Raw genomic sequence first — 71,708 nt, 5'->3', positions numbered from 1 at the left:
AACCATGCCTGGGAACTGGTGGTGATCGGGTGACCAGCGGGTGACGGGGTCGGTGACGCCGCCACGCCATTGGAGGATGAAAGCGAAGGAAGCGAGGGTGAGGGGGAGAACGGTGAGGAGCAGAAGGAGCCGCGAAGAAGAAGAAGAAGAAGAAATGGGTCTGTGTGAATGTGAAGTGTAACCCGCCATGAGAAGAAGCTAAGGTGGGTTTGGGTGCATCTAACTTAGAGAATGAGAATGTGAGATTGTGAATGTTGTTGTTGTTGTTTGTTTATATATATTATTATTCGGTTAATGTTATGATGTGGGTCTTTGGGTCTTTCGTGTTGTTGAGGGAAGGTGTTTAATGAAAGAGAGAGAATGAGGACTCGGAAAGAAACACTGAAAACAAGTTGAGAATTTTAGAGAATAGAGAGAAGAGAACTGAAAGAAGCCGTTTTTTCGTTGAGATTTCAGTTCATAGATTTATAGTGTGAGTATTTTTTCAATTTTGAAAAATAATTAATATTTCTGAGGAAGAAGTAATCGCAAGCTGGAATAGCTCAGTTGGTTAGAGCGTGTGGCTGTTAACCACAAGGTCGGAGGTTCAACCCCTCCTTCTAGCGTTTTTTTTCTTCAATGTTTATTATTATTATTATTATTATTTAAATTTTGTTTTCAGACCTAAGCTTTTAATGGTATTATTCACTTTTGTTCTACATGGTTGGCTTAGAAGGGATTGAAGTAATTGTCATTAACTTTGCTCCTTTTTAAGTTTGAGATTTGTTTTGAAGATGTATAGATCTCAAATTACAAGTCTGCTCTGACCTATATTTAAAAAATAAAAGCCTTGTCCCTTGGCTTAGGCCTGTTAGCCTATTAAACATTCAACAATTAAAAGAATAACTAAAATAATATTATTTTATTATTTAAAATTAATAAAATAATAATTTTATTTAAAATAAATAATATGATATAAGTCGGCCTGTAGACTTATAGGCCCGACATGTATAAAAAAATCTTGACATGTTTTCTAAATAGGTTTTTTAAAAGCCTAGCCCTTCTATTTTACTATTTGTAATAGGTAAAGTCTGACTTAATATAAGCTAGTTCATAGGCCTCTGTAAGCCAACTTAGCCCATTTACACGTATTATAGCATCAAATGCGGTTGGTGTGCTGAAATTTTGAAAATGGCATATTTTCTAATTTTGTTTTTGGATATTATACACTCGCTGTACTGTTTGGATCTTTATTAAAAATTAAAGGAAAGACATTAAAATGGGAGATTGCCTTCTGTGATTTCAAGACATTAAAAGACAAAAATTGTCACTAAATCATGTATTTCTTCACATAGACCAGTTGGTGGGTAAGTTGTTCCAAAAGAAGAGTTTTGTTGTCATTATAATTCTATGCATTTCGAATTCATATTAGTCACCATGTAAAGAACAAATTCAACCCAAAAGCTTAAGCTGTTGGGTGAGGCTATATTAATGATTTTATATATCTCAACACGCCCCCTCACACGAAAGCCCATTGAACTTGAAGGGTGGACAATGCACAGGCCCACTTACCTGTGCGAAGAAATAAATTTCACGGTGAGGATCAAACCCGGGACACGAGGCTCTGATACCATGTAAAGAATTTTGGGATACACCACCCCAAAAGCTAGCTCAAAGGGTGGGAGTGCCCAAGACCTTATAAACTCCACATTAGTTGCACATACAACCAATGTGAGACTATATATCTCAACATCGTGTGAGGGAGCATGTTGAGATATATAGTCTCACATTGATTGTATGAGCAACTAATGTGAAGTTTATAAGGCTTTGGACACTCTCACCCTTTGAGCTAGCTTTTGAAGTGATGTATTTCAAGATTCTTTACACACCGTCTTTGACAATCAGATACTGGATAATTTATATATAAAATAAAGTTGCCCCGTGAATCATATAGGATGAATCGTTAATCTAAACTTTAGGTTGCAAGAATCCCCCATTTACTCAAGATAGCGAATTACCTATAACTAGGTACGACAACTACCATATACAATTGGCTTTGAATAAATAATTGAAGATGTCCTATCAAAAAAGGCACTTATAAAATTTGACAACAAAACTTAAACTGTGTCTTCAGAGGAATTAAAAGATAAAAAGCACGTCCCTCTTTGTGAGGCCAAATTTTCCGTCTCTAGCACAAGGTACATCCCACATGGGTGGATTTTCTAGGAGATTCGAAGAGAGATAAAATGAATGCATCAAACTTTGTTGAAAGATTTATAAGCAAATCTTTTTATCCACCTTTTTAAGATGCTTTTGTAGCAAAAAAAAAAATTTTAATTCAACCTTTCCCTTACCACTTCTAATAAAGTAACAATTTAATTTGTTATCAAAAAAAAAAAAAAAAAAAAAAAAGTAACAATTTAATTACAACAATTACGATTTCGAAGAATTTTAATTTGCAATAATTTTCTAAGATTTTTTTCGTCTTATTTCGATTGGTTATATCTGTGGGTAAGATGCTGCCGGCTACATGGCAACGCTATGTGCTGAAGATGGTGATAAATTCAAAGATGAGATTGGGTGTATTTTTTCTTCTTTTTTTAATAACTATGTTGATGAAAAATATAAAACTTTCCTATGCTGAGTCATTGATTCAGTCAGAGAGTCATTAGTTCAATTGATTTAAATTAAAAATAAATAAATAAATAAATAAATAAATAAATATTTTATCATAAAAATATATTAAAGCTTAAATAAATATATACATTTGTAACTACCAACACAATTTAATAAGTTCAAAATATTGTTTACCAAAAAACAAAAGTTCAAAATATTAATAAACAACCCTAAATTCCAAATCACGAGTTTAAAACACTATTTAATAATCAAGTTCCACAACAAAAAGCTCCCAAATCACAACAAATAATAATAATAATAATAATACAATTGAATTTGATAAAATAAAGTTGTGTCAAATGTAGGTCTTCTCTTTTTTGTAAAACTTAACGATGAAATGATGTCATTTTATATTTAAAAAAAAAATGTGCATGACGTGGTGTTTAATCACCCGGTCAAGATGTTGATTTTAACAAGATGAAAGATCAGTTGAGTCAAAGTAAATTGCGTAAGTTTACGTGCATTTCTTTTTTTATATAAGAAAAATATAATATGATTACGTGAAAAGATTATAATTATTAAAAAAAATTACGTGGATAACCAATTTGAATAACTCTTCAAAATTAAAACTGCTTACTTTGCCAATCGGAAATAACACTGTTTGTAGGTACTTGGTTTTTTTTTTTTAAGAAAAATTTCAAGTCGGTTAGGATTGGAAGGATGATAAAATTTTGTTTACCAAATTTTTAATATAGTTGCAACTCAAAATTCGAGATAATTAATTAAACTGAAATGATCACTTAATAGAAATCAAATTGACAACGTTATAATAAGATATCACTATAATCATAATTATTAAAATCGGACCGGCCGGGTCGATCCGAGAATCGATAAATTGGTATGATTCAAGCAACGGATCGGTTATGCATCAGAACCGGTGCGACCCGACCGATTTTCATGAAAATCGGTAACCCGGTCGGTTAACCGGTGACCGGCCTGGTCCTAAAAAAAAATTCAATTCTTTTTCAAAAAAAAAATCATAATAGATATATTTGAATAATTTTTTGCATATTGACTTACATAAGTTATGTACATACAAAACTGATATTATCTCAATTATGCATTATGCATAGAATTTTGATTTGATTTATAGTTAGAGATGTCATTTTCTGAATTTAAAGCCTCGTATCACGATCATTATATTTTTATTTGATCCTTTATGGGATAATAGTATGTGATTTATTATTTTTTATATTAAAATATTTGAATTTTTTATTATTTTTTAGATATTTAAGTATGTTTATAATTTTTTAATATAAATTATAAAATTACATATAATTACCTGGTCATGCGGTTGAATCAGTGACTCACTGGTTGAATCAGTGATCCACTGACCCAATACATTGACCTGGTCAATGACCTAGCCGATTTTAATAACGTTGAGTATAATCACTATTTCGAAAATACTTATAAACATAAAGATTAATTAAAAATATAAAACTTTTATAAAATAAATAAAATACTAATATAAACTAAAATTTTAATGACAAGAGGAGGCAACCAACGGAAAGTAAGAATTTTCTCTTGGCATTCGTGTCAACATGGGCTATGGTTGGAGTTCAATTCCAATGAGAGGTGTACTACAAAATTCTTGAAAAGGTAATTTAAATTGAAGAAGACTTGTGGTTGTTCACACAATATCATAATTATTCGATTAGTTCAATCTAATTGATAAGAATATAAATAAGGTAAAAAACAATAATTTTTCAACACAATTATATATCAAAATTTGAATTCAAAATCACTAATTAAACTGAGATAATTTCTTACCAATTGATTAATATGTTTGATGATACAATAATTTATTTAACGCATTAATGTATGCAGTACCTTTCTGGTAAAGCAGGATGAGAAAAGAGATCAAAAGAGAATGGAAGATAAGATGAAAAAAAGGTTAAATCATTCTTCATTTTCAAAAGGAAGTTATGGGTACTAATAGTCATTAACCAAATTAATGCAGCCACCGGGGGTTTAATGACTTTTTTCTTCAACCCTTTTTAACCAAAGCTAGATAGACGTTTAAAAAGTCATACATAATTAATGGGGAAATGGAGAAAGCAAGGATAATTATAGAACCACTAATCCAACTCATCCAAAGACTTTTCTTTTTCTGGAATAAGATGGTATAGATTAAGAGATGATGTGTTGGAGATCTACATATGCTAAAGCACACACTGAGACACATAGCAAAAGAGAAAACAGAGATAAAGTTAAAAGCAACATTTGTTGTTACTTACCTAACCCAGATGGGAGTGTTTGAATTAATTCATGGGAAATAATTGTCTCATTTTACGTGAGATAACTATCTCATGTTTCTCTCGCATAAAAAGTTATGACATCATTTTTATTTTATTTTTAATGGATGGTGGGCTCCACCATATTATGTATCTATAGTAGGAGATACTTATCTCCTACAACATGAGAAAAATAGAACCATTAATTTATTTTAGACAAAAAAATTATTATTTTTGTAACTTTAAAAGTAAAATAAATAATTACTTCTCCTAATTTAAACCTTTTCCAATTATGCGTGGGTACTGTTGTTGTATGAATCCTGCGAGTGGGTAATCCTTTACACAGCCCCACTCACTTTTTTGAAGCATAATCTAATTTAATATATTGGTTTAATGTTTCTAAAGTGGATGTAGATAAGTTATTTATATTCATTCTCAAAACGACGTCGTTTTAGGTCAAAAAATTAAAAAATTATAATAAAAAAACTATTATAATCCTGAAATAAATTATAATTACAAAAACCTTGGTTTCCGCCTCAAAATAACGTCATTTTGGGTACAATGTAGATAAGTTATCTACATTAACTGTAGAAAAAGTGAACCCTTAATATATATATATATATATATATATATATATATATAGAGAGAGAGAGATTTATTATTCTTATGTTACATAAGAAAAAATCTATCTCCTACACACACAAATTCAAGATGGGTCTCACTCTACTTTTTCTCTCTCTTCCTTTGAAAGTGAACCCTACTTATACAAATGAGTCACTAGGAGATAATTATTATCTCCCACTACATGAGAAAATTGTTACCCATATATATATGAAGTAGGATCCATTGACACCAGTGTCAAATTTCAAATTTGACACCTCATCTTATAGCCATTAGATCAATGGTGTCAGATACTTACAAATTAGAGTCGTTAATCTTTTTAGATCTAATAGCTATAAGATGAGGTGTCAAAGGATCTTACTTATATATATATATATATATATATATATATATATATATATATATATATATATATATGGATTTACATTTCTATCGCTGTTGTACGTGTAGCAATCAAATACTTGTCATATATATATGTGTGTGTGTGTATGAAAACATTAAATGTGGAGAATCATAACTATATACTTGTCATTGTTGTACGTAAAGCGGCTGCAGAAATGATTTTACCATATATATATATATATAAAGTGTGTGTCATTTTGAAGGATGTAAAATTGTATCATTTTAAGATAGAGAAAGAGATAGATAAAGGAGGAGAGAGAGTTGACAAAAAAATAGAGGTGTGGGTCCTACCTCTTTGTGAGAGTGAAATGATATAAGTTGTGTCATTTAAAATGATAAACAATTTTCCCTATATATATATATATATATATATATAGGATCAGGATCATTTTACACCAATGTAAGTTACACTCTCAATCTTATCCGTTAATTTCATTTATATCTAACGGCTCAATTTTTTTAGTAACGTGAGTCATTGGAAGTGGATCAAAGATCAAGATTGAGTGTAAGACTTCTAACTCTTACACCGGTGTAAGAATATCATGCCTTATATATATACATACATATATATATATAGAGAGAGAAGGGGGTAGGATCATTTGACACCAGTGTCAAATTTGAAATTTGACACCTCATCTGAAAGATACTAAATCAAAAAAGATCAACGACTCTGATTTGTAAGCATATAACACCATTGATCTTTTTTGATCTAACGGCTCTCAGATGAGGTGTCAAATTTTAAATTTGAAACTTGTGTCAAAGGATCCTACCTTATATATATATATATATATATATATATATATATATATATATATAGGATCGGGATCATTTTACACAAATGAAAGTTACACTTTCAATCTTATCCGTTAATTTCATTTATATCTAACAGCTCAAATTTTTTAGTAATGTGAGCCACTGAAAGTGGATCAAAGATCAAGATTGAGTGTAAGACTTCTAACTCTTACACTGGTGTAAGAATATCATGCCTTATATATATACATACATATATATATATAGAGAGAAGGGGGTAGGATCCTTTGACACCAGTGTCAAATTTGAAATTTGACACCTCATCTGAAAGCTATTAAATCAAAAAAGATCAACGACTCTGATTTGTAAGCATATAACACCATTGATCTTTTTTGATCTAACGGTTCTCAGATGAGGTGTCAAATTTTAAATTTGATACTTGTGTCAAAGGATCCTACCATACATATATATATATATATATATATATATATATATATATATATATATATATATATATAGTCATGATCATTTTACACCAGTGTAAGTTACACTTTCAATCGTGTCTGTTGATCTCACTTATATCTAGGGGCTCTAATTTTTTAGTAAACTGAACCATTGGATACAAGTTGATCAATGGTCAAAATTGAGTGTAAGACTTCTAACTCTTATACTGGTGTAAGAATATCTTGTCCATATAAATATATAAATATATATATATATATATATATATATATATATTCTTCTAAAATTAATTTCTTTTGTATGTTGGTTTGGCAATATTATTCGATTTATATTTTTTAAGTAACTAATTTTACTTTTATTTAATTATTGTAACTCAACCCAATCAACCTTACAAACAGTACTTTGATTGTCAATAATGGGGTGTTTGGTTCAAGAATTTCCCCTAGTTTCTTAGCTAAGTAAAAGTCGCTATCTCAGTTCTCCATGTTTGGTTGACGGATATGATAAATTAAATCCATCAAAGTCACTTGCCTATCAATCCACACTTGCATGTAAAAATCAACAAATTCATTGTTTGAGAAAGCTAAATCGAAGGTGGTATTTGTCAGAAAACCAACTAAGTTATTGAAGTGGTAAAAAAGGGTGACAACATTACCCTCGATACATTATTTATTGCCGTGGGAAGGTTGTAATAAAACCAAGTTGTTTTTATAAAGATATTTTTGTAATTTCATTAAGTTTTTTCATCAATATTTTATCTTCAACCAAACACACATTCAAAAATTTCATTCAATTTTTCTGGTAAAATTTTATTCAACCAAACAACTTTTTTAAAACTTTTCTATCTAACTCACTTTTCCTGCAGATCTCTAGTATTTACATTTCCCTAGTAAATTTTTTTTTTCTCTTGAACCAAACACCCCCTAAAAGTATAGTATATTTCTCATTTACTTCATCAATCATTATACGATGTAAATATCCTTAACTTTATCAATAAATATTTTATTTGACATTATTTGCACAGTTTATTTTTATTAATTCATTCTTTATTTATCCTGCAAATATTTTTTTATTGTAAATACTTTCTAATATTACATTTATTTTCTTTCAGCAGAAACTACTATAATCAATTTAAAATACAATGATATTGATAAAAAATAATTTAATATTAGTATAAGGTCGACACATGAATACATATAATTAAAAACAAATAATATTAAATTGTAATAATGAAAAATGAATACGGTGCATCATTTCTTGCTCTGAATTTATAAATACTCTCATCTATTATTTTTATTTTGATGCTAATTTCTATAAATGCAATTAATTATTGTATACCATTTACTGTTAATTATATTGACAAAATTAAATTGATATATTAAACGTGTTCAAACAAGTCACGTCTTTTGCATCAAGATAACAATTACAAATGTCATATACATGACGAAATTGAGAATGACATTTTTTTTTGAAGAGTTTAAAGGAGTTAAAATTATCTATAAAAATCCAAATATATAACTTTTTAAATTTATTGTAAATTTTTTTATTCAATTTTACAAAAAAAATTAAGCATCTATTTGGTAACTAACTTTTAATATATATATATATATATATATATATATATATATATATATATGTGTATGTAAAGTTTTAATTTAAATTTTTTAAGATTTATATTTAACTTTAAAGAGTAATTTTCTGGTCTCAAAAAGATAAAGATTAAAAAAAGATGAAATAAATAATGAAATTAATTATATTTTTTAAAGAATTACTTTAAAATTATTAACTTTTATTATTTGTTATATATTGATATAGGGGTAGCAATTTAATTTTCAAAAAGAAATTTAAGATCTCCTTGCGATACCATCTTAAAATCTTTTCAATAAAAGTGGTCAGTCTGAAAAAAAAAAAAAAAAAAAAAAAAAACCAATAATAATGAACAGAGAAGAATGCAATTTCATTGTCAGTAATGTTTTGTCCTAGAGCGCAGCACATCATCCCACGAAACATGGAATTTGTCATCTAAATAATATCGAATGCGATTGAACTGTTCGATGCGAAGTTACTTCTATTGTATTTAACTTTATGTACACTTGTCACAATATTGAACTTCAATTAAAAGGGGCCACTCTGCACGAAGGAACAACTGCAGCAGGAAATAAAATTATTATAATTTAGGTTATGATTGGTTTAAATTTTGATAGCATTAATTTTAGAAAACTAATGTTAAGAAAATTAAATTTAAAATAATTAATATTAAATAATGAATTTATATTTGAGAATGATATTTTAAATTTTTGAAAATTGAAAATGAAGAGAGCTTTTTATAATAGAAATTTGAAAAATAAGGAAGTATCAGGTCTCTGTGCTCACCAGAGAGAGAAAGTGTAAGTAGGACCAATAAAAACAAGAGCTAGAGGTGAGGATTGCATTGATATGGTTCAGATAGTTGACAGTGAAACTTTGGAATGTGAGAAAATCCAAGAAAGGATTATACTATGTTTGGTGTCATGTCACTATTGGTTGAGCTGATCGATTAGCTGAAAACTTAAGTTATTTTAATAATATTTAATTCCCTATATATATTTAACATCAATTATTTTCAGACACAATGTCTGTGCACCCAGATTTTGGAGAAGAGTCATAAACAATCTGAGCCCTTCCACAGAAATATGCAGTTGAATTGTTGATAGGCCCACTGTAAATCCTATTTTCGTACAATGAAAACAAGTTAGGCGGAAGGAAAAAAAATTCTGTGCATCGAATGTATTTAATTAGGTATACCTTTTTTTCAAAAAGAAATTTTTTTGTAATGTGATGGGAAATTTTTAGCAAATATAAAAAAAGGAACTACCCATTTAAGTATTCTGGTAGTACCAAAATTTTACTCAGGATAAAAAGGTGAAGACAGGAAGATCTACATAAAATAGGAGCAAATATATATATATATATATATATAGAGAGAGAGAGAGAGAGAGAGAGAGAGATGATTCATTCGTTTGGCTGAGTATTTTATTAAATGAAATTGATTAATGATTTATTTGGTTAACTGTAAATAAATTAGTAATTAAAATAATTTAATTTTCAAAAATTGAAACCTTCTTCATTAATTATTAATTAATTTTTCGGGATAAATGATGTTATATTTTAGTTACAAAAATCATACGTTTGAAATAAAAATAAATAAAATTATAGCAGTCAGACTATTAGGTTATTCATCCAATATTGCTAGCTACCGAAAAACCGCGCACGCGGTGTGAAACTACAATTGATGGCAAATTCAATAAACAATTGTAAAATCTTACTCTCTCATATGTGTCTACAGAAGAAAAGAAAAACTTCAAAAATCTTCCTATAATTTTTTTTAATTATCATTTACTTCTCTCACAAAAGTTTTGAATCATTTAGATTTTTTTTATCACTTACTTCCCTGACTTAAAGTTTCTTTATCACTTATCTTCCTCACTTATGGGGTAAATGATAAAAAAAAACTTTAAATCAAGAAGATAAATTATTTAAAATTTTGGAGAGGGGATAAATGATTATGAGAAAAGTTAAAGGAGATTTTTTGAAGTTTTCCCTAGAAGAAAATCAAGCACACCAACAAACTAACAGTTAGATTCTAGAGACAGAGATGGGAGAAATGGAAATTCACTCAGACAAACATAATAGTTTATGATATCATAATTATTTGCAATGCATTTTATTTTATCTTTTTGTATACCTGCTACGCATTTTAGACACTAAGGAATTATTATTTAAGAGAATTTATGTATAAATATTAAATTTGATCCAAGCATGAAGCAATAGCTGAATTTTTACTAATATTGTGAAACAAACATTTCCCATTTTCCCGCACTTGGAAGCTAGCGTCTAGAAAGTGGGGTTACAACATCAGCATTATAATCTACAGAATTGGTGCTCACCAGATGAACGAAACTTAATCCCTTCATTCTTTTACACTAAAAGGTTGTCACTTATGAGGCCTGCGGTAATTAAAAGTGGGCCAACATTAAGGGGAGTTAACAGTAAAGAGGCCCATTACTCATCAGCTTATCCGTCACCTTGACTGTGAGTGTGTGTGTATGTGCATGCAGGTGTGTGTGTGATGTGATTGCTAACCCATAATTCCTTCCCACCAGCAATATTAGTTGTAAACAATATGCAACTTACCGAACTCAAAATCATATAGCGAATTGTGTACATTAATGTTGATGAATCAATAGAAAAAGGAAGAGAAAGAAAGAAAATGATAGTAACGATCATAGTTATATTTTAAAAAAATTATCAGTAAATAATAATAGAAAAAAAGTGTTTGTTCTTTTAAAAAAACATAATTTTATATTATTTTAGATGAAACAACATTATCTTGATACATATTTGATAATTTTTTACATTCTCTTTTCTTCATTTTTTTTTCTCTTCCTAATTTTATGGAGAAAAAAAATAAAAAACACCAAATATATATCAAAATAATATCATTTTATTTAAAATAACATAAAATTATATCCTTTAAAATAATAAACATTCCACCCATAATATTAATATATTTCCAATAAATCAGAGCTGTCCACTACAATTTACAGATAGTACTGGGATACAAATAACTAAAAAAAAAGGTGACGAGTTTGCCACCCCTCATTGTGAAGAGAACTTAAAAATGTGTAGTCTTAACATTTTCGGTCAACTACTAGTTTAAGTAACAATTTTTTTAAGGGCTTATTTCTTAATTTTCACTTACTTTTATTTGTGTTGTCAGGTTTTTTTACTATGTCTGAGCATAAGGTTAATCTTCATTTGAGTATTACCTTTACAAACTTATGTCCTCGTCTTATAAAGACTAGTTAACTACAATCATCGTTCTTGATCTTTAATATCTCTTTCTCAAATCACGTCCTAATATACCAATTTTATGTTATATGGAAATGCATATTAAAGAAACTTTAGCTAATTAACCTCAAACAATTCATATTAAAATTATCTATTTATTAATAAATAAAAGTTTTTAAGATTTAAATATTTTTTAATCTTTATAGATAATATTACTTTTAATTTAATTCCTATAAAAAAAATTCTAATTTTAGTTTTTATATTCGTTTCCGCTTTTTGTTATCTGTTATAATAATGTGAGATTTGTAGAAAAATATTATAAATATGTAAATTAAAAATGAGTGTGATGTAAAATAACCCATGACAAGAACTAAAAGAGAATTATATAAAGAATAAACTAAAATGAAATAGCAAAGGCGTAGAAATGGCAAAATTGTGCATAAATGAATACCTATTGCAAGTAGTTCCTAAACCCTAAACAAAAAAACCTGAAAAAACCACCGCAAAACATGCCTAATTACAGTATCTGAAACCTCATTTGAGATGAAGCGGTCTGGTTAAGTCATCCTCCTTGGGAGGACAAATTTGTTAACCAGCTCTCTTTCTAAAAAACCTAAGTCATATTTATATAAATGAAACGCTAACAGTTCAAAGTACTGAAGAAATTCTTATATACCAAATCATATTTACCACTGGGCATTAACATCCTTACAAGGACTCAGCAAATTGGGAGGCCTCCAAGTCAAGCTCCTGTCTCATGACACAGTTCATGAACCACTCACTACTGAAAGTCCGAATGCCTTTCTTTGCAGCCATCATTGCTTCTTCTGTATCTTCTTCGCATGTCACAAAGATTGTTGTTGATGCATCATTTACATTTTCGAGCCCACTAATAACCTAATACAAAAACAAGTCGAATTTGATAACAGGCGAGGTTCAGTTCCTAGAAGCCCCAGAAAAACAGATGTGAACAGATGTGTTATGTGAATATGTATGATTAAATGAACATTTTACATGGGCATGGGCATGCACATGCAAGACACTTCTGAAAGTAATTCTATCAGTTGGGAAGGAGGGGAGAGAAAAGGACTTCATAGTTCATAGTTCATACAAGATGTCATAAATGATTCTTGATATAATTAGTTTCTCTAAATTGAAACAGCTCCGAACAAAAAAGAAAACAAAAGAGCACAAGTTTCGCACAAAGGAATTAGAAGAATGTATACAGTTGACCATAAAATTTGACAGTGCCGCTACCCACTAGGTAAAGAATCAGAAACTATTTCTGAGGATTCCGAAAAAGCTTAATAAGTCAATACTCAAGTTACTGAAACATAATATTGGTGAATGAAATATGAGCGTAGGCAGGCAAAGATTGTGGTTCACCATTCACAAAAGGTTAGACAGTATGGATAAGCTTCTACACCAATATATCGATGGCTTTTATTGTCTTCAAAAGGATAAGAAAAACAAAGAATCAAAATAGATAAATAACTAAAATCAACGTGTTGAAAAGAAGTATACCGCATGCTGATTTTTTGTGGTTGACCTACATAACTAACCAACAGTGACAATTTTCAAATCCATAAACTCTAAATCAGTAGATAGTCAAACAACATGATCTTAGAACGAACTAGAAGACAATAGATTGTCAGACGTGAACTCGTTTAAGAAACTTTCAAAGCTATTTTCCAAAACTAGGTTGACTAAATTCACTTTGTCAACGATGTCTTTTGAAAATAACCAAGGTGGATCACCGAAATGTGTGGAATCAGTAGTCTACAGATACCTCCAACTTAGAAGCACGAAGATTATTATATATGATAGCTAGGCATTCTTAAAAGCATTTAACCATTGTGAGAATAACCACTTGAATTCCAATGCTTCAAGTTTTTACCATACCAAGCATATGTCTAAATGATGGGAGGATTTGGATCCTCTGCAGTTTATTTAAAACTGCATAGGACCTCAGACATTTGAGATGAATTTATTATGATGAATATGTTTCTCATGTTGCATGAACAATTTTGTCTCGTGCAAAATAAAATATTAAAAATGAAATTAGTTTAATGAACAGAGCTGTTGGATCATCAACTGCAAGAGGTGCAGTTGTTTATAAACTGTAGGAGATATGAAATGCCAGACATAGCATTGTTCATGGTCTGCTTAAATTTAAATTTCAGTAAAAATAATAGGACTTACATTACCACCTGCAGACCTGACAATAGCAGACAGTGTTTTAGCAGGTGTTTGAACATGAGCTGCAATATATATATTATATCCCTTGAACAAAGCATGGGGACTAGCTTTTGCTCGGAAAACTGCACTTATTAAATCAGATTTGTGCTTCAACTGAAAATCCTTATCATTCAGTACGTGAGGCAATTCATCTGCATATTCATTTTTAAAATTATGAATGTAAGCTATTCTGAAGAGTAATTAGATATAGATTAGATATAGACAAGATAGTTTGGTCCAGCTTACCAACAAATCTGCTTTCGCGAAAACTTTCTTTCAACCAACTTGATGAGAGCACCCAAGCACTGTGCAGTTAGCAACATCGCCTTGTTATAAATTACGAACGATCAACACAAAGAAAGAAGACAAAGATGTAGTAGGACACATATTAATGAATAATAAGAACAACTTCATAAGAATCAAACTATAAAACATTTTCAGTATGAAGCTAAGCATGCAAACATTTGGAACTATAATTTTGAGCCTACCCTGAACAGAGGGCGGTACAGAAATTCAGAGTTTTTCTCACTTTTCCAGTGACAACATGTGTGGTCATGCTTCCATCATAGGCCATAGTTCCACCAAGGTCTTCAATCACCTACATGTAAAACAAATGTGTAATGGCTATTAAGTTCAAAATACACAATAAAAAAAATTAAAGAAATCTAGACCTCAGCATTTGAATTAATAAATTTAGAAAGCTTCAAATTAGCCCCTTTTTCCTGCCAGCTGTAATAAACCAATCCTTAAAAGGAATGTTAATCAATTCAAAAGGAGGAGACCAGGTCTCTAAATAAAAGGACAGTTAACAAAAACCAAATGTCACCCATCAGTTTAATAAAGCATTTATAAAATGCTTGGGTAATTAAACATACCTTTGTAAGCTGTGCTTTCTTAGCATCATCAGCGATATTCATCAACATGATTCTAAAGCGTTGTTTAGTTGATGGCAGTTCTTTGTTGATGGGAGGTTCTAAATGCATATAATTTCCCGTACATTTTTCAGAATTTTTTTTGATCAGAGGATCAGCATGAGGGACATCCACAAAACAAGGATCGGCCCTATCATCCTCTGAGATGAAACCCCAGCTAGAATCTGATCCACAGTCAACCAACTGGCTTCCCTTCACTCTTTTTGACTTCAACGAGGAAAAAGAGGCTTCCCAGGTCCTCTTTGCACCTTTTGTAGATTGAGAACAATGCTTGACATTAGCATCACTTCCATCCTGTGAAAAACCTGTACCAGCGTCCTGTCTGTCATCATCTGCTTTGGCAAAAGGAACAATGTCACTGCAGCAGTGCTTAGGATTGTGACAGTCAAACCCTGTCCGTAGTGTAAGAGATTACAACAATTGTACAGTAAAACGTCAAATAGCCATATAAAAGATAATTTGGTTACTTCTTTCTAATTCCAAAAAAAAATAAAATGAAAATAATTGCAATCAAGTATGGGAGACAGACATATCATGTATTACCACTAAGTTTGTCATACTCTCTGGAAGATCCATCTTTAACTAAAGCTTCAGGTTGAATTTTATCTGTACTTTCTGTTCTATAGGAAGATCTATTGGCAAAGTCCAAATCAATATGTAACTCTCCTGATAATTCAACCCGCTCATTTTCAGCAATGGCAGGTGTAAAGGAATTCTGATGAAGCTGTGAGGGGAGACACTTCACAGTGTTAGCATCATCAGCTAATAATTCCTTCCTTAGGTGGCAAACCATGAGAGTTGAACCACCAGGAAAGCATAATGATTTGCGAATATCAGCTTTTACAGGCAACCTTCGGGCTCTACCTTTGGTATCTACCTGTGCTATTGATATAAAACCCTGCACTTGCAATAAATAAAAAGAAACATTGTAACAGCAGAACTAAAGGAGAATCTTTTACAGGAATGAAAATCATGGTTCTAAATTTGGCAAATTGTATTGATACCATAGAATATTTATATTACCATATAAACTGGCCTCTTTACATAAATGTTAACCTTTTATTTACTACAAAACAAATATATAACTAAAAAACAAACCCAAAATGGAATCCTTACTAGGACGATTGCATATCTATCAAGTATTCTAGACTCAAAAATGAAATAACATTCATATAATAAAGCCCAAAAAGACTCTATAATTTGCTCAAGCCTCCGGTGAATTTTCATTTATAAATTACCAGTTTAAGCCAAAAACCTTCAGATTCTTTGTCTCCCCAACAGAAAATAGAACGAATGCCAACACTATTAAGTCTCCTCCATAGCTCTGCAAACAATAGATGACCAAAACCCTGCAGCATATTAACTAGTAATTAACTGAGAAATAAACCTTGAGCCCATAAACAAATGGCAAGAGTAGGAGAATTAGGAAAAGGCTTAACATGATATATAAGTTGCTACAGCTCAATATAATCAAGACACAATGAGAAGGAACAATATACAACTACAGTATGCCATAAGACTTCTTTAAGAAGCATTATCTTCGGATGTGAAAATTCAGATGAGTTTCAAAATATCCGAGCCCTTCAAAATAAGATGACCGCGTAAGTTTTCACTATGTAGTTTGTACCAATCATGTTTACTAGAATAATTCTCATGATTTACTTAACTTCATTAGAAGAAAGAAAAACAACAAATTACACATTCATCTCTTAAAACCATCATTTTCAATTAAAATAAATAAATTAAAACTGACGTAAAGAAGAAAATGTAAAAATTAGAATAGACCTTCCGTTGATAGATTGCATTGACAGCTGCAAGTGGGATCTCTGCATATTCTGTATCCGCAGGGATGATTTGATATGTGATTGCAGCTATAACCTAAACACGGCATAAGTTAATTATAAGCTAACATGTTATTATTCATATACTATTATATTTCTCTAATCTTCTAAGCATTGTTGTCTAGCTGACATTAGAAGACAGTAAGAAATATCATCTTTCTTTTATTTCTAAGCCTGATGGTCTCTATGACGATAAAGGAGAGTATCAGCAGAGATCAATCAGGACTATCATTGAGACAAAGTCAATCCACTTCTAGAACCAATCTCTCCATCAATGATGACTAAATACCTTGTGTAATTTAATGCACACACAAACAGACTCTAAAGAATCTCAGGACTAAAAATGTTAGATTTTCTCTTTAAGAGATGGACACAGGCTCTACTGTAATCTGTAAACGTACTATAACCAAAAGCATTGTCATTGAATTTAATTTATAGGATAGTTCAACAAAAGTTACTCATGCTGCACTGTAGAAGACCCAAAAAGTAGGCTTAGAAATAAAACACCGATGTAAAACATGCCCTCAATCCGTGACAAGAAGCACAGTCGTCTAGCAAATATACCTTTCCAAAATTTCCTACCGAACTGGATTTCAGAAGTAGTGTTCGATATTTCCTGCAAGAATAATAAATGAAAGGTTATTAAACATTTCTAGTTTCAAGTAGCCGAAAAACACAGATACAAAACAAAACCTAATGTTAAACCTAAAACAGTTCAAAAAAATAAACAAACCAGTAAATAAATATACAGTTAAAATCAGCATAGTTATGAACTAGCAGCAACACTACCGGGGAAGAATTATTGACTTGCAAGAGAAGCAAGAAAAAAAGGGGAAGTATCTAATACCCATTCGTCACACATCTCTCAAGAAACTTTGATTGCTTTCCGGTATTCGCAGCATAATTCATTCCAGGTAGCTCTGTCATATACATCTGTAATACTTCCTGCAAAGCCATTCACAGAGACATTTTGAACGGGGAAAAGATAGGAAGATTAATTTTTTATTTCTAAATTTTTATAATTATAAAATATTTATAAAAAATAATAAGTCAGAAATGGAATTTTACAGAACAACCTCTCCTATTCAAAAACACTAAATACGATTTTCAAAAAAAAAAAAAATACTAAATACGAGTTGTGTTACCTGAAGGTAGGATTTGCTAATACCATCAACATCTTTAGGATTAACTAGCACGAACTCGTGTTCTATAGATTCATGAACCAAACAGCAAATATTATTAATCACGCTAATGATTACTAGTTAATATTAATTACATATTTACATAAAATTAATATTACAATGAGTCAAGCATAAATGCAGCATTATACCTCCATCTCCGGACTTGAAATCCTCAGAAGCGTTTCCATGGTTTGCAGACACATCTTGTACCACTGGTTAAGGAAGGAATAAGAAAACGGAGAAAGAAAAAAGAGAGAGTAAAAATCATTAATCAAATCGAATAAACAAACTCAAACCGCACTGTTTCGTGAGATTTGTGAGGAGAAACAAGCATCTTCGAAAATACCTGATACTCTGATCTTTCCGCTTCTGGGGATAGAGATTAAGAGGCCGTTTGAATCGGAGTTGCAGGTGAAGCGGTTGGCCTCAACCGTAATCTCGCAGTTACCTGCGAAATGAGAATGTGGAAACCGAGGTTAGAAACGGAGCATCCAAATCAGTATATTCGAATCCTAGGGTTTGAAGATTCAACCTATGGAGACTGGAGATGAAGGTTTTCGTTTTGGCGCCATATTCCTTGTTTTGGCGTTTGGTTAAACTTCGCGATGAAGCTTGAGAAAACACTTTATATATAGAAGCTGAAACGAGTGGCGCGCGCGGAGAATATAGTCAAATTTTAGTGGCATTTTTGTCATTGTGAACATGAAATTTATATTTTTTTTTCTTATTACTTCTCACTGTTAAATTTTATCTGTTAATTTTCGTTAATTAATTAATTATTAATTCTTAAAAACTTATAGAGAGAAATCAAATAATTAAAATTTAATAATAAAAGATAATAATAAACAAATTAAGTATCCCTTTGTATAAATCAATTTATTGTTTTAACTCACGTTATGTTTTGAATCTTTAAAATAAGAAATCATTTTGTTTGAATTAATTTGATTTAATTAAGAAATTAAATTTTGTGATTAGAATACATTATAAAGAAAAGGAAAGTTATACTTACAATTTTTTTTTACAACCTCTTGCAATCATATCTTAACATTGTTGATTTTTGTCAATCAAAAGTTATGATTTTCACAAATTAAATTTATTAATTAATTATTAGTTCTCAATAAATAATAACCGTTAATTGACAAAAATTAACGATATTAAAATATAGTTACAAGATATTATATAAAAAAAAATTATAAGTATAATAATAATATTTGTTATGTTTAGAGCTCATCAAATATGAAATCGATTCAATTTTATTTTATTGAATAAATTATTTAACAAAGGATAAAATGGTTAAATTTTATGATTAAATTTAAAATTAAACCAATTTCCTTACCCTCTTCCTCTCTCCTCTGTATTTGTGCTTGTGTTGCTGAACCAGTTTATCTGTAGAACTCGGAGTCATGGCTATCTTGTTGTCTACGATTGTGGTTCCTTCCTCTAAGCTCAGCTCCAAGCTTGCCATCTTCAACAATACGCAAGAGCATGCACTTCCAAGTTTTCACCATTCCATAGGTAAGACCCTCGATTAATCCTCTTCGCTTGTGTCAGTTTCTCGCACTCCCTCTCTTCATTTTTTTGATACCCATTTGCGTTTTTTCATCACTTGAGTATAGATAGTGGCAAGCGCTCTCAGAAAGTTCCGTCCTTGATTACTTTTGCGGTAAAGGGTAACTCCACCGTGCAAACGAGTCAGGGAAATTATGCTAAAATCACGCCCAGGAGAGATGGTAAGAACCCATTTTTGAGTGAGGGGAGAGATGAGGATGAAACTCGTGGACCCATTTGCCCTGGTTGTGGAGTCTTTATGCAAGATGAAGACCCAAACCTTCCTGGGTATTACCAACAAAGGAAGGTGAAAGTGGAAGAGTTTTCTGATGAGGATAATATTGACGATGATGATGATGATGATGAAATGGGGTTTTGGGATAGTAGTGAAAATAAGCTTGAAGAAGACACTGAGGGGTTAAAAGATGAGTTTGATTGGGATTCTGATGAGTGGGAAGCTAAGTTTCTTGAGGAAGAGGATGATAAGTTGGAATTGGATGGATTTGCACCTGCAGGGGTTGGCTATGGTAACGTCACTGAGGAGGTTCTGGAGAGGGCAAAGAAGAAGAAGGTGTCAAAAGCTGAGAAGAAGAGGATGGCTAGAGAGGCTGAGAAGGTGAAAGAAGAGGTTACTGTATGTGCTAGGTGTCACTCCTTGAGAAATTATGGTCAGGTGAAAAACCAGACAGTTGAGAATTTGATACCTGATTTTGATTTCAATAGGTTGATTTCTACTCGGTTGATGAATCCTGCTGGTAGTGGCAGTGCTACTGTTGTTGTCATGGTTGTGGATTGTGTTGATTTTGATGGTTCTTTCCCTAGAACTGCAGTGAAATCGTTGTTTGAGGCATTGGAAAGAATCCAGGATAATCCAAAGCTGGGTAAGAAACTGCCAAAGCTTGTTCTTGTGGCAACAAAGGTTGACCTCCTTCCATCCCAGGTTTCTCCTACCAGGTTAGATAGATGGGTTCGACATCGTTCACGTTCTGGAGGAGCACCTAAGTTAAGTGGGGTTTATATGGTCAGTGCTCATAAGGATTTAGGTGTAAGGAATTTGTTGTCCTTCATGAAGAATTTGGCTGGCCCTCGCGGGAATGTGTGGGTAATTGGGGCTCAAAATGCAGGGAAGTCTACTCTCATCAATGCATTTGCAAAGAGAGAAGGAGCCCAAGTTACAAAACTCACAGAAGCTCCAGTTCCTGGTACAACACTTGGAATCTTGAGAATTGGAGGAATTTTGTCAGCTAAGGCTAAGATGTTTGACACTCCAGGGCTCTTGCATCCATATTTAATGTCAATGAGATTGAACCGGGATGAGCAAAAGATGGTTGAGATACGGAAGGAACTTCGTCCTCGAACATATAGAATTAAGGCAAGTTACTTATTGCTATTGCTGTTCTTTATCCTGAATGTAAATTGTCAGGGGTGCTTTATTTCTCTTACATAGATTATATGTGTGCTTTATGTTTGTTCATAAGTAGGAGTGAAAATTTTGAACACGACGGCCGACACGATACAAACACAATAAGAAAAATTCGTCTCTTTGGGTCAACTCATTTTCAAATTCGTTTCATGTTCGTGTTGGCAAAAAATAACACGAAAAAATTTGTGTTGTATCATGTGTCAACCCGCGAACCCGAAATTGACTCACTTTAATCTTCTTTCTGGTTGTTCGTGTTGTGTCATGTCGTAAACAGATTATTCATGTCTTATCGTGTCGTGTCAACCCGCATAATAAACAATACACTCTGAGGTTGTCTGGTTATTTGTGTCATGTCAACCCGCCAAATAAGCTAGTTGTGTTCGTGTCGTAGGTTTTAACCCGATTTCAAAGTTGTGTTGTGTTTGTATTGAGTGCATTCGTATTAATATCGAATTTGTGTCGTATCGTGCAACCCGTATTGCCACCCTTATTCATAAGTTAAGAGCTAACAGAAATGAGAAAAGTTCTTATTTAAGTATAATGTTTTCATTATTCTGGCCTTTATTTGGTATCTGAAGATTCTGAACCATGAAAATGATTACTGAATCGAGATTGGAAGGTTTTTATGTGGATTAGTGTGAATATTTCAAAAAAAAGGAGATGCAGTTTGAATCTTACATACTGGTTTTAATTTACAGGTAGGGCAGGCTATACATATTGGAGGCTTGACAAGACTTGACCTTATTGAAGCCTCTGTTGAAACAATATATGTCACAGTTTGGGCATCACCAAATGTTTCTCTTCACTTGGGGAAAATAGAAAATGCTGATGAAGTTTGGCATAATCATGTTGGCGTCAGGCTGCAGGTAAATCTTTTCCTGTTCTCAGACCAAACGAATTATGTCTAAATCAGTAATGTTAAGTGTTATACTTTGTTTCGCAGAGGTGGTTTAAAACTGCATTTTGCCATAGCTTGGCCGTCTTTATTTCAATTGATTAATTTGCTCATGCCTAATTCCATCTTAATGAATTCAAGTAGCTATTATAATCTACATAAGCTAATTAAGAGCCATTAGTTCAATTTAAGTTTCTCAGGAAGAAGAGATTTCCGACATGAAACAATTATAATTGATTATTTAATCTTTACTCTCTTTGTTTTTGTTCCATCTCCCTTTATGGTTTTTCATCTCTCACTTAACCTTTAATAGAAAAGAAGATTTTGCATGGTGCCTGTAGGTTATACTTTGGTGCATATACCAAGAATCTTAGCTACAAGTGCATCTTTAGTTTTCTCAGTTAACCTTTAATTAAAAAGAATATTTTGCACATAATCTGTAGGTTATACTTTAGATCATATGCCAAAAATCTAACAAGAAGTATATCTTTAGTTTTCTTAAGGAGGGTTGAGGGTAGGGGGAATGTGCTTGTACATATGTGTGAGTTTTGAGGAGCACCATATGCAAACGTTTCTGGGCAATGTGGGGATTGAGAAATGTTAAAATCATATTTGCTTTGCAGATCAAACTTAACTGATGTATCTCAAGACTTCCTGAATCTGTTGCATGCAAACAAAGTGCTATTTTAATTTCCAGACAACTGACAAATTACTATTTAGAAAGGAGGAGGACTTTTTATTAATTATAAAACTTTTGTCAAATCCAAATACTGGAAACAAGAAAAGCATCCCACTTTGATTAACATTGTAGTAGATATTTGAATCTGAAGGTGCTAATTGTTGTATTCATAAATGAGTTTGCTCTGATGAATTTGCTTAAGCAGTCATTGCAATAATGAGTGACTGAAATGAAGCTAAATATGGTTATTTTGGTGATAAATGATTGACTTCTTGAGTCAGAAATTATGAAAGATTTGATTGTTCAAAAATCAAAATCATTTGCAAGGGGAGGGATTCAAAATGAGGATTGGTGCTACTGTTTGTTTCTGGAAATATATTTGGTGTTATGATGAGAAAAACTTTTCATTCTTCTTCTGATTGCTTTGCTATGGGCAGGCCTTGGTTTCATTGATTGGATTAACCTTATATTATTGGCTAAAAAAGGCCAGATATGTCTGTTATTGTTAGATTATAACTTGGTTTCATAAATGCAAAGACATTCCTTGGGGAACTGTATGAAAAGGGAACTATTTGTTGTACAAAACAGAATGTCTACCTCAGCCCGCACACTCCCCCTAAAACCAACGCAGCACTACTGCTGCCTCCCCCATAACAAATTTTCTCTCCTCTGACTGCCTTTGGTCCTGTGTAATTTCTTTCTACCTATATCTTCCGCTCTGTGTTGTTGATTGTTGTTGCCACATATACAAAGTGAATATATTGGTTTTAGTAGATTTTTTTTTTTTTAAAGAATTGTTTTAAGTTACTAAGTTTCACATTGTGTATTCCTAAGTTAAGTTTTAGTTGGTTCTTGTATATATTATAAAAGCTCCATATAAGTAAGGTGTACTGTAAATTAGGATTAGTTTAGAAGATTACGAACTTATAGGTATGGATAAGCACTTTCTCTTTAATTGTATATTAAATTCAGATTTCCAATTAATGCCATAAATGTTCATTTATTTTTTAGTGTGCCTGAGTTGTTTGAAAATCCCTTTGGATTCAAGGGTATTAGGTTATTCATCCAAACTGTTCTGCATCAAGAATGGTACCAATAAGATATAGCCCAAACTATACACAGTCTATGAAGAAATGTTAAATACACTGTCTTGTTAGTTGTTTACTAATTTAAATTATTGGTGAAATAGAAACTGCATTAAATATATTTTAATAGTCCTCTATTAGTTACAACTTATAGAGAGCTATATCAGGGTACTTCTGGTTATACTCATATTAATTTGTAGATTTTGGGATCGTAGATGTGCATTATATAATTACTGCAGTGTAGGTTAACTTGGTTTCAGGTTTACATATATAGCTTGCATGGTATATGAAAATTTTGCGTTCTATCCATTTTCTGAAATGCATGTTTTCCCTAATTTTATTTCATTTTATTCTTATTCCAGCCTCCCATTGGGAGTGACCGCGCTGCTGAATTAGGCACATGGCAAGAAAGGGAAGTTAAAGTGTCTGGATCTAGTTGGGATGTCAAAAGCATTGACATAGCAATAGCTGGTTTAGGTTGGTTCTCTTTGGGTTTCAAAGGTGAAGCAACCATAAAATTGTGGACCTTTGATGGAGTTGATGTAACTTTGAGAGAACCTTTGGTCCTTGATAGGGCTTCATTCCTTGAGAAACCAGGTTTTTGGTTACCAAAAGCCATCTCTGATGCTATTGGCAACCAAACTAAACTTGAAGCTCAAAGAAGGAAAATACTTGAAGATGAGGATACGGAATACGTGGGGGCAGGTACAGAGCTATCCGCATGAAAAGAACTGGATTGCTTTGCCACTGTCTTTCATTAAGGATGAGAATAGAAGCTGTAACCAAACTGACGTATTGCAGAGGCAATAACATCTTTGCAACTAGTTGGTGTGATCCCCCACCTACTTAGAGAGACTTGCAGTTTAGGTGTCAGAGACGGTGATTATGTAGTTTTGCGATAAGTTGTAAGACTTACGCCTATTATGTACATATATACAGTCAATGTCTGCATTTTGGGAGGTAGTATTTCAAATTTTATGTATTGATTGCCTTTGCACAAGTCAGAAAAATAAAACTATCTCTAAAAGAAAAAGGATCTTCAGGAATAACATAGCTATGCCCTGTTTCATGAATGTGTCACGTTTCTTTTAACTGACAAACTGATATGTGTTTATGGCAAAATGCTAAAAATTCTTATATTCAAGTCGAAGAGTTAAAAATTGAGTTTTAAGAATTCAGCAGCCAGGGTACCGAACGCTGCTTAAAATTCGGTCTTGCAAAGTTGGATGTGATCCATTTTAAAGTTTAGATGAAAGTAATGAGACAAATCCTGACAGAGAATTTTTTTCATTTTTTTTTTTCATTTTTGTAATTTGAGAACTTGTAGCAACTCTTGCCACATCAGGGCATGAAATATTGTCATAAATTTTCGTTTCCTTTCCCATTTACCATAATTTTGGTAAAGCAAGAAAAGGATAGACTGACGATTGAAACCTTGCCTATACAGGACTTACAGAAAGTTAAATCTACAGATAACATGGTGCAATAGCTAAATGACCGCAAGCTCCATTTGGAAGATGTGTTGAAAGCTCCAATTTCTGGCTCATGCAGTTAATGTCTTTGGTCCACGCTCTGGTTCCACATTAGTGTTGGGTCCAGTTTCTTCTGAAGAATTGAAGCCCCTCATTAGTGAAACAAAGCCAAAACTCAAGTATTCTAAATTGCTTCTTGAGATAACATAACACTACAGAATTTGAATTTTGAATTCAACACTTGAATCCTTATGATTCCCTATACACTCCAGTCCCTGCAAATTATTTACCTTGGGTTTCACAATATTGAATAAACTCTTCAAGCTGAGCTTCCATAGAAAGATCTTCACCAGCATCAAGATCAAATGTATCAGGCAGCAAATCAACCACATCATTACCATCATATCCATTCTCACCAACGTTGCCATAAAAGACTCCCTCTTCCTGTTGCTGGCTGAGCCAGTAGTCCTGGTACCATGTTAGTGTTGTTACCAGCTGCCACCATTCTGGAGAAAAATCCTCCACTTGGCGAAAGGCAGCTGGAATGTAAAGAGGGGCATTAGGGTTTAGTGTTGATCTTCCACCAGAGACTAATGCCATCTTGCTGAGCTTGACTTTGATCCTTGTTCTTTGTCTGCGCCATAAATCAACAAGTACAAAGCAGCACCAGTGTTAACAAGGAACAAGAATCTACCAAACACCAAATTTTAAGTATAAACATGGAGCTTCTACAAAATCAACACCTCGGTTCTAAAGTTTTGAAAATTTAAATTTGAAAAAAACATAATTCCATTAGTTTCACAAACACGCAAGAGATTTATAAAAAAAAAAAAACCTTCGGAAAAATTATGAACGGTGTAGAAATAAAATGTGGTCGTTCACCAATTATGTCAAAATATGTATATATATATGGCTATTTTTTTTTATTATTTCTATTTTTTAGAGGAATTGGAATTTTTCCAAGATTTTTTTTCACCTGAAACAACAAAAATTGATGATGCATAAAAAATCCAGATCTCAGATCGAAAATTCAAAACCATCTTTCTTTTGACTCCTTTGTAATAAAGATCGGTAAATCGTCATGAATCTTCAAACAAAAGAAGAAGAAAAGAACAAAAAGCGGTTACGAAAGACGAAATTTCAAACACGAAAAAACCATAGCAATTAACCACTAATTTCCGTGCAATTACAGATAAGAAACAAGCACGAAAAAAAAATCAAAAAAAAAAAAACAACGAAATTTCACTTCATGAAAACAATTCCTTTGAATCGCGATCAGATCGAAAAAGAAAAAGAAAAAGAAAATACATACCTGAAAATTTGGTTACCGACGAGCGAGAGTTACGCGTCGTGCCGAGTCGCGAACACGTATTTATAGAGGGGGGGGGGGGGAGAGAATGGGGAAGTCCGAACCTACCCTGGTTCGGGATGAGGTGGGGCCCACCGAGATAGGTTCGGTGAAAGCACCGTCCTGTGTGCGTCTGACGCAGCAACGGTGTGGATGGTGCTGAGGTCAAAATCGATGTCAAACTGTGCGCGTTTTCCAGCCGCTGTTAGTTGACCTTATTGACGTCTTTTTAATAGTGTAATTTTTGACGCATTTCATGGTTTTCTCGTTTCATTTCTTGTTTCTACGGTTCTTAATTGTTTTCCAGATAATGGTTGCACAGTTTGTGCCACAACCATCCATATTTATTTACCCCAAAATTTTAGCATTGGGTGCATCCTTTTTACTAAACCTGCTAGTTCAATCAAAATATGTGGTCTCCACATACAACAACATTAGCTAAATTAAACACTAGCACGTAATGGCATTGACTGCTAAAGAAGCAAATGATTATGTGCCATCCAATTAAGTGAAATAGTTTGACGATTTACGTCGAGTTCCATGTTTGATTAAATGAAGAAGTTTAATGTTATATTCCAAACATGAAAACTCTTATTATTCGGTGGACTAATCCTTTGATTTGGACTCTTTTCATGAGTTTCGTAACACTATGTATGCTGATATTGTTGAAATAATCGAAGAATGTGAGGGGTTTCAATAAGAAAATTTCATTCATGCGGAAGGCCAAGTCAAAAAACTTCAAATAAAAAAAAAAAAGAGGAAAAAATACTTGTAGAAGTTTTTTTTGATTCGGGAGCTCCCAACTAGAAAACAACATTAACATCTCTAGCCGGCCCGCTGGATCCCACATAAGAGGATGCATGTATATTGAGTTTGGAGTGTATTAATATTTCTCTGTTATAAAAAATAATTTAATCTCATATATATATATATATATATATATATATATATATATATATATATATATAGTGTACCCTAATTATTTTTATTCCTGCGGATCTAAATTAAATATCTAACATCTCTCATTCTTAACCCCCATCTCGTTACTAAATACTCTCTATTTCTAATCTATTAGTATTAATAGATTACTATATAAATAGTATTTGTACTACAAATAGTAGAAAAATATTGGAAGGGAAAAATACTTCGAAGATGAACCTGTTCCCAGGCAATAGTAAGAAATTCTTGACGATATCGGGCCGGAACAATCTGTTCCTCCAGAATACCTTAGATCCAACTTTCTATTCACTCGTGGGATCCGGGCGGTCCGGGGGGGACCACCGCGGCTCCTAGCCGAGATCACTAACTAATACTAATCTAATACTAATAGAACCGAAATAGAACTGTCTTTTCTATATACTCTCCCCGAGAGCTAATTATCGAGACTTTGGGTTATCTGGACACATACTTCGGGAAATGGTTCATGCATGTTTGTTGCCTGGTGCAACAAGATCCAGTTGGTAAGGAGGAAAAATTCTCTTCATTTTTTTAGTCATTTTTATAATCAGCGATTGGACAGAACAGTATATTATGAAAGGGAAATGTAAAAGTTACGTAACAGGAACCAAAATTATTTTCCTGTAGATACAACTTTTTGTAGGACCCACGAATTTAAAAAAGAAAAAGAGGCGTTGTTATCAATAAAAGTTGTGAGTGGAGGATTTTTTTTTTTTCATTCCTGTTACGTAACTCTTCCATTTCCCATTATGAAAATACTGGATGAACAAGTTGAACGAGGAGGATTTTGGAGTATAAAGTTGAACTGTTTGAGTGTTTGGATAAGATTTACTTCCTCAATAAATAAAGTACGTCAATATACAGTAATTTAGAGAAGTAATGGTATTGTTTACCCAAAAAGAAAAAGAAAAAGAGAACTAATGGTATAGATTAAAATTTTCTATGAGTTTTTTTAAAAAAAAAAAAAAAAGCAAGGGTGATAAACCTCTAGTTTATCATGTTTATATGGCTAATATTGAGTGAATTATATAGTTAAGAGCATGAATACTTAGGTTTTATATTAAAAATCATGGAAATTAGATTTCTATCTAACATATCTTGTTCTTATTGGTTTTGAAGACAAATTAATACAAATTTGAGCAAGAATGGATTAGATTGAAGTTGGAATTGGAAGATCAATATTCATCCAAGAAGAAGTTTCTGGAAGAGAACATTCAAATGCTCAAATGTGAAGAAAAATCTCTGTTGGAGAGCGTTTTAATGTCACAGTCAACATTCAAACGCGCTGTTATTAGCAATTTTTCCCGCGCTGAGAACATTTAAATGCTCTAGACAACATTTAAACGCCCTCCAGAATTAAAACGCTCTAGTCAACATTTGAACGCGCTAGCATGAAAGAAACCACAGCCAAGGAGCGCATTTAAATGTTAATTCCAACATTAAAACGCCATCTAATAGGGGGAAATGCGTTGATCAACATTTGAACGCGTTGAACAGCATTTAAACGCGCTAATCAACATTTGAACGCGCTTATCAACATTTGAATGTCTAGTTGCGATGCAATTCAGATTCAAATTATAGAATCATCAAATTGAAGATATGATTTGAGATTTCAGTGATGATTCCATAGGATCATATGGAAAATTAAAAGATGTGGTTTCTTCATTATAAATAAAGGGTTCATTCAGAATCAAAAGAGAGCATTTTGAAGAGTCAAGAGGAGGAATCCTATTGTGGAGCATTGGAGTACTGAAGATTCAAGACAACATAACATCAATGGAGTCTTGGGGAATCATTTTCTTTCCAATTGTTTTTTATTTCAATATGTTAGGCTAAGTTTTTACGTAGTTAGGGGAAGATGAAATCCAATTGAATCTCTTTGTTATGAATTAAATTGTCTCCGAATTCTTCTCTTTTTATAATTGAATGAATTTATTCGTTTTTAATGCTTTCTATGAGGTTGCTTCTTATAAATTGATTTAGGGGAATTATATGACAATAGGGATGTTGGTGCATGAATCCTTATTTGATAAATTCATCATAATCCTTATGATATAGGGATAGACATAGGACAATTGTGCAATCTTTAAATTCTTGATTTTAATGCATGTTTTCTTGATGAACAACTGGGGAACTAGGATTCTTTCAAGATTACATAGAATTAGGGTAACAAGGAATTGAGCCTTAATTAACTTAGAAAGAATTGATTGACATTATATTAAGAGCAAATTCTTGACTATTTAATTCATAGCACAAAGAGGATATTTGGAGAAGTAGAAACCCTAACTACGCTCGTTCTTGATAATTAAACAACTCGTCTTTTTTCTTGCTTTTAATTCTAAAATTGAATGTTATTGCTTGTTTTTAATTTCAATTCTTTTTATCTCAAATTCGATTGTCCAACTAAATCGTTGTTAGCGAACTAGTGCACTTGCCGAAGTAGAAACAAAGGGCCAGAGCCCCCCCCAAATGAACAACAACAAAAGGAAACTAAGAAACAGCCATAGAACGAGGCCAACCTACTGAAGAAAAATTAGCTAAATACAAAAAATAAATTCCAGGTTGAGGTCCCCCAGACAACTTGAGTGACATCTACCTCATTATTCAATAAATAATTAGTCATCCAGTCTGCGCATATGTTCCCCTCCCTATATATGTGATAAATCTTGATCCTCCAACCCTTATGTAACCATGTCCGTATCTGAGAGATCAAATGACCCTCATGGACTGCTACACCAATCTTGGTTAGCACAGAAATAACACTCGTCGAATCACTTTCAAGCTCAATGCAACGAAAACCTTCCCTCTATGCAATCTTCAAACCATGAAGAATACCCCAAAGCTCCGCTTTAAAGGATGAGCAAGACCCTAGCTTATATGCAAAACCTTTGATCCAATTCCCTGTTGAATCACGAATAATACCACCACAAGTAGTTGGACCAAGTTTCCACGCGCAGCCCATTCGTATTAAGCTTTACAGAACCATCCTCTGGAAATTGCCATGTAATATTGGAAATCACAGACCTCCTTCCCAAACGATAATTGTTAGGATTATTATAGGCAGTCTCTACCTCTTGCACAAGGTTGATGATAACGCGCTCCCTAATAGCTACATCAGAGAGAATACGCCCATGCCAAATCTCATTCCTCCACTTCCATAACTTCTAGCAGGTTAAGAAAAATATAGTTAACCAATTCTTTGGAACTCTTATTTCCCCACTTTTCACCATATTAACCAAAAGCAACTGGTCCACATCAACTTAAAAAAAAAAGAATCAAAATTAATAGGAACCAATATACTCCATAAGATTTTCACCACATGACAATCCCTCAATGCATGAAGAATGGTTTCTCTATCGTTCCTGCAAACTGGGCATATAGCAGACCCATTACCCTATTGAGCAATGTAGTCCATTGTGAATAAACGATGGTGCAAAATCTTCCACATCAGCAATTTGGTTTTTTTTGGGGTCCATCCCAACTCCAAATAGAATGCCACAAATTATCTGATTCTATAACCCTTTCCTCAGCATGTAAATCCAATCATAAACATCTTTAACAACAACATATTAACTACTACCAATCCTCCATCTTTTCCTATCCGGACCATCATCAAGAAGCAGGTCAATAGCATAAAGAGAAAGACACTGCTCTAACAACGTGCAATCCCAATCATCCGACAATATTAAGTCTTGATTCAGAATTAGTCCTGACTTGAACAGTTGAAGTTTGTGAAAATATCGAGAGCCTACTCGTCTTAAAATTTGCTTCTTGTAAGACTTGTTTTAACCTTAATTCTCAAAACACTATAATTTTACAAGCTAAGTTGAGGCTTATATGGGAACCAAAAAAGTTTCTTATCAAAATTTTCATTGTTAAAAAATAAATAAAAATATATAAAAATGTATAGATTTAAATATTTATAAATATAATATGATAATAAAAATATATTTTACATATATAAATTTATAGAATATATATAATAAATATATATTTTTAAAATTCAAAAAACAATTATTTTAATTATTATTTTAAGTAAAAGATATTACCTTCTCTATTTATAATTTTTTTATTCATTATTATACGATATTTTTAATAATTATATATATATATATATATATATATATATATATAAATTGACTACTTAAAAATACAATTATATCAAAATTTATATAATATAAATGAGAAAAACTTATATGAAAATATGGATTTACATTGGCCAAGTCATCCAAATTTGAATCGAACAGTTTGAAATGTTAAAAAACAATATTTCCTAATAATTAATAATTTATAATGCGCACAGAGATAGATTCTGTGGGAATTGATCCTTTTATATATAATTTTTACATTGTCATGTATACATTCAATAATAAATCAACGGTCACAAATTTATTGACAAAAATTACAAAATGAAAAAAAGGAAATATTCAAATTAATTTTTGGCAATTAATTACTAACTTTTGCTGCAACAAAAAAAAAAAGTAAGAGGGCTAAATAAAGTCTTGTTTAACTAATTTTTACAAAAAAATCAAACCGTTAATTTTTTCATCTATACTAAAATTTTTACTAGATAATAAAAATCTTCACTGTAAATATACTTAATAATAAATATAATTATTCCATGATATAATAAGAATCGGTAACTTTAATGTTTTTGATATAGAACCAACATTACTCTATTTTGACTGCTCTAAATTCAAAGGACCAAAATTGTGTACTCAATCTAAAGCAAGAGAGAACATGATAAGTGAACAACTAAGTTGCAGTGTAGCAAAGAAGATGGATGCGTCAATAAGGGTGGGAATAAGTGTGAAGGCATGAGTATATCCATTATTTTATATATATTTTTTAGATTTGTGTATCGATTTATTAATTAATCAATTAATTCGATTGAATTTGATAGGGAGATAAAGTTTTTCCAATCAAATTTTAACATAATTATGTATTAATCAGTACTCAACCTCAAAATCATTAATTAAATTGGAATAATAAGTGCCAGTTATATATGCATTCTTTCTATACACACATCTTTGAAAAAAAGTGAATTTAATTTCAATACACTACTAGTACACAAAAATATGAAATTGTTCAATAAATTTGATAACTTATAAGATATCGAATCTATCAAATGATTTAGGAGCATGTTATTAGATAATAGTGAAGAGTTTTTTTACGTTGACAGTGCATTTAAATTAAATTCAAAAGAATTTATACTTGTATTCAGTATTATATTGTCGCATTATTTAATTTTTAATAAGTTGACGTTTTACGTTATTGTCAACATAGTAAAATTCATTAAATGAGATATTAAAATTGAATGATATCGTAAAAATATTTCATACCAAAAGTGCATCGAAGTTGTTTTATATAATTGTCAACATAGTAAAATTCAATAAATGAGATATTAAAATTGAATGATAGCGTAAAAATATTTCATACCAAAAGTGCATCGAAGTTAAACTTGAATCCCAAAACTCTTGCAAAACAATAAATGAGTAGAAAATAAAATTATTCCCCCGTTACTTTATATTATGGGTGATAATAGGTTGAGTTAAGTTCGTTTTGAATAAAAATAAAAATAAAAATTAAACCTAAAAAAATAGTTGAATTGGACTGAGTTGAAATTAAGAGAAATTTATTGTATTAACCTAAACCAACACTACCCTTATGATGGTCAGGGTTAGGGGTGTCAATATAGGTTTTGACACGCGGGTCGACCCGCGACACGACACGAAAATTCGTGTTCGGGTTGACCCGCAAAAAAATTCGTGTCGTGTTCATGTTGGGAAAAATGACACGTAAAAAATTCGTGTCGTGTTCGTGTTGATGTATTCGTCTTCGTGTCGACCCGTATTTTTTTAAAATTATTTTATTTTTAATTTTTTATTATTATTTTTTTAATTTTTTTTAATTTCGATCTATTTTTTAATTTTTTTTTTGTCAATTACCGTTTTGACCCTTATTTTGCGTGTTATTCGTGTCGTGTCAACCCGCAAAAAATTGTGTCGTGTCAGTGTTGAAGATTTTGACACGAATAAAAATTCGTGTCGTGTTAGTGTTGATGTATTTGTGTCGTGTCGAATTCGTGTCGTGTCAACCCGTTTTGACACCCCTAGTCAGGGTTAGATGAATTGGTTTACAACTTTGATTGTTTTAATAAGTAACCAAAATTATCATATATAATTTTGTAAATACAATAATATTATTTAATATTAAACTTTAAACAAATAAAAAGTTATTATAATTAGGTTGGTTGAAGTTGAGAGAAGTTAAAATTCAATATCCAAACCAATTGAGGTTACATTCATTTGAATTGAACAATAATCAAAACCTCATCAATTATTATAGCGCATATCATTATAGTTTTCTCCTTTCTCATTCTTTTGATTTTGAAGAAACAAAATCATGTTCCGTGTCTGGTGATAATGGAGCAAACAAGAAGCATTCATGCAAAATCTCCTAGTAATCAATCTAGCGCACATGGCTTGTTCTTCATGTGGCCAAATCAAGATTAATTAGAGGATATCCAATAATAGCTCTACCCCACTAATAGCATGTCAAACAAAAATAATATGCATCATAATCATGCACTGTCATTTTCATTAATTATACCCTAAGAGGGAAAAACATCCACTTAATTATGGAAATGTATAAAAAAAATTCAAAAAGAAACAAATTGGTTTCTAAATTAAACCAAACCGTTTAAAAAAATTACATTTTTCGGATATGTTAGAGAAATATAAAATTATTAATGTGTTAGAGAAATATAAAAAAAATTATTAATGTAGCCTCACCCAAAAATTAAGCTTTTGGGTTAAAATGATTCTTTATATGGTATCGAACCGTGGTCACGGGTTCGATTCCCACCGTCCATCATTTAATTAATAAGTAATCAAGTTTTGTGGAGTTTGTTAACACAGATAGTGGACGTATGCATTGTCCACCCTTCAAGCCTAGTGAGCTCTCGTATGAGGGAACGTATTAGAAAATATAAAAACCATTAATGTAGCCTCACCCAACAATTTAATGTAGCCTCATAATCTGCACTTGAAATAGTTATCGATCCAGTAGACGGTGGTGTAGCATCGGTTTGAACAAAGTAGGTAGTTGGTGGCTTCAAGTGAGGGTACTTCCTGTAGCAACACTCTTCAATGTGTCCAAGATCTGGTAATAATTTCAACGAGGCCTCTGTCGGCGACCATGTCTACTGTTCCAATTGGAATCATTGGCATGAGAAATGAGGGCAATTGAATCGGTGGCTGGCACATGAACATGTGCGGGTGTTGCTTTATCTTTAAGGTTCAGAAGACACTGGAAAGTCTGTGACAGGCTAAGAGTCTTAGCACTGACTAGAATATTCTCACAAACATTTTCTAATTCCTCTAGAAGATCGGAAAGGGTTACAACAATAAAGAAGCGCTCCACCTGCTTCTTGTACTCAGAAGCATCTGTAGCATGAGTTAACATAGCTAAGAATTCTTGCATCAAAGAACGAATCTTACCAATATAAGCCTCCATTCGAGCATATGGTGATTTGCGCAATTCCATTATCTAAGATATAATAGAGTAAAGTTGCCAAATGTCGTTGGTGTGGAGCCTTTTGGCTTCCTCTCATACGTCTTAGCAGGTCTCAAAGGCGATGAAAATATCTATAATTGTCGGATCAATGGATTGCCAAAAAAATACTCAGGAGCTGGACATCAATCTTTTACCAATTAGATTTCTAATCCTTGAGAATATCAGCAAACTTGGTCATGAGATGTTTCCATTGTCCCTGACCAGTAAACAATATCTTAACAGAGGTAGACCAAGTCTTGAAAATAGTATATTCGGTTAATTTCATCATTGTATTGGATGGGACAATACTGGAGATAAATCTAGTAGTATTTTTGATCACATTACTTGAGTCCTTCATCACAAATCAGATGTAAGAACCAGCAAAAATAAAAGAGATGATCGGAGAATAACAAGGAAGCGAGAAATCCCGCGAAAATGTTGCAAAGAGTGTCCAAAAAAATGAGTTTTTCGCCAAAATATTCCTATCAGATGGGACCCACAACGAGCGGAGACTAGATTGGGAAAGAGGACGAGAAAGCGAGCAAGATGGTGGTGGTCTAGTCTGGAACAGCGGCTCATGCATCGAAAAAGTGGTGCTGTCGTCGGAATCTTCCACGGCGCGTGGCTGCTCTGGTGATGGTGCAGCTTGGACATACGGGGTCGCATCCTCCTCGAGCCGGTCCTGGTCGCACAGCTGATTGCCGAAAATCTGCTCAAAAAGTGCTCCGGCAGCGGTGAACAGTGGTGGACGATGGTTTTCGGTGATGAACGATGATTGACGATGGTTTTTCTGACGATCCGAGGTTGAGGATAAGCGGTTGGTGACCAACTGAGGAGTGGGTCGTCGTTATGATGCATGACACAGATTACTTGCCAGAATGACATACGACAAGGTTTTTCTACGGAAGCGAGGTTTCCCAGAACACAAGCTTTGATACCATGTAAAAAACTAATTCAACCCAAAAGATCCAAAAGCTTAAGCTTTTGGGTTGAATTGGTTCTTTACATGGTTTTAGAGCTTCGGTGTCACGGGTTTGATTCTCACTGCTCTCATTCAGTTAATAAATAATTATGTAATGTGGAGTTTATGAGCACAGGTAGGTAGGCCTGTGTATTGTCCACTCTTCAAGGCCAGTGAGCTCTCGTATGAAGAGGTGTGTTAGAGAAATATAAAAAAATCATTAATGTAGCATCACCCAACAATTTAAAATTTTAGGTTGAATTGATTCTTTACATGATTAATTTAAAAATTGAACTAACCAGCTTGCTGGACAAAATCAATTTATTAGAATTAGTGCCAGAAGAAAAAATGAAATAATTTTTTACCTTAAGTACTAAATTTTTTATTTTTTATTTTATTTTTTACCTTAGAATCGGTTCAGAGCCAAAATGGATTTGATTTGCCAAATCCAAATCACTAAACCAAGTCGCTAAAACAGGTTTGATTCAGTTCAATTTCTATATAAAATCGAACAGTGACCATCTCTACTTTATTATAATAAATACTGGGAAAACATTTTCTCTTTTAAAAGGAGAAATTTTTTGTTTTAGTAGTGAGTCATAATATAAGTGGGTCTCACCTTAATTTTTTTTTTCTTTACTATTTTGTAGACTGCACTTATACTTTGAGTCACTAGTAGAAAGATTTTCTCTTTTAGAAAGAGAAAATGTTTTTCAATAAATACTAAATCTCTGCCACGTGGTCCAAATAATAATAAATTGATTTTAGTTCGAAATAAAATTTTGTTTGTTATTGGATTGCCACTTAAAAGATAAAACAAAATAGAATAGAAGTATATATAACAGTAGTTCAATTGGTGCATGAAAACTGAGCAAGTGAGGATGAAGACATGTGTTCATTCTTTTCATTACCATATTTGAGAGATGTTTAAAACTTTAATTCTAGATCCGCCTCGAACAAAATTGCCTTCTGTATAGAATACCCATTGTTTATCCAAAAAATAAAATAAAAATAGAATATAAGTTTCATTATTCAAACAAACAAAATCGAATTGTTTAATATGTGAAAATAAATATAATGATTTATATGTGTGTAAAGTTTAAAATACATCTAAATATTATTTTAAAAAATAAAGTTATATAATTATTAAATTTTACATATGAATATCTCTAATATATTTTATAATATTATTAGTGTATTTAGATTAATTTATTTTGCACTATTTTTAAAAATATTTTGTACATTTTTTGTAATATTATTAATTTAAATATATATAAATATTTTTTATTAAATATAAATTTAACTCTCGTAAGCATCTAAATTTAAATAATTTGGGCTGTGCATGACTGCTTATGCTAATTTTTTTTAAAAAAGTTAATATCTATTCTTTGATACTGTATTCCTAATATATATTTTTAACTAAATCAATTTATTTCGACTGAGCATTATTAAATTCATATTCACGGTCATCTTTTAATACTATTTTCTTTATTCGCAGAATTTAAATTTCAAATTTTTGTCTAAGGAAATCAATAATTATTGAAATTTAGTATTTTTTTTTATAATTATGGATGAATCTTATTAATAAAGAATGGTTTCAAGTTATTCAATAAGATTATAATCAAACTTCATTCAATGAAAAAAAAATATAAAATGTGTTACAAACATTCCCCAATAACTTCACTCAACTCAAAACCAAATAGTTTGAGTAAAGCTAAAGAAAGTTAAAGATAGTTTTCAAAAAAAGAAAAAGAAAGTTAAAGATGTAAACAGAGAATTAACGGTACGATGCATTTGTTTATTAAAAATATTGAAAAATTAATTAATTCATTGGTCCCAATTAATTTGAAATAAAATATATTATTGATGTTGATTGAAAAAATAATTAATTAGAAAAATTGAACTTAAAAATCCATTTTAACAGGTTAATTTTTTTTATCTTGTCTTTATCTTTTTCACGCTCACTCCCTTGCATCAGTGTCCGCTCTTGTCCATTTCTCACCTCCGGTGGTCAGCGCCGCCTTGCCGGCCGTCGTTTTTTCCGCCGCTGATGCGATCGAACTCGACGGTGGTACATCATTGCAACTCAGGTCTCTCTCTCTCTGTGTTCAGTTACAGTTACAGAGATTATACTTGTTTGTAATCACCTTATCTCTTTGTTTTTTCTTTGCAATGCTTTGAAATGCATAGCATCCATTTATGGCAATGCATCTCCCCATGCCTTGCTTGTAGCTACGACCATTTGGAACCTTCAAACCCTACCTAGGGCAATCACAGATCCTTTGTTGAGTGTTAATTTAGCCAGCTTCAGTAATTGACCTAGTTCCATCCAATTATTCGGGTTTTCTTGTTTTAGTCTTTGCTTAACATTGTTGTAAAATTTTTATATCCAAAATCTCGAGAAAGTGAAAAAGGATGTTGTTTACAGCATTTGGTTAACTAGAATTTAACTAGCTATTGATAGGTTTAGGGTTATTGTGTTATTTTTTCATAGGTTATATATAATTGAGGTTAACACATAAAAGGTTATTTGCTTAGATAAGCTGTTAGATAGCCTTGGAAACATTGATAATGTTTCTTAATGTGTTTTCTGAATATGTTTTCAAATAAGAAACTTTATGGCTTTATTCTGTCAGATATGAGACCTTGTACATATTCTCTAACGGGCCTAAGTCGGTAATATGGTTAACAGAAATAATACCACCTAACAAGGGCAACCTGTGCTATAAAGTCCTTGTTATACGCAAGGTCCAAGGAAGGGTTAGACTCATGTGTGGGTAGTAGGCAGATTAGGAGGCGAATTGAGTAACCTTGACCTCTAGGTCACATGGTAACAATATCAACCGTTGTGCCAAGGCTTTCTATTATTAAGATCATTTTTTGAGTCCAAACATAAACCTTTAATTATCACAAATCCTGCAAATTAATATGATGATGCTGCTTTTAGATGGAAAATTATGGAAAGCGCATACTTTGTAAGTACATAATAAATGGTAGATTCCGGGAAATTATGGACAGGTTGTTTTTATGTTTTTGATTCTCTGTATATGTTGATGTTTTGCCGCTCCGGCTAGGGGATGATTGGAATTTTGTTGTTGTATTTGTTAAAGATTTTGTGTTGTTTTGTTGCACGGTACTAAATTTTCTTAATATGAAATTATGCTGTATAATTTGAAACTTCTATGTTAAATTTATGCAATTTTCCTTTTTTTTTTTTTTAAATTATTGAGACTCTCACCTTGTTCAGTCAAATAGATTTCAGAGATAGTTTCTCTGTTGACTGACTTTATTTCTTGATATTATGAGGTGTAATTCCTGATTGAATATTGCTTTGAAATTAAAAGAGGAAAGTAAAGCATATAAGATAACCTATACTTCCATCTAAATATTTTTCAAGTTTTATTAATATATTGCATAAATTAATTTTTAATTTGCATCTATTTTTAACCTGAGAATTTTTAATGGAGTAAACAAATGCTTGCTTCTGTCCATTGCAGGGACTTCATGATTCATAACTTATTTACGTGAAGATCATAAGATTAAGATGAGAAGACATTGTAGGCTTTGGTGGCCAAAGCAGCTCTTATCAAATCAAGAATCATCCTCCAGTATTTTACTGGGGTGGTTTGTCACCTGCTCTCCGACATCTCTTGACATTGTTGTAGCGTTTACTTGCAGTGAAGTCTTGCTTTCTAGCTCTTGTCCTGGTCTCGAGGTATAAAACTGTATTTGAGTTCACAGTCCCTTCCATGCAGTTTAGTGTAAAGCGAATGAAATGACAATAGCAGCAATGAAATGATTGGTTGTTTGCTTGTTAGAATTATTAATTGCTGAGGAAATTTTGGGTTCCCTTTTTTGTGATATTAATTAATTTTATGTTGTGGTCAAGATACTGCAAGAGTTGTCAAGTTTAAATAGAAATTAACTTTTTCCCTCTTAGAATACCCAGTAGGGTATCAGTATCTTGACTGATTTTTACCTTAATATTAGGTCCATCTGTATAAAATTTATGCCTACATATTTGCAAACTTGTGGAAAAAACATATAAAGTTTAATGAGAAAAGAAATTGTTTCCAACGGACATCAATTCACTTGAGATGGTATATAACTATTTTTTTTGTTGGTCATCAAAATCTTGGTTGTATGACAGATTGACAGTATGACTGTGGTGATAGTGGCGGGAAAAATCCCACTGTTAAGTCCTCTTATGATTCTTTCATACAAGTCATCTTAGGTGGTTTCTGGAATGGTCTTGTGTAATGAGAATAACTAACATTATGAACTGCTACTTTCTATCAGGGGATCATTCATGACACACATGGGAGCATGCCCACAATTCTTCAGGATAAGTCCATGTTCTCTGTACTTGGTCTGTGTATCACTGGTCCTACTAGTAATAGTTTGATAGCTGAAACAGAAGATGATAAAAAAAAGTTCCCTGATTTTGGCAATGCTTGGGCAGAGGGAAGTACAAGTGAATACATAGAGAATAACTGTAGGAGCTGCAGTTCCTTCCAATTAGATGGATCATTGAGGAAAATTAGCCAATCTTTTATTGGAAAAAGTAATTGGGTCCTGCTGATGTTTGATTCTCCTGAGCAGAATGATGCAGGAATACACGGGCTTCCAAAATTACACCACATTCATTGGAATGGACTAATTGTGTCACAATATGATGTTCACGTATGTAAGTCATAATTACTTCTACTTCTTGCCTTTCTGCAAGTAGTTGTCATTTGTCAATACTTTTATCCCTCAAACATACATGTATGATTTTTAAACAATTGTAGGTAATAATTTATGAAACACCCTTTTATGGTGCTCATCATTTCTCATTGTCTCATTCGGGTTCCAATGAGCAAGCAAAAACTTCCATTAAGAATCCTAAGTGGGTGGATGAGCTTCATGAAAAGCAGCAATTCATTGAATTGGTAATGAAATTTACCTTATTCATTTTTGTATATGCATATTTTTATCCAAGTTGCTAATACATCTTTTCAAATTTCACCCCAGGATACAGTTATTCTGGCAATTAATTGCACTGCTGCTGCTAAAAGATTTTTTGAGGGACATGTAGTTCCAAGAAGATCCTTGAGGCTGCTGTCCATATTTCCCATGTATGCACTTCAATTATTGATACATCATCTCTTGCTCTCTTGATCTTCAGGCTCTGATGATCTATGTTGTGACTTTTCAGGTTTTTTGATGTCATGGGGCATCTGTTTTCGAAGTTTATGGCTTCATTCTCCACTATGTTCTATATTGTTCTTCAGTTTTTCCAAACACGTGTTAATTATGTATCAGAATCATGGGTGTATGTGACATCAGCAAATGTATTCAGGAAGACTGCATGGATAAATATCCAAATCCGTTGTTGTCAGATATTATATTGGCCAATCTTTCTTCAGGAGAATGACCTCAGGTAATATGAATATTTGGTAAAATATGTGAATTGTCTTATTTGTGGCAGGTTTCAAAATTTGGAGATATCAGGCTTTAATATTTGATGAAGACCGAGTAATTTAATTTCTTAAAAAGGACAAGTTTTCCGTTAGGGGTGTTCAAGAAGCCGAACCCAACTAATCTGGTTAAACTGAATCCAAATCCAACTGTGGTTCAATTCAGTTTCTTTACCATACAGTTTACAGTTTATACAAAAAATTTGGGAGGTTAGGTCGAATCATATGAACTCAACCATATATTGTATATACAAATGTGATGGGGTATGGGATTGGAATAACAGAATATAAAATGTCAATATTAATATTAATGGGTGTAGAGATATTGAGAATTTATCATAATTTTTGAATATTTTGTATTTTTGGGTTTTATTTTGGGTTTTTAGTGATTTACTTGGTTAGTTGTTTATCAAGTTGGAGTCAGGCACTCGAATTTAGAGAACAACCTCTTTGCAAAAATTTAAATATAAGGTTATGTACAAGAAATATAAGGTTATGTACAAGAATTTCCCTCAGTAGAACCCTCACCTCTACTGATACGATTAGTATTAAGTGGGAAAGGATATTCTGGAAAGAATATACCAAGTGATTTGAAAGCTAGGAGGTGGTTAGTTAGTTAACTAAGAGGATAGGCAGTTACGAGTAGTTAACTTCCCCAACTATATAAGGGAATCTGCTTTTGGTTAGAAGTTGCTTTTGACAATTATTGTTAGGCTGAGGGCTCAGTTGGAGGGGAATGCCCCTTGGCAAGAGAAGCGTCTCGTGTGTTCATTTGATTTTCTCATCAATAAACAGATTTTTCCTTCCATTTCCATTGATTTCTTTCATTCTGTCTTTTTGTAATACCAAATCCACTACCTAAAGAATCCAGAGCCGTAACATCTACCTTGCAAATCGGGATTTCATGGGGAGTGGTTTATAGTTGTATGTCAAGCTAGGTTTTTATACTTCAGGATTGCTATGTACTTCGAGATTTATTGACTTGACTTTGAGATAGAATTGAGCATCACTATTCTGTTTCTCACTCATGTCTATTCTTTCCCTTGTTCTACTCTGCTTTTCCCCCTTCCTCTCCCTTCCTTAATGCATTCCACATCAATATGTTACACATGCAGGATTTTATTTATATTATAAATATAATATATGATTTGTTGGAATTATATTGCTTATTTTCATTGGACTATAGCATTTATGTTTATTGTTGCTTTAAATTTTTCCTTCTATAGGGCAGTAGCTTTTGTGTGTATTAAAAACTGAGAAGGTATTATTATGACATGAAACATCAATAAATTATGCTTTGAAACTGAACCAAACCTAGAGCATTGTTTTGGTAGTTTTGGTTCATGTAGTTCCTTGGGAACTTATGGTTTGGTCTAGTTTTTGAAACTCGTGAGATATGAAGAATTGGTTTAGTTTGTGTTTGAGCCTCAAACCAAAGTATCAAACTGAACTTGACCAGGGATGTCCTCGTTTTCAATGCACTATATGGTTTAGTATGAAACAAATTTTTTGGTTGAAGTTGAAAACTTTATAGGTGACATTTTGTTTTTACCTCTTCCTTGTTTTCTCTCAGCTTATGTTGTCCATTACTCATGGTGATATTTTTTGATAACTGTAACTTGAATTTATCTCCTAAAATTAAATGTTTAGCTTATTTTTGTGGAAAAAACCATTCTTTTGTGTGCAAGGTCACAGTCGTGTGTTGAATATTCAGAGAAAGCTGCAATGCATAGGCATTCATTGTGGTCAACTTTGGTTGTTGATATTCTCTTGGGAAACTTGGTTGGCTGGGCAATGCTATATCATGCAGAATCCATTAGTTTGTCAATTTTGAACTTTATCCATGGGTTTGCCACATTTTTGCGTTCCGGGTGTGTTTGGTTAATGGGGAACCCTGCAGGCTTCAAATTGAATGCTGAGCTGGCAGGTGTACTTGGCATGGTTTCTTTGAATGCAATACAAATATGGTCAACACTCTGGATCTTTGTGGGTTTCATCTTCAATTATATTATTCGGGGACTTTCTATTTTGGGAATTCTTTGTGGATTTACTACATCTGCTGCTTTGATCATAGACATGATTGCGTTGGGGACCTTACATGTTTCAACTCTCCATTGGTTGATTTCACTTGTATATTCATCACAGATACAGGCTTTAGTAGCCTTGTGGCGGCTTTTCAGGTAACAAATACTGGTTCTTTTGAGATGATTAGCTAAAAGTAAGGTATTGATTTGAATGAGAATTGAACATCATAATTTGGTCTTAGTTTTGTAAATGGAGCTTTCCAATATGATTGGTTTTTGACAATTTAATAAGTTGTTGACGTAAGAGGTTTTTGTCTGCATGACACATTTTTTTGAGACAATTACAAGGTGGAGAGACATATACTAAGTACTAACCAAATAGATGCTAGTATAGTGAGGTCATCTCGTGGGTCACATTTGTCCTTTTACCTATGGAGAACTATACTTTTTTATGCAGATAATCCCTTATACGTTAGCTATAATATATCTCTGAAAACATTGGTGGTGAGTTTAGGAAGCAAGAACCAATTATAGCTAGCTGAAAAGAAGTTGAAGCATTTGTAAATTTGAAGATAACTTATGATAGAAGTGAAGATCATGAGAGTCCCTTGTATTTCCTGAAAGCCATCATATTTGCTGCACTTCTTTATTTGGGATTGAGTATCCTTTTGAAGAATAGTTGTTAGAGATACACAAATATTTGGATACATGCTCTTCCTTCTCAGTTCTTTTCATGAAGTTGCTGTCCATTTTGGCAGGGGGCGGAAGTGGAATCCACTTAGGCAGAGGTTGGATAGCTTTGACTACACTGTGAAGCAACATATTGTTGGATCTCTTTTATTTACGCCACTTTTACTTCTGTTACCAACTACTTCAGTTTTCTATATATTCTTTAGTATCGTGGACACAACCATTAACCTTGTCTGCGTACTGATTGAAGTTACTATTTCGGTAATTCATGCTACACCGTATATCAAGATATTTCTTTGGTTGGTGAGACCAGGAAGATTCCCTTCTGGAATATGGCTTGAAATTGTTGGTTGTCAGAATGATTGTACTGTTCCCCCAAGTGCTGAATTTGCTGATGAAATGACCTCATCCAAGGAATCATTGCATCTAAAGGATTTGAATAGAGAAAAATCTAGTATTCTGGTGTCAATTCTCCACAGCAACTATTTGAGCATAGGTGAGGCCTGAAGCTATTACTTGCGGGTTCAGACTGATGCTTCCATTTGGTTTCTTCTTTTTGGTTTTCGAGATATGTATCTACCTTGATTAATAGTGAAATTTATTGTGTGACATCATCTGGTCAATGTGTAGGTATGTTTTATCAAAATGTGTAGACTTGCTCTGTTAATGCCTGGGGGCTTTTACTTTTTGGGTATATAATATTTTTGTGAGTTATCTGTGATGATGTGTATCGTAGTAAATCAGGCAGTGATGATCTGTCTTTAGTTTTATTGTGGTAAGTTCCTCTCTGCCTGGTTGCATATCAAGGTAAAAACAACACATCGTAGGTGCAGACATAATTGTGATATCAGACTTTCCCCCCTTCTTGATTGTGATAGCTGTGACCTGGGATCAGTAACAATTTGCATTACCACTGCTGTTTTTTTGCATGGGCAAACAATATGTGCTTACTCGAATGATTAAATTTCAGGAAAAGTTATCTTGCCTCACTACAAAAATGTATTTTTGGGAGTTTCTGGGTCTTCCATCTCCTCTGTAGCTTATGGAATCCTCATTGGGAAAAGGTGAGATATTCTGATGTTCCTTCCTGTTTCTCTGATTCTTTGCTTAGTTTTTATTTAATAACACTCTTTTTTTTCCACTTTTGTATTTCTTCTTTTTACTTCCTCATTGGGCAGAATGCCATCTATGCGCGGAACTTTTCTTCCTTCACCATTGCCATGGATGTCCTTGCCCGTCAAAGAGTATTGGTGCCTTTGTCATGATGCACTTATTGCATGCTTCAGATGATAATAGCTTTAACTCGGAATTCTTTTGTTGGGTGCAATTAGCTTAGGGATTTATTTCCACAGATTTCACCCAAATAGCTTTTCTCTCATGTTAGTGGCTTCTACTACTTACAATTTGCAACATTGAAAATTCTTCATATTAGTTCATCCCTAATTCAGCATTCGATGTGTTCCTATTCTTCCAACCTTGTAGAGTCGGCAATTTTTTTGCTTTTGCCGATACTGAGAATTATGTGTGCTTTACAAAAATAGCATTTTATTTTTTGTAAATCTATTGTTTAATTCTTATGCTTGAGCATATATGGTTTATTATTAACCCTCTTTTTTTTTTTTTTTATCGTGAGACGAAAACATTCTTACTGCTACTATATTTTGAACTGGAGAAAATTCATGGATGTATAACCGGTATTCAAGTGGTCCAATTTTTTGGGGACCCTATATATTCAGTTCCACAGCAGCTATGCATAAAGTGTGTAGAAAAATGTTATAATGAAAAGATCCAAAGCAATTATGACTAAGAGCTTGACTCATGGTTGTGCCCTTTGTCCCAGTTGTACTTATGTCTGTAAAATATTCAGCAATGCCCCGGATGAAATTTGTATCTATCTTAACGTGTTATACACAAGCTTCTGTGAGATCGTTATATAATTCTTGAAGGAATAATTTAAACCATGTGAGGGTATTCATAGAATTTGGACCATTTAAAAAAGTTGATGGGGCGAAAAATGTTAGCTATGACTCATAGAGAAGTACGCTGGTGTTGGTATATGTAAATAACATTACTTGATCCTAGAAAGTTGATAGGTTGGTACCATCTGCATGTCACCCGAAAAATTCTTGCCAATCGCTTCATGCCTATCGCTTTATCTCTTCGCTATTGTTCTGTTTTTTTCTCACCGTAAAATGGGGCAGCTATTATCTTCCTCAAATGAGAATATAACCAAACAAAACAGGCACTGTTCTTGGGTAAAACGTGTCTGACATCCTCCTCAACGACCACTGTATAATTTGATTAACATAGTTGAATTTACTAACAGACTAAACCGAATCTACATGATGTGAAGTCTCTGGTTAATGTAGCATTTTGAATTTAAATATGTAATGTTTATGGATTCAGGTTACATTCTAAACTTCTGATTGCATCATCTTAAGCAATAATCTCGTGATTAGCAATGGAGTACTTTGAAGCTTTGAACTAGTATCTCATCTCTTTTGGTGGGGAACTCTTACACATTTTGATGTGGTCCTGCAAGTAGTTTGATACTAGCCAAAGAAATTCTGGCTTTCAGTCAAAACCTCTCAAACTGTGCCGAATACAAACAAATGCTACTTCACGAGAACAATCCAACACAACAAACTGAATACCTAACCCTCACTCTTTCTCACTGGTTGAGATGGACGGCCAACTCCTCCCACATTTTCTATGCATAAAAAACAAAGTGCACCATGTGAAAAAAGAAAGCAAACGATAAACGGCAGCAAATGGTATATGATTTAACTTCATTTTTCGAAAAGTGGTAATGCAGATCCAACAAATAGTATCACTAAATAATCAAAACGTGTTAATTGACTTAATTCAGTTGGCGAGTACTGCATGATATACTAAGAATAACTTAATAAACATCTATCTGTCTATAACAAAAGATGCTTAATTTTCAAAGTATATGTTTGTGTGATTCCACAGTTTTTTTTTTTTTTTGATAAATCACATGTATCCTTCACGGGAGACAATTCTGTTCGGGGGTTTAATATTAAGGTTTTAAATCTCTCACAAAGATAGTACTGAGAAGAATCAAACACATACTTTCACTCTCATCTGCTCAGCCTCATCTGCTCAGTTCCCATACGTCAATTGAACTACCATCATTGTGTGTGATTCCACAGTTGAAAGGGTATTACTGTGAAAAGTGAAGGTCACTTTTCATATAAACCAGCCAAATAATAGGTGCATCTGCAAGATTAAAGGGGAAAAAAAGAAAGAATAAATGTATAAATTAGTTCACGGGAATGCTTTTGATTACTCAGAAAGGTTCCCATACTGCTTGGTCTATATAAAAGACAAGGCATAGTGAGGATGAGAGGTTAGTGTAAGGTGTTTCCTAGTTCTTCTGTCGCTCTCTTATGTTAGTTACTCTGAGGGGGCATTGGGAAATCACATGGGAATTCACATGTGAGATGGCCACATGTCCTTTTCATGCTACCAAGTCACATGAACAAACTCCATCAGCCCCTAGTTTTAAGACTGAACAATTATTTAGTAGGCTTCTTTTATTTCTTCTTATATTTCATTTAATCCCCTTGTTTTAAGCTATGGCTTCACCTTTTTAGTTAATGTCACTAGCTTTAAAAATGTTTTATGACATGAGTTCATTCTCATTTTTTGGCTGTCATTTCATAATGATTCAACTTTAATTAGAAACAATTGTAAATGTACTGAGATAACTTTTCCAACTTCATGCTATTTGTACATTCATTTGAGAAGGGAAACTGGTTTGATAAACTACGGTAAGAAGTTGTAAATCATCACTCATTTCATAAATAATTGTCTTTGTGATTTGTCTTTTTGTGAAGACAAAGTTTGGCGTTTTGCTATCTAAAACAATAGCTAACGTAGTTACATAGTGTCACATTTCATCTATAAAATAGACTGAAATCTCATCTGCTTATACTCACTAGTTCTTGAAGACCACACTTGAGATAACTTCTCTTTGTTTCAGTCTCTCTCAGTTTCTTTGTGTGAGGGTCATTTTCAGCAATGGCGAGAAAACTAAGCATCCTTACACTCTGCCTAGTTGTAATGCTGGTTCTTCTAGTAGAAAACCATGTAAGCCAAAATAAATCCTATAGTTCTCTTTCTCATTTTCTTCTAACTTCAAGCTTAGCATTGGTGCTACCACTTGAAATTTATTTATTTATTTATTTTTGCTATAAGAGATCGTTTTGTTGTTTCAAGTTGAAGTTAACGTGGCACCAGATGCCACATTATAGTTTGGTTTGTTAATCTGGTTTGTTTTGACTAGCAATGGCAACAAAATGATCATGTGTGTAGGGAATGGTGTTGAAGCTTAGCATTAGCTGTAAAGAATAATACCACTTCTTTTCTTTGTTTGTTGTTTTGCTACTACATTCCCCTGGCATGCTTTTTCTTTCTGACTTCAAATATGAGTATCTCAAATAATTGTGCTTTTCATTCTCCTTAATGATGGCTTGGCTTTATATATGTAAATCATGTACATGATTTCTTTGCACCATTTTTTATTGTACCTATAAATTATATATATGTAACACACCATGATAACTATGTTTTCAGGCTGAGATTCTTGTGTCCACCACTGAGGCTCCAGCTCCCCAGCCTAATATAAACACAACCCACTTTCCCAATGTGAGTTCCCCCCCTCTTCTTCCTTCTTCTTTTGGGTACAATGTTGAGAATTTTCATGGATTATGTTTTGATATGGGCAATTTTGCATATATCTTACTTTGCAACTAACAATCCTCTCAGATGTATACTATGCCAATTTCTTTTTATGTTAATTTCATTCTATTTCTGAGTTTCAGCAAGGCATCACTGAAGGCAGTCTTCAACCACAAGGTAATAATTAAGAACATGTTATCTGATTAAAGTGGCTTCCATGACATATTCACATTTAACAAGTGCAAAAAGAGCTTTTTCCTTAAAGTCTAACTAGTTGTCACACAACAGGTTATGTAAGTTAATTCACTAGTCATTTATCAGATTTCTTCAAGTATAACATCTTGGATTGACTTAAAATTTTCAAAAATTCTCCCTTCTCTTCCCTCTTTCTTTCCATTTTTCTTTTTCATTTGTAATTGTAATAAAATTTTGATGATGAAATTAACATTGGTCCATGTTGGTGAATGCATGAAACTGCAGAATGTGGTCCACGTTGCACAAACAGATGCTCAAATACACAGTACAAGAAGCCGTGCATGTTCTTCTGCCAAAAGTGCTGTGCTAAGTGCTTGTGTGTGCCTCCTGGAACTTATGGCAACAAACAGGTTTGCCCTTGCTACAACAACTGGAAGACCAAAAGGGGAGGACCCAAATGCCCCTAAAAGTTGTAGTAACATTCCCCATCAAGTCTCTTACCATTCCATGTACAAGCACTATGTAACTACAAGATAAAAATTACCTTAATTTATAATTATGTTTGTCTTTGTGTGCTTTCAGATTCTGCCTTAAGGAATGATATTCCTTCCTAGAAATAGGTATACAAGGCACAAGGAAGTTATACAATGCATTTTAATATTAATATATTGGATATTAGTAGATGCTAGTTTTGTGTATTTAGTTAAGAGTTTTATAAAAATTATGTTGTAGGAAAAGTGATTGTGTCATGTTATAGAAATTCGTTTTCCGTGCCTTAGTTTTTTTTTTTGCTTCAAAAAATACGGGTCCCACAAAATATTGTGTGTATAGGAAAAATGATTGTATGATGTTGCATGATGAATATAAACCCTTTTAGTTAAGTTACATGGCAGAGGCAAAGCGAACCTATAAATTCCACACGACGAAGAAAACAATGTTTCTGCAGCAGAAATGCAACTTTTTATATGTCCTTCTTGCTGCATTCTTTTGTTAACTTACCCCACCTTTCATTTTGTTTTTGAGTCAAATGATGCACTGTTGAGTTTTGGGTCTTCTAGCTTTTTCACCATTGTGCCCCTAATTAAATTTAAAAAAATATTATTTTGTCCCTATTTTTAAACTATTTAAAAAATACGACTTTTCTCGGAAACATAACATCAATATGCTCATGTTTAACTTAACTGTTGATTGGCCTTCATACTCGAGTACGTGATCAATGTACCTGAGTAAATCAAGTGTCATGAGTATACTCTAGTATATAGTACTAAATGCACTACAAGAATTTGCCAACACGTAGATCTCGAAAAGTTATGCGAAATAAAAAAAAAAGCACCTGATTCGGACACCCAAGTCAAAACTTATAGCCTTTCGAAGTTTTACTGTAAAATTTCTAAAATTTTGTAATGTAAAATACGTTTTGTTGTGATACCCACAAAGCTTCTCCTCAAATCACCTGAGTCAAGTCAAATATTATGAGTATATGACTATAGAAACTTGTTTGATCCAAAAAAAATCTCATGGAAATTCTTTTTATCATAAAATTTCAGAAGACCATAACTTTTGACTCGGATGTTTAAATTAAATATATATTTTTTTATTTCGCATAACTTTCGAGAGCCACGCGTTGATAGATTCTCGCAGGGGATTTGGTCACCATTTACTCGAGTACATGACCCATATACTCAAGTATATGGTTCCATACGTGAGTATCAAGATTCTATACTCAAGTAAATGTTCATAAAAATCAGATGACAAACCATACTCGAGTATCAGGATCTTGTATTCGAGTATTTACTGTTCCACACAATATACTCTATTATAAGGGTCGTGTACTCGAGTACATAGCTTAGTCAGCGGTTAGGACAGATAAGTGAAATATTTTGGAACAACGGCAGAGTGATATTTTTTAATTTAATTAGGGGCACAATGGTCAAAAAGCCATCTTTTAAGTTATAAGAGGGTAAAATTCACTTGTAAAGTCATTGGAATGAAATTCGATTCGATAAAAGCTTATTTTTCATTTTTGAAAAACTATTACATATACAAATATATTTTTATGAAGGGTTCGCTTTTTCTGTAGTTGCTGCAGATAAGTTATCTGCAGTAAGATTAATACGATGTCGTTTTGGGACGAAAATCATGATGTTTTTGTAATTTAATTTATTTCAGAGTTATTATAGTCTTTATAGTTATAATTATTTAATTTTTCAATTTAAAAACGATATTATTTTGGGAGTAAATGTAGATAATTTATCTGCATTAACGGCAGAAATATTATACTCTTTTATGAAACTACTCATGCAAAGGAAAATGTGAAAAAAAGAAGGAATTGTTACCTTTTTTTGGCTACTCATTTATTTGGTGAAAAAATAATAACAAAATCCACTATCAAAAATTGATTCTCCACAACAAGCTACTCCAAGATTACTTCTGAGTCTTGCACAAAAAGTTAATTCTTTTTTGGAGAATTGGTTTTGTTGTTTTTAACCCCAATTATGATGACAGACTTCTAAGCATGGTAAAGGAATTAACTAAATGAGATTCTAGTTTTGGAGTTGAAAGTTCAAAACGAAATGTTGCAAAGTTGAGCTGATTTTAACTATACAATGCTGATTAAGAGAGTCTTTTACTATATATTTTATTAGTATAGCTAGGTTTACTTAACTTTCACTGAATTTGTAAGTTTGTTCTTATATATATTTTGTAGCTTAGATCACAATTTATTCAGTTTGTAATCAAATTAAAGCAGAAAACATATCATCAAAATTCAATAATGTGTGGTTGATGCATTTTGAAGGAATGGGAATGTCTACGAGTGTGTAAGTGGCTAATTTTTTCCCATGTTTCCCCTTTTATTTTCTCTCTTTTCCTAAAGTTATTATTACTCCATTCATTTTACATTATCTTTTGTTTTAGAGAATGATTTTTATTTTATTTTATTTGCGATCTTTGTCACATACTCACATTCAATATACACAAACACAAGAATTCGATATTGAGGAAGAATTTTGTTAGGAATTTGTTTGTTGACTGGTTTCAAATGAAGATAAGTACATAAGTAGTGGGGAGTAATTGCATGTAGTAAGAGATAATTGTTAGTTATTTTGAGTTATTTAGTGTTAGTTGGTTAGAGATAATGTCATTGGTTGTTGCTATGTTTTAGCTTTACAATTTCTATTAGTGGTGAGAATATGTATTCGATTTTTCTCCCGTATTATTTTTGTCAGAGATTTAAAGATTTAATTCTGGATCCGCTCTAAATAAAATTATTTCCCATGAGAGCATATGTGATTTATCAAAAAATAATATATATAAGCATTTCATATCTTAATATTTTTAAATGTATTTAATACTTTTAAAAATAAATAATTTAAAAAAGTAGTAAATATTGTTTTTAATATTGACAAGTGCTTAAGTACGCAAATTAACAAAATTCAAAAGTAATTTTAGAAACTTTATCAAGGAATGTGCTACCCTCTTGCACGGCAAAGAGCCGTCACGACTTCCTTTAAATATAGCATATAATTTTTTTTTCTACATCATAATTCACTTAATATAACATTTAATTAAGTGAGGTCCCATAGCATGCGTCATTCGCAAGCAAAATATTTGTACTTTTTTTTATGCGTGATAAGTAGACAGACCCAACGGAAATTGGAAAGGTAGGTTCGCCTTTCACCCATGATTTGCTTCACATGAATTGGAGAATATTTTTAGTGCTACGCGGATGCACCGAATTTTGGTTTTGTTAGGTAGGTGGCACAGTACCGCCTAATGCTAACTACCCTCACCCATAATCACATGCAAGATATTTTAGCATAATTCATGGTCCTCCTTCGTTCTTTCTCTTCCAACACTACAAACTATAATCAATTAATAATACTCAGGCATATATGAATGAGATATGTAGCTCTCATCTTATTGCAGATGAGAAAAAGTGCAACAACATTTATTTTTATTAGAATACGCGTGTGGATCTTAATATTTTTTTTTAGGCCAGGATCTTAATGTTAAAAATTTGCTACAACTTTTCTCATCAACAGTGAAAGAAGAACCGACGAACCCTGTATCAATATGGTTGTTCTAATTTGTTATTTCACAGAACTGCTCGGGTAGAGATTATATAATTTTTTTTTGGTGGATAGAGATTATATAAAATTTACATAATACAATATTCTACTTTATGAATAATAGTTTATATTAAAATGTTCTAATTTTTGTATCAATTCAATATCTATATACAAGATGCCTGCATCTGCATGTCTATAAAATAATTAAATAAAAGTTATTTTGATAAGCCAAATAGATTATTTTTTTTCGGTTTACTCGGTTAGTAGAGCATATTCTTTATTTAACACTGAAGCATATTCTTTGTATAAACGGCGCAGTATATTATATTGGATGCTAATTTTTATTTTGAGTAAACATCCTTTTTAGTCCCTGACAATATCTACGAAGTCCTTTTTAGTCCCCGGCAATAAAAAAGGACCAATTTGGTCCCTGAAAGTACAAGAAAAGGGCCACTCTACATATTTGGGAGTTGACATAAGGACTAATATGACCCTTTTTTTTGTAATTTCAGGGACCAATTTGATCCTTTTTTATTGCCAGGGACTAAAAAGAACTTCGTAGATATTGACAGGAACTAAAAAAGGTGTTTAATCTTTTATTTTTTCTAGAAAGGAATCTCACTCCGCAAGACTTTCACAAATTCGTTTTCCACCTAAAAAAAATGAAGATAAAATAATTTAACTGTTCAACTAACACGTGCATAAAGAGCTACAATGTAAAGTTGGAATTATTAAGGTCATGGAAGCATATTCGCGGGATATTCGCATTCCTCTGCGTATGTTGCACGCCGTGAGGCTCGCCAAGCCATGTTCTACCACGTTGATTTTTGTTTTGCTTTTACTTTCTTCTTTCAATTTACATGTTTTTTTGTTTTTTTTTTATTTGTAAATATTTAATTGATGGAAGATTTGATTATTATTTATTCTAGAACGGGGTAAAGTGATGGCGGAGGCAAACCGATCTTGACTTTGTCCTTTTTATTTAATTTCACACTTTTTTTGACTTATGGACACTTCTCAATTTTCAGTTTGATTTTGTGCACATTCGTTGTACCCAATTTTCTATAGTACTCTTATGATTTAGTTTTTTTTTTTTGTCTTTTGGTGTATATAAACTTGTAACGAAGATTATTGAAACTTAGAAGCCAGCATAGAATCGAACAATTTTTCTTCATAAGCATCGGTTTTGTTTATAGGAACTTCGTTACCTTTCACGTTATGCAAAACCCAATTATTTTATATCAACAAGTCGATTATGTCCAATAAAATTCATAAAATTTTGTTTGCCAGAGGAGGCAGAGAAATGAAGAACATCACAAGCTTCAATTTTATTGATTTTCATCTTCTATGAGTAAGACCTTTCCCACTCTGTAGTGTAAACTAACTCAAATATTCATAAAAAAAGAACTATTGAAAAGAAGGGTTAAAGAAGAGAATCTAAGCCTGGAAAGTAGAGAAAAAGCATGAAAAAAAAGAGAGGGGTTAGACCCTTAAATAATTTACAGAGTTGAAAACATGAAAAGGTCATTTCATTTAATTTAATTTAATTTCATTCCTCGTCTTCAGTCATCCAAACCACCCAGGAAAGAGGGTTTGGGGAGAATTTGGATACCTTAACCCCACCAAGAGATTGTGATTGTCTCTTCTGACTATAAACCACAGCAGAAGAAGAAGAAGAAGAAGAAGAAGGGGTAGCTTTGATCATGCTCCTATGTGGTTGTTGTTGCTGATGCTGAGTCTGGGGATGAACATCTTCAACATTTGGGGTTTGGAGTGGAAGAACTGTGGGCTTAACAGAAGATGTTTGTGGTTTAGGACGAGGGTAGAACAAATCTGTTGGGAAGAAGTTGTATTGTTGAAGACCAGCCATGAAATGTTGCAAAGTGTTTGATGAAAGAAAAGGTTTTTTTAAGGTAATAACTAAATGGAGGAGACCCTGAAGAGTATCTAACTTTTGTCATAGCAACTGCCTTTGATGGTAGTTGTATTTATAGATAGAAAAATAAGAGGAGAACGAGTGACACGATTCTAAACTTTCTCTCTTGGTGGCTTGGGAATCAAGGAGCGTTTCCTTCGAGAAAGGGAAGCTGTTAGTGTACTTTTTCTGTCGATATTTACAATTACACTGTAAGTTTGTCGTTTTTTTTTCTTTCCCTATTTATATACCTCAAATTTGTTTTTAAGGAAATATTTTTCTTATGTTGTAGAAAAAAAATTATTTTATATTGTAAAAATAAAATTATAAGTGAGACTCATAGGTAAGAGAAGAGAGAAAAAAGAGTAGTGAAATCCAATTTTTTTGTGTGTATAGAAAAATTGTTTATCTCATGTAAAATTAGATAAATGTAACCTTTTTTTTTATCACTTATTATTATTAGTAGAAATATATTATTATAATTTATTTTCTTTATTATTATATTATTTATCAATTTTAAATATTGTTAGATCAGAATCTCAAGTAATTTTTATTATTTTTCTCTTATCTTAAGATTATGATCTAACCGTATTAAAACAGACAGATGGAATAAGATATCCTTGTTACTGAATGAAATATTAAAATTACAAAACTTTAAACCACGATTTAAATTTCAATAACGAGTGAGACCCACCTCATCTATATATTTAGACTAAACGGTTATATTTGGACAGAGGGTAATTGAAAAAATCGTGGAAGGATTTTCTATTTTCAGATTAGGAAAGTTTCAAAATTTTCATAAAAATTAATAGGGGATATTTTAGAGTATTACAGGATAATATAACAGTTTCTCCCCTTCATTTTAAAATGCTCCTAAACAAACGAAAGTTTACTAAACAATTAAAATCTTACCTTTTTATTTTTATAATATTTAAAGTTTAAATACAAAAATTGTTAAATATTTGATATAATTAAAATATAGATACATAATAGAGTATAACAAAGGAATTACTTTTCTTATGTTACATAAAAAAAAATTTATTTCCTACACTCATATTTTTCAAATGGGTCCCACAAGATTTTTTCTCTCACCTTCAATTTTTTTTTCTCTCCTAACTATTGTTTGAGCATGAGATAATACTTCTCTTATGCAATATAAGAGAAGTATTACCCTATAACAAATCCCCCCCCCCCCCCCGGTGTGATAAAGACTCTTCAATAATTATCTTCAAATTTACTATTCACTTTGGCACCTTTTTAGAATAAAAAAAATGTTTATCTTTTTAAATGATATAATTTATATTATTTCATTCTCACAAAAAAATGAGACCCACATCTTTATTTTTTTTTGTCAACTCTCTCTTCTTTTTTATTTATCTTTTTCTCTCTCTTAAAATGACATAATTTTACACCCTTTAAAATGATACACGCTTTTTTCTTTTAGAATAGAATAAACCAAGTTTCCTTTGACTTTGACATCCACGATTTTGAGATGTATGAATTTGTGGAGTATAAATAGCCAATTGGTCAGGATTCGGGCCACAAGTCACATTGGTTGGGCCACTTTTTGTTCCAGTTTTTCTGGATTCTCTTGCAACCATAATTTTATTTGAACAGTAAAACGTATATATATATATATTTTATAATGAGTAAAACATAAAAAAAAAACATATTTTAGTGTTAAGTGTGCGTGAGTATTTTTTTTTTTAGTGTTAAAATAGAAAACACGTAAACCCTCGTAAATGACTCAAGCTTTAATATGTATTTTCATGGTGGACTCAAATGACTTAAAAAACAATAGGTTTCGACCTTAGGTGAGAACTCGACAATTATCATGTTATTTGGCTCGAGATTAGTTCTATATTTATATGGGATTTCTTTCTTCACTTGGGTTATAAAATTATCCAAAAGACTTAGAGCCTGTTTGTATTGACTTATCAAAAAAATTCTTTTTATGACTTTCTTATTTTAAAAGTACTTTTTATAAATGCTACAGCTATTTAGACTTTTTAAAAAATATTTGATTTTTTAAAAAAATATTTGACTTTTGACTTCTTTTTTTTTTGACTTTTTTTATGACTTTTATTTTTTTTAAAAGCAAACATTCAAATAGATTTTTTTAGAAAAGTATTTTTTTTTTCTTAAAAAAAGCAGCTTTTGAAGAAAAAAAAAGCTCATCCAAAAATGCTCTTAACTCAGATCAAAAAAGTAGTTAAGGTCGTTGGAAAAATATATATATTATGAAGTGAACTATCATTATTTTTGCTCAAAATGGAAAGGAAAAAAGAAAAAGTATTTGTTAATTTAGTAGCACCTTTGGTCACTAGATAGTGAGAGGTTCGGGATTACTAATAATATTCCCCCTCTCCGACCTTAAATAAGTAATATAATACTAGGGTGGAGATTAACATATTCAAAGTGTTAAGTATTGCTGTATTGGGATATTTACATTTTTAATAAATTTTTTTTATAAACATTAAAAATTCTTCTTCTCTTCTATCTTCAAAATTATCTCCCTACACTTCTCAACTCATTTATTGATAATCACAAAGTGCTCACTATAAGTTTACTCCTGAAATTGACGATTGCTTGTCCGTCATTGCTTTTGTCTTTCTCTTAATAATGCAAATGTCATTGACTTAATAAAATAAATGAGTAATGGTATTAATACTTTTTTTTTTTTTTGGAAATACATCAGAAAATAAACACAAACAAACAGAATTAAGCAAACCTGGGGTAGGCTACCCCCCTCTGATCATTTCGAACCAGTAAACTACATCCTAAAGGTGGATTATAAACGTCTGCATTTCCCCTTTAAGCGAACTATGTTTCTTCGCAAGCCAGTCAGCAACTTGATTACCTTCCCTTAGAACATGTTGAACTCTAACCACCCAAGGCCAACTAAGAAGTTCCTTAATTTTTTCGACTAAATGCAATAATGGATGCCCTTCTTCACAATTCTGAAAACAATTGTAATGCATCTGTGGAATCACCTTCAAGATAAATATTTTTATAACCTTTCTCTCAAGCCAACTGAAGACCCATATAAGCACCCCAAAGCTCAGCCCGAAGAATAGTTCCATACCCCAACCTCTTAGTAAAGCCTAACTGCCATATTCCATCACTATTTCTGATCACTCCTCCGCAAGATGTACTTCCCCTATTGCTGGCCTTTGCACCATCTATATTTAACTTGACCCAACCATGTGGAGGGGGTTCCCACTTTATCATACGCTTAGGAACCCGAAAAGAACTTAACCCACCATTATGTAAGCCTAAATTAGATTCTACAATACTCTGCACATAGCAACACACCTTTGAGATGGTAACACTAATAGATGTAGAGATCTTTTTATCTTGAAATACAATAAGGTTACGATCTTTCCAAATATGCCAAGCAGCTACACCAAACACCAAAGGCCACTCATAAGCATTCGAGCAACCTGCATTACCAGAAAGATTACATAACATCCATTGAGACAGATTAGAAAATAAAAAATTCCCCCATTGTTGGGGATGAACAAAAGCTCTCCAAATTTGTATCACTATAGGACAATCCCTTATTGCATGTATAACATCCTCACGTTGCGCCTCACACCGTGGACATATGTCAGAATCAGCCATATACTTATCAACTCTCATAGCATTTGTCATTAATCTATTCCCCATCATCAACCAAACAAAAGTTCTGATACGAGGTGGTCCACCCCATCTCCAAATTCTACTCCACTGCTGCCCTTGATTATCCACATGTGTTGTTATGAGAAATCTGTAAGCCGTCTTAACAGAAAAGCACACATCTCCTGTCTTATTCCATATAACTTTATCATCATGATCTATAGAATATGAGACCATGATATCTGCAATTCAGTGATTAACCTCTATAGGAAGTAAATGTGCAAAAACATCCCAATTCCAAACTCCTCCTGGTGTCACAAAACTAGCTACCATTAGGTCACGTTCATCTTGACTGACCGGTCTAATGGCCAAAGCTTCAAGCGGACCAAAACCAGGAACTCAACAATCAGACCAGAATTTAACTTGCTTCCCATTTCCTAATTGAATTGAAGAACAATCTAAAATGCTATCCCAAACCTTTACAATCCCCTTCCATAAGTTTGAAGATTGCTGCGGCCTTGAAATCGCAGGCATCAAGCTATCATCCATATTATATTTAGAATGAAGCACCCTTGCCCAGAGAGTTTCTTTATGCGTTAATAAGCCATGCCCAATTTTCATAAGAAAAGCTTTATTAGTTTCACGCATACTTCTTATCCCCAAACCCCCAAGCTCCTTAGGCTGACAAACACGGCACCAAGCAACAAGATGAGGTTTTTTATTTTCTGCTGAAGAACCCCAAACAAAGTTTCTTGTTATTTTTTCAATCTCCTCACAAGTGGACACCAGAATAAGGTTAGTCTGCATCGAGTACATGGGAATGGTTGTAATAACAGCTTTTGCAAGAGTTACCCTTCCTGCCAAAGACAAAGAGGATCGAGTCCAGTTAGACAATCTATTCCTCAACTTGTCAAGCACGTAGTTAAAAGTATTCCTTCCAACACGACGATGATGAATAGGAACTCCAAGATATCTGCCCAAGTCAGCTGTTACATTAAAACCCAGAGCATCACACACCTCCTTTGCTCTAACATGGTTCACATTCTTGGAAAAATAAACACGTGTTTTTTCATGACTGATTTTCTGGCCGGAAGAAGCACAAAAACAATCAAAAATCCTGGACATGATATCAGCTTGTTCAACGGAAGCCTCTGCAAATAAGAGAATATCATCAGCAAAAAACAAATGTGATATGGGAGGACAAGTCCTCTTTAGGTATATTGGCTTCCAAGCATTCTGGTCCACTGCGAACTTAATCATCTCTGCAAGTCTTTCTACACACAAGAGAAAGAGATATGGAGAAAGTGGATCCCCTTGTCGAAGCCCTCAAGATGGTATAAATTCTTTTGTTGTAGCACCATTCCATAGCACATTCATAGTACAAGTAGAAACACAACTCATTATTAGAGATATGAGTTTCTCAGGCAACTATATGTCCCTCCGTGTATCTTCAAGGAACTCCCAACTGATTCCATCATATGTCTTTTCTAGGTCAAGCTTCACAGCCATCCAACCCTTCTTTCCCTTTTTCCTTCTCATGGAATGAATAATTTCCTGTGTGTTGATAATATTATCTGCACTATGCCTCCCTTGCACAAAACTGCATTGATTAGGCATCACAATTTTTGGCATATGCTCTCTTATCCTGTTTGCTAAGATCTTAGTAATAATCTTATAAACAACATTGCAAAGACTTATTGGTCTGAATTGCACAATTGTCTCCGGATTATCTACCTTCGGAATTAAGCAAATCAACGTCTGGTTGATATCACGGATCGTTTCTGGACGACAGAAAATATCATTCACTAAGTTAACAACTGAATCTCCAATGTGATGCCATTGAGATTGGAAAAAAGTCGCATGAAGCCCATCAACTCCAGGTGCTTTAAATGGACTCATGTTATCAACAACATTCTTAACCTCCTCTCTACTTGGAGACTTATCAAGTCTGGCCAAGATATTTGTATCAATACGAGGAAAAGCTCCTCTAATTGGGAAAATTGGCTTTTGAGGAGCATCCTCAGAATAAAGCTTCATATAATAATTTACTGCTAATTCAACAATATCTGCAGCTTCCCCTACCCAATCACCATTATCATTTTTCAAAACCTCAATCTGGTTCCTTCGACGTCTGGCAGCTGTGATGGAATGGAAATATTTATTATTTCTATCTCCGAAAGCAAGCCAATTACTTCTCGATCGTTGATACTAATTAAGCTCCTCCCGAAGGTAAATGAGATCAAGCTTCTTCCATAAGCTTCTTTGCAACTGCTCCAAAGGACCATGATAATGGTAGTTCAGCTGTTCATCAATGCCTCGAATCCTAGCATGAAGACTTGTTTTCTCACGATTCTCCACTATAAAAGACTTCCTATGCCATTCCCTAGCCTCTTGCAGAAAATTCTAACAAGCTAGAGTCCAATACTGGTTCTCCTTCCAACAAAACTTCACAATACCATCAAACTCTTCACTGGTAAGCCAGGAAGCAAGGAACCTGAACGACTTCACACCATCCTTGGATCTATAAGGTTGTCCATCCCATAGAAGGATAGGCCGATCTTCAGAAGAAAAGAATGGGAGATGGCTCACCAACCTATCACGGAAAGCAACATTCCAAGCTTTATTAGTGCACAACTTGTCTAATCGTTCCCGAAGTGCACCCCTCCTCCAAGTGAAATTTGGTCCCTTACGACCAGCATCTGATAACTTACATTCCTCCAAACAAGCATTGAATTCATTGATAGCACCCCAGCATGGTTCACTTCCACCTATTTTTTCAGACCCCGTTAAGTAGGAATTGAAATCCCCCATAACAGCCCAAGGTATTGAAGGATTGGGACACAAGTGACAGAGACTGTCCCAGAGAAGTCTCCTTTCAAATGCAGCAAAAACCGGAAATGGATGAGTAAACCGGAAACTCCCCCAACGGAATAAGTAAGTATGCCTTGCTATATCATCGCTCATGATTCATGACTCATCCACACAGTCACATTACTAATAAGAAATCAATAAATGAATGAAGGAGACATGAGATCATCGAACATGCCTAATTAACTATGTTTTAAGTGATTAAATATTTTTTCTTAAATTAATTTTTCATATTTATGTGTTCATGGAGAACATTTTCAGTACTATTGTCGTACTGAGTAGTTAGTACCACTCTTATTTAAAATGAAATTATAAATACATAATCATAATATCGAAAAAAAAAATTCTCTTCAGAAAACATATCAATACAGGTGTTATACTCCTATTAGTGAGATATAGGTTTTATGCTAATATATTAAATTTTTTTCGTGTTCTTGAGCTCGAGTTCTATGGGCGACAATAAAACTCTCTGAATAACGCTTGTTATAAATTACTTGCAGTTACAACTACGTTCAGATACGCATATTCGGTACCAAAAACATAGTTAACAAGTTAGTTTCACTTGATATTTAGATTTTTTCATGCTTGTGAAGATTGAAGATTTACACATTAATTGTGACTCTAGATGATTGGGACATTGACTAACTTCTTTTCATTCCTCCTGTCATCTCTTTTACTAATTTTTCTGTTTGTTTCTAATAGCCTTAATTAGTTATACCTCACCAACCATAAATTTGAAGGCATATATGGGGCTGTTTTTTTTGGTCTGATATATAATATATTCCACTTGTATACTTCTCTTGGGGCTGGATGTGAGAGAAACCAGTAGAGATGGCAAAGCGGGCTGCCCGCCCCGCCCGTGCCGGCCATAAGCCCGCCAAAAAGTGGGCTGACCCGTCCCGCCCGACCTGTGAAAGTGGGCAAGAAAACTCAGCCCGTCCCAAGCTTGGCGGGCGACTGGTTTGGAAAACTTGGCCCACCCCGTTTGGCGGGCGGGGCGGGCTGAGCCCGTTTTGCCATCCCTAGAAACCAGTAGCTGAGGGTTTAAGGTTTGAGTTGGGCCTGATTCCTTAGACGGGTCAGAGTCCTTATGGTTTCATGGGTTTGAAATTACGGTTTCCAACCCATTTAAGCCCAGTTTCATGTTTTTGGACTGAAATTTTTATTGGTAAAGAAATACATAAGAATACTGCTTTGTTCAATTTACAATCGGAGCATTAGCTTGATAAGACGTTTCAAGTGTATAACCATTGGCTTGTGTCATTTCTCCAATAAAACCAAAATGCATAGAAGCAACACAAAGGACCCCAAAAAAGCACGGGAGAAAACTGTGTTTCGATAATTTAATGCACGTTTTTTTTTTTTTTTGAAGAAATAATTATTTCTTTAAATAAAATTATTTCAAAAAGTTATAATTTTTTTAAATAAATTAATCCAAACACGTATCTATGCTTTACGAACATTTTGAAGAAAAAAACACTCGTTCTTACTGATAATTTACAAAAATTCATATTAGCATTTGTATTTTTTTGGGTGATTTATTATCATTTGTATTTACTATTTACTAGGAGAATACGTGTAACATATGCTCAAAATAGTAAACTATAAATATACAAAAAAATTGGAATGAAATTTATTGAAAATTTTCTTATTAGTGTTTCCATTGGGGTCAGATTATATATTGCTTATCAATTTAATCCTCCTATTTCTATTACTATTTTTACACCATTGGATGATATCTAAATTAATGATTTTCAAACATATTGAATCCCACTAATTTCTCTCTCTTACCTCTGTCCCCCCTCTTGAAGTAGTGGGATCTAGTGTGCTTAGAAACTATTGATTTAGATATTATCTAACGATATAACAATAATAATAAATGTAGGAAGATGAAAATGGTAAGCAATATAACATGTCTTATATATAGGGGTGTTCATCCACCAATCCAAACCGATTTAAACTGCGGTGACCGAACCAAAAAACCGAATAAACCGAAAACCAAAAAATCAAAAATCGAAAAAACTGCAAATTTTAATTGGATTGGATCGAATTTCTGATTGATTGATGAAAACCGATTCAATCCAAACTGATACAATATATTAATCCCCCTATACCTACTTGGGCATTTTCCCAATTATAGCCAAAAAAATTTTAAACTCAAGACCTATTAACCCATCAACTAAATCCAAGAAAAAATCTAGTCACATCTCATTAACAAAATTTCATCTGTGTAGAGCTTCATATCTCATTGCAAAAAAAAAAACTATATTATCATTTACTGATGCTTTTGTATTTCAAAAATAAATAAATTTACAAAGCCAATATATACCAAAGATGTTATTTGCACAATAAGTATGAAACAAATTTTAGGATTTTCAAAAAATCGAAAACTGATCCAATCCAAACCTAAAAAAATTGGATTGGATTGGATCAGATTTGAAAAAAAAATTCAAACCAAATGGATGATTACATGATCAAACCGAAGGGATTGGATCAGATGATTTTTACTTCCAAAATCGATCCAATCCAGACCGCGAACACCCCTACTTATATTTATATTTATATATATATATATGGATTCGCTTTTTCTACAATCAATGTAGATAACTTATCTACATTAAACCTAAAACAGTGTCGTTTTGAGGCGGAAATCAATGTATTTTTGTAATTATAATTTATTTCAGGGTTATAATAGTCTTTTTTCATTATAATTTTTTAATTTTTCAACCGTTTTGGGTTGAACGTAGATAACTTATCTACATTCACTATAGAAACTTTAAAGCCTATATATATATATATATATATATATATATATATATATATATATATATATATATATATATATATATATATATATAGGAAAAACATTTCTCAAGCAGCTTGAGATAAGTTTATCTCCAGCTATCCCAAAACTACGTCGTCTTATTTATTTATTTCCTTATATTAATTGATTCACATTTGAATGATTATAATTTTCTTTTTCTCTCTTTTCCTTTATCACCATTGATCCATCTTTGTACGATTATGACTTAATAGCTGAAGATAAAATTATCTCAAGCAGTTTGAGAAACGATAAGTCCATATATATATATATATATATATATATATATAAAAGATTAATTTACACTTAAGTAAGTGTTATATTCAATTTTAGCCGTTGTAAATAGATTGTATATAAAAGTTATTATTAGTTATGTGTGTAATTATATGCAAGTGAGATCAATAATCAAGATTTTTTTTTGAAGATATTTCAATCGGTTCATCACTTCGCGATTAATCTAATTTGAGACGAGCCTCGAGATTAAGATTTTAAACCCATCCGAAAAATAATACTGAAAATGATCGAACATTAATTGAACTAGAGACTTGTTAGTCTCGCTACTGAAAGCATTTTTACTTTTAGAAATTCCGAATTGATATAACTAAAAATATGATCATTTAATTTTAAAAAGTATTTACTCTCAAAGCTCATGATTTATTTATCGTCTAAATCATAAAAATGAATGATTGTACCGCCTATAAAATATATTGGAGAATTTTTGAGAGCAGAGATACGTTTGGACAAGGAAGCAATAAATCTGCTCTACGTCGCCCTAAGTAACAGCCCTTCTTTCAACGTCACCCAAACAAATCATCTTTGTCCTATATAGGATTTGCTTGATCCTAGCATAAATAATGATATTAGAACAATAATAACGACTCTATTACTTATACATAGTTATGAAATTTATATATTTTCATGTTAGTTTATGCAATCAAATCTTTCAAAAATTTAAGCGGTTAGTAAAGGAACATTAATAATTTTTATATTATATTATTCTTAACAAAGTATAATTTTTTTTCAATCTTAATGCACTTTTAACAAATTATATGTATTGACATATTATTATTATATTTAAGTAATTGTTGTGGTAAACAATTTTTACTTTATATTTTTGGTGAAATGTGAACTTGGCCCAATGTAACCATGGTAGGGCTTACTAGGGCCCAATATAGCTTTGATGGACCAAAGGGACTTTGTCAAACACAGCAAAATCTTCAAGGCTTTGTGGACTTGGGATTTAACTGATTCCCAGCTAGCACCTTTCAAGTCCAGAATCGAGAAGTCAATAACTGGAAGCTTATGGCCGGTTTGAATTCTGATTTTTTTATTTTCAGATTAAAAAAATAAAAATAAAAACTTCTTTGTTAAAGTTTGTTCGTAAAAATAGTTTGTGAATGCTTGGATTATAACTAGCGTCTTTGTTTCTCGGTGTAATGGTTCAACGTTCATTATCTTGTTTTAATAAAAAAAATGAAGGTGAGGTTATTTTTGTAAAATATTCCTACATTTCCACTAATATTTTACAATCAACCAAACATAACATCAGTAAAATTATACTATTATCTGTACTGGGACTAAACCTGGTCAAGCTAAAAAGAGAAGAGGCAGATCCAAACCATGCTATAGTATTATACCAGATGTGTTCAACCTGTCTGGCCTAGGGAATTTAGTTACCTTTGTTAAATGTCTAAGATCCAAGTGCAATAAATATACCCAGTATTACAATACTTTCCAATTAGGACCAAATTTAGGCTGTTACCAAACAATATTATGCAGCAAATTCAGGTACTGCGGATATTATATAGACCAGCCCAAAAAATCAATCACTTTAGCACCAATTTACCACAAACAAATTTAGTTTGCTCCTAATAGACAAAACACAGTGTGTTGAAGACAGAACTACTCAAACACTTAACAAATAGCACATACAAAGTCAATCAAATATAGATATCCATTGGTCGATATATAACAGAAGAACCAAAGCTATTTGTGAAAACAAATGTATTATTTGATCCCTGTACAAAATTTAATGTCAACAAGATAAAATAAAAAAGCAGAAAAAATACTTTGCTTCAATTTCTGCTCTAGATGGTGGATGCCCCCTAACAGATGATACATGTTATAACTGATTAAATAGATTTCAAAAACCAGATAACAAAAAAATGGAAGAAAAACAACGGAAAATTAGAGCTATGGACAAGTTTGCATAGTTATTAATTCCTAAGGACCAAATAATCGGTGTGGTTTTTTTTAGTTCAATTTTTGAAATTAAACATACTGTGTGCTTATGTGGTCCTAATAGATAAATAACTTTATTAGCTAGTGCATCACTCTTGTATCCCCAGGAACCAAAGCTATTCCTCCAAAATGCCTATCAATTTCTCATGGACGCTTCATAGCGCATTTAACTTACAACAGCTCGGAGATAAATTTGCATTTTCCTATGGTAGTAAGAAATTTATAGGCCATTAGCTTAAAATCCTATCAGAGAACCTACAACAGTCTTTATCAATTCTTAGTAAATAGTATTTACTGTAACAAATAATTGGATAACAGTACCAAGATCACTTACCGATAACAAATAATTCTTAAGATGAAGAGGAAAAGAACAGTAGGAAACACAATTTTATTATTCTAATATGTTTTTCCTTTACAATCAATCATCTATATATTGATACAATTATTGGACCACTACTTCTAATGCTACACATGAAAGTCTACGGCCCAACTTGGAGCACTTGTTAGCCTTTTGTATCTACCTTTTACCGTATCACCTTGCAGTATAAGGCCTTTGATCCTTAACCTTTATCTTCATTTATACAATTGTTTATTCAATGCCTTCTTGTTTTGTCCCTAACAGTAACATATCTCCTCCTCACTATAACAGAGACCTACCAAGAATCACAACCTCCTCATCTCTTTTTTCCTCGCCGAATACCGTTGCTTCTCTTTCCAAGTCCAGAACAAGTACAGGGTCAACACTTGAATTCCAATCTACATTGTCAATGTAAATGTCAGCATCAGGCAAGGATATGTTGCACAGGACAAGATTTGCACAGGACAATGTAAATGTCAAAATCAGGCAAGGATAAAAAGTGTCTCATAGTCTAAAGCAATTAAAAAACATGTTTGCACAAAAAGATTTTATATTTGATTAGGATTATGGTTTATCCAGGATTTTATTACTTTTGGGTTACAAATACTCTTCAGGTGCTATATGTTACTCAGACTTTTGCATCATTGATTATTGATATTTGGTTTCCTTCAAAAGAGTATATGAAACTTAAGTTGGAGGAACACCCTAGATTTATCAGTCAGGGGAATACCCTGCCAAGAGGAATACTATTGGCTATAGAAATACGTCATAGGCTCTGGTCAATAAGAAAAAGGGATACGATCCTTAAAAACAAAAAATAAATATAGAATGAAAGCATTAAATATGAGAAATCATAACCAAATAAGAAGAGAAATATTATTTTTTAACTCTAGAAGATCTGCAATTAGATTTTGCCATAACATTCTAAATTCAATCAAACCAGCCAATATTGTAAGTTGGCAATAGTACCCGCAATTATGATGCTAACCGATTTGACTTTAGCGTAAGAGTAATACATTCTGACACTGAGATGTTCCTACCTTTCATCTACCCACACGTTGCTGCTCAGTGGCGGAGTCAGGGTTTAATTTTAGCTTGAGCCAAAAAATTTGATATATTAAATTATCAAAATAATTTCGTGATTATACAAATCTATTATGAAAAAAATTTACTTAAATTTTTTAAAGTGATAGAATTGATGTTACTTTAACAAATAATAAATATTTATTTAAAATTTAAAATATAATATGAAATTAAATTAGTAAAGAAAGTGCAAATTATATGTATATATACATATATGAAATTTGCATGTGATTTTTATGAACATTTTCATGTGATCTTTATGAACATTATTTCATGTGATATTAATGAAAATTTATTTCATGTGATCTTTGTGAATAATTTTTTTTATCTTTTATATTTTAATTTAGTTTGGGCCTATAAACTTTAGTTTGCAACTTGGTAGGCCTTAAAAGTCAAATTAGGTTTTTTAATTTTTTAGTTTTTTATATTAGGCCAGGCTAGATCTATAAATCAAGTCTTTAATAGGCTAATAGGTCAGTATAAACTCTAAATATTTTACATAGACTTAGGCTTAGGCTATCAAAGTCAAAGTCTGGCCCATTTATACTCCTAGTGGTGACCTATGAAGAACATCAACGTAGAGGGACATCAAACTTTACAATTAAAAAGAAACATGGAACAATCAGCAACAAATGTCTAAAATCATTTAAATGCATTGGATCCAGATAAATCATTTAATCAGTGTTTAGATATTTTAAAATTTTTAAAAATACAAAAAAAAACAAAGAAGTTGTTAATGAATATGTACAAGAAATTTTCATACTCCATATATATACATATATCTTCATTGATTTTTCTCTTTAACAATTTCCATTGATTAACGGCCAAAATTATCATTCCTGTTGTGAAATCAAATACAAATAACACCAATAAATAATTCAATTCCATTACCAATAGCAACTGTAACTCTACATTAAAATAATTTTTTTTTTAAAAAAGTAATTGTAAAACAGCACTCCATTTTTCAAAAGAAATAAAATCAATAAATACAACCCCACAAAAAAAAGTTATAAAAAAAAGGGAGAATGAATTTCACTTATGTTAAAAACACCCAATAAATAATTATGTTCAGCAAAAACAAAGATTTCTCTGAGCGGACAATATAATTACCAACGCATATTCTAAGAATATGTATTCTTAAAATCTTGAGAAATGAACAAAACATCGTACCACAGAATGGTTGGGTTCCGGGTGGTGAGTGCGAATAAGAAAAAAAAAAGTTAGAAGGAAACCCTAATTGAAAAAAGATGAAAGAAGAAGAAGAAGAAATTAAGAAGAAAGCAATTTGTTATATGATCATACAAGTAAAGCAGCTCCAAATCTTCGTCTGTTACCCTTGTTACAATTTTAGCTAGGGCCAACTACAATTTTAGTTAGGGTCGAATTATAATTACTTATATAATTATATATAACAAATAAAATTTATTGAAATGTAGCCAGGGTCCTACCTAAATATAACGTGGCTATGCCACTGCTCCTACTATTCAACCTAATAAGTCTTTTTTGTTTAAAATAAACCTAATAAGTTTTAAGGCCCGTATGGATGGGCTTTTTTCAATTAAAAGTTACTTTTTTTTTCCAGAAAAAATACTCTTATTGTAAAGTGCATTTGGATACCTACTTTTAAAAAAATAGAAGTCATAAAAAAAGTCAAAACCTGCTTTTTCCAGAAGTTAAAAATTTTAGCTTCTCAAAAAAGCAAAAGTCAAAAACTAATATTTTTTCAAAAAATAAATATTTTTTAAAAAATCTAAATAATTTTAACTTTTATAAAAAGCACTTTTAAAATAAGCAAAACATAAAAGTAACTTTTTTTAAAAGGTAATCCAAACATACTCTTAATCCTTCCTTGTGAGTACCACTCTAATTACCATATGTATTTGCAACTGTGCTACTTTTGTGTCTTATCCTTAGCTCCTTCTCTTCCTCTTTTGTGTAGCTTCTTTGCCATTGTGGTAATTTTCTCTCTCCTTTACTGCTTTTTTCTCTCTCCTCTTTGTCACTGTCCTCTCCTTCTTTACACAGGGATGTGAATAACTTCAAGGGCATCAGAATCACATACTCAAATGTAAAAACTTAAACCAGGAAGAAAAATCAGTTTAAACAATGATCGCAAAAATTGAGAATAGCAAATGTATGCAGAAGTTAGAAGTTGCCCAGAGTGCATAATAATAATAGAAAAAGTAAAATAAGGAAAGAAAAATATTAAAGTGAGACGAAGAAGAAGAAGAAAAATAAAAAAAGAATTGGAAGGGTTCATCGAATGACAACCATTTATGATTGAAGAGTCCACATTAGAAATATCTTTTTATTTACAGTTTTGCCATTAATGAATTTATGAATTCTCCGTTTTTTTCCCCTTTAAGAATAAGAAGTTGAAAACTAAACCAAATTTTTTTATTGTTTAGGAAATAAATTTATGTAGGTTATATACATAAAAGTATGTAGGATTCATATTTTTTTTTTTGCTCCTCACATAAGTCGACATGAGTTCCACACATTTTTATGTATGTGTAGGAGATAAATTTATTTCCTACAATATGAGAAACACTAAATCCCAAACAAAAATACCCAAAAGTGTTCTCTAAATTATGTTTTAAAGACTAAAAATTAGAAACTGTCTTTACATTTTTTTCACAAAACATTAAGTTTCAAATAGGTTTTTTTGTTTTTAAATTTAAATAACTATTTTGTAAAATTGAAATCAAACTGACCCAATATCTCAGTTGTTTTTATTTTGTGTTTTGATTTTTAACTTTTAAAATAAAAAATCTATAGAAAACATATAATTCATTAAAGGTTCATTTTTTTCTACATTCAATGTAAATAAGTTATTTACATTAAGCACAAAATGACGTCGTTTTATAACAACAATGAAGGTATTTTTATAATTATAATTTATTTCAGATTATACTAGTCTTCTCATTACACTTTTTTAATCTTTCAACCTAAAACAATATGGTTTTGGGAGTGAATGTAGATAACTTATCTATATTCATTGTAGAAATATTAAAGCTTTTCATTAATTACTCAAAAAAATAGAACACAATCAAACAAAGGCTTTAATGTTTCTACAGTGAATGTGATAAGTTATCCACATTCACTCTCAAAACGACGTCGTTTTGGGTTAAAAAAATTATAATGGAAAAAACTATTATAAACCTAAAATAAGTTATAATTACAAAAATACCTTGATTTTCGTCCCAAAACGACGTCGTTTTGAGCTCAACGTATTATCTACATTTGTTCTGCCTGAGTGGCAGAGATGTCTAACCAAAGGTTATTTGGTTGATGTAGGATCTGGTGCTCTCTCTAGATACATATGAATTAGGTATCTTGGGGGTAGCAAATCACGACACATAATATGATGACCTTAGTCAAGAAGGGGGTGGTGTGTGTGCTGTGTGATTGCATGAAATAGGTTAAAGGAGATCAGTCATACCTGTGGTCTTTAACTCCTATTTATAGAGTTTACCTTTAGGTTTGTGTCATCTGGGCCTTCTATGGATATAGGCCTTACTCAGGTTTATAACAGTTGCCCCCCAGCCAGGTAGACTGAATGCTCAGGGTGCCGGGATGTCTGAGTTATGT

General features: G+C 32.4%; 7 protein-coding genes and 1 non-coding gene across 11 annotated transcripts in view; 4 read left to right on the top strand and 4 right to left on the bottom strand.

Moving 5' to 3' along the window:
- LOC133306667 (glycosyltransferase-like At2g41451) overlaps window positions 1-391 on the bottom strand; it is a 6,621-nt gene extending 6,230 nt beyond the window's left edge. The window contains exon 1 of the mRNA XM_061506993.1: window positions 1-391. This exon is cut by the window's left edge and continues 162 nt beyond it. Within this exon, the coding sequence (XP_061362977.1) occupies window positions 1-189 (189 nt within the window). The 5' untranslated portion in view covers window positions 190-391.
- A 140-nt stretch (window positions 392-531) lies between these two features.
- TRNAN-GUU (transfer RNA asparagine (anticodon GUU)) lies at window positions 532-605 on the top strand. The gene has a single exon. It is a non-coding gene; the product is annotated as a tRNA-Asn (tRNA).
- Window positions 606-12,409: 11,804 nt separating this feature from the next.
- On the bottom strand, window positions 12,410-18,718 carry LOC133306682 (uncharacterized). Its single transcript, XM_061507023.1, has 14 exons — window positions 18,679-18,718; window positions 18,493-18,594; window positions 18,296-18,349; window positions 18,111-18,172; window positions 17,813-17,910; window positions 17,530-17,581; window positions 16,910-17,002; window positions 16,363-16,473; window positions 15,668-16,022; window positions 15,068-15,516; window positions 14,681-14,790; window positions 14,439-14,497; window positions 14,157-14,344; window positions 12,410-12,851 (listed from the first exon to the last, which is right to left on the bottom strand). The coding sequence occupies exons 1-14, from the start codon at window positions 18,716-18,718 to the stop codon at window positions 12,663-12,665; spliced, it is 1,962 nt and encodes a 653-aa protein (XP_061363007.1). The 3' UTR covers window positions 12,410-12,662.
- Window positions 18,719-19,531: 813 nt separating this feature from the next.
- Window positions 19,532-24,806, top strand: LOC133306671 (GTP-binding protein BRASSINAZOLE INSENSITIVE PALE GREEN 2, chloroplastic). Of its 2 annotated transcripts, none has more exons than XM_061506999.1 (4): window positions 19,532-19,661; window positions 19,763-21,066; window positions 21,816-21,983; window positions 24,139-24,806. In XM_061506999.1, exons 1-4 carry the CDS (start codon window positions 19,550-19,552, stop codon window positions 24,499-24,501), a joined length of 1,947 nt encoding a protein of 648 aa, XP_061362983.1. In that variant the 5' UTR covers window positions 19,532-19,549; the 3' UTR covers window positions 24,502-24,806. The 2 variants fall into 2 exon arrangements, with proteins under 2 accessions (XP_061362983.1, XP_061362984.1); XM_061507000.1 differs by having other exon boundaries at window positions 19,763-21,070; window positions 21,820-21,983.
- Window positions 24,807-25,047: 241 nt separating this feature from the next.
- On the bottom strand, window positions 25,048-26,599 carry LOC133306672 (protein EARLY RESPONSIVE TO DEHYDRATION 15-like). 2 transcript variants are annotated; one of them, XM_061507001.1, is made up of 3 exons: window positions 26,561-26,599; window positions 25,539-25,882; window positions 25,048-25,381 (listed from the first exon to the last, which is right to left on the bottom strand). In XM_061507001.1, exons 2-3 carry the CDS (start codon window positions 25,846-25,848, stop codon window positions 25,320-25,322), a joined length of 372 nt encoding a protein of 123 aa, XP_061362985.1. In that variant the 5' UTR covers window positions 25,849-25,882; window positions 26,561-26,599; the 3' UTR covers window positions 25,048-25,319. The 2 variants fall into 2 exon arrangements, with proteins under 2 accessions (XP_061362985.1, XP_061362986.1); XM_061507002.1 differs by lacking the exon at window positions 26,561-26,599 and having other exon boundaries at window positions 25,048-25,378.
- Window positions 26,600-38,048: 11,449 nt separating this feature from the next.
- Window positions 38,049-45,767, top strand: LOC133306676 (N-acetylglucosaminyl-phosphatidylinositol biosynthetic protein gpi1). Of its 2 annotated transcripts, XM_061507012.1 has the most exons (10): window positions 38,049-38,161; window positions 39,569-39,786; window positions 40,371-40,754; window positions 40,862-41,002; window positions 41,085-41,188; window positions 41,269-41,493; window positions 43,219-43,710; window positions 44,313-44,740; window positions 45,215-45,308; window positions 45,423-45,767. In XM_061507012.1, exons 2-10 carry the CDS (start codon window positions 39,616-39,618, stop codon window positions 45,532-45,534), a joined length of 2,151 nt encoding a protein of 716 aa, XP_061362996.1. In that variant the 5' UTR covers window positions 38,049-38,161; window positions 39,569-39,615; the 3' UTR covers window positions 45,535-45,767. The 2 variants fall into 2 exon arrangements, with proteins under 2 accessions (XP_061362996.1, XP_061362997.1); XM_061507013.1 differs by lacking the exons at window positions 38,049-38,161; window positions 39,569-39,786 and having other exon boundaries at window positions 40,631-40,758.
- Window positions 45,768-48,199: 2,432 nt separating this feature from the next.
- On the top strand, window positions 48,200-50,019 carry LOC133306673 (gibberellin-regulated protein 13-like). The gene is made up of 4 exons (XM_061507003.1): window positions 48,200-48,357; window positions 48,844-48,915; window positions 49,092-49,125; window positions 49,429-50,019. The coding sequence occupies exons 1-4, from the start codon at window positions 48,289-48,291 to the stop codon at window positions 49,608-49,610; spliced, it is 357 nt and encodes a 118-aa protein (XP_061362987.1). The 5' UTR covers window positions 48,200-48,288; the 3' UTR covers window positions 49,611-50,019.
- A 4,498-nt stretch (window positions 50,020-54,517) lies between these two features.
- LOC133306680 (uncharacterized) lies at window positions 54,518-55,186 on the bottom strand. The gene has a single exon (XM_061507021.1). The coding sequence runs from the start codon at window positions 55,081-55,083 to the stop codon at window positions 54,763-54,765; it is 321 nt and encodes a 106-aa protein (XP_061363005.1). The 5' UTR covers window positions 55,084-55,186; the 3' UTR covers window positions 54,518-54,762.
- Between the last annotated feature and the right edge of the window lie 16,522 nt (window positions 55,187-71,708).

This window comes from Gastrolobium bilobum, unplaced genomic scaffold, assembly GCF_033153095.1.
Source record: "Gastrolobium bilobum isolate Gb01-03AN ecotype WA unplaced genomic scaffold, APGP_CSIRO_Gbil_v1 utg11804, whole genome shotgun sequence".
In the NCBI taxonomy this organism is placed as follows: domain Eukaryota; kingdom Viridiplantae; phylum Streptophyta; class Magnoliopsida; order Fabales; family Fabaceae; genus Gastrolobium; species Gastrolobium bilobum.
Note: the sequence above shows the minus strand (reverse complement) of the source record. Positions and strands in the feature narration are given on the sequence as shown.

Bases quoted from the DNA above. Each gene is read 5' to 3' on its own strand.
- LOC133306673 (XM_061507003.1), top strand. From the start codon at position 48,289: ATGGCGAGAAAACTAAGCATCCTTACACTCTGCCTAGTTGTAATGCTG. The intron at 48,916-49,091 runs GTGAGTTCCCCC...TCTGAGTTTCAG, and splicing joins ACACAACCCACTTTCCCAAT to CAAGGCATCACTGAAGGCAG. The intron at 49,126-49,428 runs GTAATAATTAAG...ATGAAACTGCAG, and splicing joins AGGCAGTCTTCAACCACAAG to AATGTGGTCCACGTTGCACA.
- LOC133306680 (XM_061507021.1), bottom strand. From the start codon at position 55,083: ATGGCTGGTCTTCAACAATACAACTTCTTCCCAACAGATTTGTTCTAC.
- LOC133306672 (XM_061507001.1), bottom strand. From the start codon at position 25,848: ATGGCATTAGTCTCTGGTGGAAGATCAACACTAAACCCTAATGCCCCT. The intron at 25,382-25,538 runs GTAAATAATTTG...TCAATTCTTCAG, and splicing joins TCAATATTGTGAAACCCAAG to AAGAAACTGGACCCAACACT.
- LOC133306671 (XM_061506999.1), top strand. From the start codon at position 19,550: ATGGCTATCTTGTTGTCTACGATTGTGGTTCCTTCCTCTAAGCTCAGC. The intron at 19,662-19,762 runs GTAAGACCCTCG...ACTTGAGTATAG, and splicing joins AAGTTTTCACCATTCCATAG to ATAGTGGCAAGCGCTCTCAG. The intron at 21,067-21,815 runs GCAAGTTACTTA...TTTAATTTACAG, and splicing joins CTCGAACATATAGAATTAAG to GTAGGGCAGGCTATACATAT.
- LOC133306682 (XM_061507023.1), bottom strand. From the start codon at position 18,718: ATGGCGCCAAAACGAAAACCTTCATCTCCAGTCTCCATAG. The intron at 18,173-18,295 runs GTATAATGCTGC...ATGAATCTATAG, and splicing joins TTTCAAGTCCGGAGATGGAG to AACACGAGTTCGTGCTAGTT. The intron at 17,582-17,812 runs GTATTAGATACT...TTATTCTTGCAG, and splicing joins GAGAGATGTGTGACGAATGG to GAAATATCGAACACTACTTC.
- LOC133306676 (XM_061507012.1), top strand. From the start codon at position 39,616: ATGAGAAGACATTGTAGGCTTTGGTGGCCAAAGCAGCTCTTATCAAAT. The intron at 41,003-41,084 runs GTAATGAAATTT...ATTTCACCCCAG, and splicing joins AGCAGCAATTCATTGAATTG to GATACAGTTATTCTGGCAAT. The intron at 45,309-45,422 runs GTGAGATATTCT...CTCATTGGGCAG, and splicing joins GGAATCCTCATTGGGAAAAG to AATGCCATCTATGCGCGGAA.